The 72089-nt window shown below is 45.1% G+C and overlaps 1 protein-coding gene across 2 annotated transcripts; it reads left to right on the top strand.

The window, feature by feature from the left end:
* The first annotated feature begins 22362 nt into the window (after positions 1 to 22362).
* LOC100216692 (uncharacterized) lies at positions 22363 to 29301 on the top strand. 2 transcript variants are annotated; one of them, XM_008659932.2, is made up of 8 exons: positions 22363 to 22523; positions 22602 to 22813; positions 23963 to 24043; positions 25304 to 25352; positions 25445 to 25535; positions 27554 to 27606; positions 27963 to 28025; positions 28443 to 29301. In XM_008659932.2, exons 2-8 carry the CDS (start codon positions 22620 to 22622, stop codon positions 28797 to 28799), a joined length of 888 nt encoding a protein of 295 aa, XP_008658154.1. In that variant the 5' UTR covers positions 22363 to 22523; positions 22602 to 22619; the 3' UTR covers positions 28800 to 29301. The 2 variants fall into 2 exon arrangements, with proteins under 2 accessions (XP_008658154.1, NP_001136570.1); NM_001143098.1 differs by having other exon boundaries at positions 22400 to 22436; positions 28443 to 29293.
* The last annotated feature ends 42788 nt before the right edge of the window (positions 29302 to 72089 follow it).

Raw genomic sequence — 72089 nt, forward strand, 5'->3', positions numbered from 1 at the left:
ATCTTGGCAAAGTCACTGTGTACGGTCGCTTCTCTGCTCCAAATCCTATCTTTTCGCTGTGAGTTCCAAGTCGAGATATGGTCGGGGTAGAGAGATAGAGAGGGGAGAAGTTTGCTGTGTCAGCCAAGCCCGAACCGAGACAAAAGGAGTGTCAAGTCATGTCTAGCGCCCTAGGATAGGTGTCATCTCTTTCCAGGGTGTTCTAGGGTTAATTTGGCGCCATTTTGCCAATTGGGTCGAAGGGTTTTGAAAAGGGGATTAAGGTGAACATGTGGAGTCTTTGTGCAAGGGTTAGTTTTTGTACTTAGGCAAAAACTGAATTTTCCCTTGTGCTAAATCTTAGGTGAACTGTTTAGGGCTTTTCTGAAAACTTTTTGGGGGTACTTCCTTACTATTAATTGTAGGTTGTTAAGTGTACTACAACTTTTATATTTGGCCCAAACTATGATCATAAGGTTTACATAATCTTTTGATCATGGCTTCAATTAGGGTTCCCATTGCCTATGGGGGTTTTGCTTTAGGGTTTTGGGAGATCCCCACTTAGATGTGCATGATAAGCTAGGGCATGACATCCAAGGTGGATTACACTTGCTTAGGACCTAGAATTCCAAGTTTGGTATACTTTGCCCAAATCAGTCTTCATGTGATAATGGGTAAAAGGGGTAACCCTGGGATGGACACCCTGAGTAACACCTGGGGTGTTACACAGATCCTCTGATGCAGGCTCTGGTGCTGGGTCCGGGGCTACCTCCTGGGCAGCTCCTTGCTCTGGCACGAGGACGTACTCTCCGTCAGCGAGGTTGCAATCTATCGAATGCAATGAATAAGAATATGCATGCCATGATTATGCAGGATTTGGTAAACATTATGCTAAGTAAAAGAAAACTAAGTTAGTTTAGTAACTTAGGGTTTCTTGGTCTTACTTGGCTCTTGGTGGTGTATGCTTATCAACTTAGGTTTGGAGTTTTGTTAGGGATAAGCATAGTGGATTTGTATTTCCCTTATATATTTCAGTGGGCAATTTAAAAAGGGTTTTGCTGGTTGGGCTAGGGTGACACTAATTTCCACTATTAATTTTTCCCTTTTTCATTTTCTATTTATGAATTCTAGTGTGGGTTTGAACTACAACAATGGTTTAACTTTTTCCAAAAAATTTGTAAAAATTACAGTGGGTTACTATTGGTCATTGTAGTCTGTCCTATGAATTTGAGGTCCAGAATAAAAAAGAGTATGCCTTGGACAAAAATAACAAAAGTTGGGCAAAGGGGGGTCACTTTGCACTACAACTCTTAACTAGATGTGGGTTCTGTCCTAAGGGTCATTTTTGTTGGTATCCAACATTAATCACAAGCCTTTGTGCCAAAAATCACAGAAGGTTAATTTGTGGTTATTTAGTTGGGATTTTCTAAAGTTTAATGTCAAAAAGGCACTTTCTACTATCTTGTTATTTGAAAAATGTCAAACAGCAGATTTCACATTTTTCCTATGTTTTTAATAACAAAACATTACTTATCCCAAGGTTTGGGGTGTTTTCACTTTGGGGCTATTTTTCTAGGGTTTTTCTAAATTTTCCTTGTTTTCTTAAAATAAAAGGTATCCCAATTATTTTATACTAAACCAGGGCATAATAAATTTTTCTAGTGAACTATACCAAATAAGTATACTAACAAAATTATGGGGGCTCCCTGGTTCTTTATTTAAACCTCCATTAATATTTTCTCTAACTTTAGGCTAAAAAGGATTTAAATGGAAAACTCTACCTTAACTGGGTGTACAGAGGGGTTTATTATTTTTAAACAGGTTAGGAAGTGATTAGGTACTTCTCCAAATTTTCTTAACCTCAGTCTAGCAGTGCAACTATTTTTCCTCCTATTATTTAGCTTTTGGCCAAATCAATATTTAAATCAAAACCTTAAATTTTTCTGTAACACTTAGGGGTTTTATATTTTTCTTAAGTAGTTTACATTATTTAAGATCTGGCAAAATTAGTTTGACTCGATTTGGGTGAACAAAACAGAAGATATGAATTATTCAAGTTCTGTTTGAATTTAAATCAGATTAATGAAAAGGTTTCCTGGAAATCCACTTTGCACCGAAGACCTCGGGTTCTTTCTAAACTAATCCTCTCAGTTATACCCCTGCGCTACTATTCCCTTGAGTCACTGACAATGCACAAAACCCCCTAGCCCTTTCTTCTTCTCCCTCGCGGTCCCTCCCCAGGTTTAAACAGTACCCGCGGAAAAGAAAAGGGCGGCGCGGCTTACCGGCGGCGAGAGAGGTCCGGCGAGGGGCGGGGTCGGCTCCGGGAGGTCCTGGCGGTCACAGCGGTGTACGGCTCGACGGCGGAGGTGGCCGGAATCGTCCGGTCCACGTGCGCAGGCGGGTGATCTCGTCGGCGGCGGGTGTTCCGGCTAAAACACGGCGATCTAGTTCAATCAAATGGCACGATGAGCTCCACGGGGTGACGTAGAGGCTATGTGCACAAGGAATCGAAGAATGGAGCAGAGGATTACCCGATCTACGTTCACCGGCGGTCGGGCGAAGTCCGGCGACCGTGGACTGGCTTCTCCGGCGAAACAAAGTCCGATTCCTTGCTCGGGGAGCTTCATCGAGGCGTGCACAGTCTCTTCCAAGGGTCGGGCGTGGCTGGGAAGGGCTCTGTTGGCCGGTCTACGGTGGCAGGGGCTCGGGTGGCCGCGGGCACGCCGTGCACGGGGCAAACGCCGGTGGTTTCGGGCTCCGGTGAGGTCGAGCGTGCGCGGAGGAGTACGGTCGACGCCTGAGGGTGATTTATAGGCGCGGGCGCGAGCAGGCGACGCGGGCACGGCTTGGCGTGGCGCGGGGCGCGCGGGGTCGGGGCGGGCGTGCTCTAGCGCTCAGAGCGCGTCGAACACGTGGAGGTGTTCTTCTGCCCATGTTCAAAAGCTTGCTGAGATCGCATACGTGCGAATCTTGGCAAAAATCCGGCGCAGACCTCTTCCTGGCACCTATGGCTATCTCTTGTATGTGAGTTCCAAGGGAAGATAAGCCCTAGGTCAGAAGATATGCGGACGCCAAATCTGGCTTGTCTCCCTGCCCACTTCGCGACAAAAGTGATGCCAAGACATGTCAAACGTCAAGGGCTCGGTCTCAACTTTTTCCAGGGGGTGCCTTAGGTGGTATGCCACATTTTTGGTATAGAACTTAGGTGGTTTTGGTGCCATCTACAAGGTGAACACGGTGGATCTTTAGATTAGGTGTAGATTTTGACTTTAGAGAGAATTAGAGAGCTCTAGCTCTCTCTCTACTTAAGGAATGGATTTGGGGTTTCTTAAGGGGTCTTTTTGCAATGTTTCCTCTCTATATTTGTTGATTAGTATGTCACTTAACTTTAGCCAAAGGTTAGGTCATGATTTGCACATTTGCTTAATCTCCCCCCCCTTCAATCAAGGTTTTAGGAGATAGGGGTCCAAGAGGGGTCTAGGGTTTACTCCCCTCTTGTCCAAGGTGATAAGTGCACAAAATCTTGGGTAATGCTTTTGGTCATTCACATTTCTTGGTTAATACATGGTCTCCAAGGTTCTTATGCTATTCTCCTTAAGTTTCTTCCACATGTGATCACAGTCATTAGTGCATAGATGTGCCATAGCCATGGTAACACTTGGGGTGTTACAACCCTCCCCCCTTAAAGGTATCTCGTCCCGAGATTTTAGGGAGAGCCCTTTGGAGGGGTGCCAAGAAGGTGTACTGGTGTGTTGCTCCTTCCTTTGCTCAAGTCTCTCTAGTTAACTGCTCTTCGAATGTCGTTCTCTTTGCGACTTCAGAAGGAAGTCCTTTTTAAGTCGAAACCACAACTTAGATTACCCTTATCATATAAGTTTTTCTTATATTTGTATTCAAAGGGCAGGTGGGGGTGGGGTTTTGGGTTACGTACTGACTCCTTTGGGCAGAAAGTCGGGGAAGCGAGAGCGTAGAAAATCCTCAGTCTCCCATGTAGCTTCTTCTATTGAATGGTGACTCCACTGAACCTTATACATTCTGATCGACCTTGCTCGCGTTGACCTCTCTTTCTGATCCAATACCTTGACGGGGTACTCTTGATAGGACAGGTCTGGTTCTATCTCAATTTCTGGTTCAGGTAGCACTTCAGTGGGTAGGCGGACGCATTTCTGTAGCTGAGATACATGAAACACATTGTGAACTGCTGACATGTGGGGTGGCAACTCCAATTGATAGGCTACGGGTCCACAATTTGCTTTGATCTCATAGGGTCCAATGTAGCGAGGAGCTAACTTGCCCTTGATTCCAAATCTCTGGACACCCTTGGCGGGTGACACCTTAAGATAAACATGATCTCCCACATTAAATTGCAGAGGCTTCCTCCTCTTGTCATGATAGCTCTTTTGCCTGGCCTGAGCAGCTTCTAGGTTCTTCGTAATGACCCTGACCTTTTCCTCTGCTTCAAGTACCAAGTTTGGTCCAAATATTTCCCTCTCTCCTGCTTGAGACCAATTCAGCGGGGTTCTACATCTTCTCCCATATAAGGCTTCAAAAGGTGCCATCTTCAAACTGGACTGATAGCTGTTATTATAGGAGAATTCCGCCAAAGAAAGACACTTGTCCCAATTTTTACCATAGTGTAGCACACATGCCCTCAACATGTCTTCGAGGATTTGATTTACTCTTTCTGTCTGGCCATCTGTCTGCGGATGATATGCGGAGCTTCTTATTGCATGGGTCCCAAGTGATTCTTGTAGCTGCTCCCAAAAGTGTGCCACAAACAGTGCTCCTCTGTCAGATACAATGGTCTTTGGAATACCATGCAAACGCACTATTCGATCAACATAGATTTCTGCATATTTCTCGGTCTTATGGGTGGTATGCACCGGTAGGAAATGAGCTGTCTTGGTCAATCTATCCACGATAACCCAAATAGAATCATGGTGCCAGGAGGTATTGGGCAATCCCACGATGAAATCCATGCAAATGTCCTCCCATTTCCAGGATGGTATGGGAAGGGGTTGCAAAGGGCCTGCTGCCTTCAAATGACTGGCCTTGATTCTCTGGCAGGTGTCACATTCGGATATGTACTTAGCAATTTCCCTCTTCATTCTGGTCCACCAGTAAAAGGATCTGAGATCATGATACATCTTATTACTGCCGGGGTGCATGGAGAATTTTGAAAGGTGAGCTTCATCCAATATCTTCTTTCTGAGCTCAGGGTCCTTGGGAACAACCAATCGATCTCCAAACCATAGGATTCCCCTGCTGTCCTGCCGGAAGCATTTGTATTTTTCTGCTTTCTGCTTGATCATTTCCTTAATAACCTGAACACCCTTGTCTTCAATCTGTGCCCTGACTATTTGCTCTTGTAATGTGGGCTCCACCGAGATATAATTTAATGCACCTGAAGAAACAACTTCCAGGTTCAACTTGCACAACTCATCACACAGGGTGGTGACTTTTGCATCCATGCTCATACAATTGCACTGGGCCTTTCTGCTCAAGGCATCTGCCACAACATTGGCTTTGCCCGGATGGTAATGCACCTCCAAATCATAGTCCTTGATTAACTCTAACCATCTTCTCTGCCTCATATTAAGATCTTCCTGAGTGAAAATGTATTTAAGACTCTTATGATTAGTGTAAATGTTACAGTGAGCTCCCATCAAGTAATGTCTCCATATTTTGAGAGCATGAACCACGGTTGCTAACTCCAAATCATGGGTAGGGTAGTTCTGCTCATGGGGTCTAAGTGCTCGGGAGGCATAAGCAATCACTCTGTTATCTTGCATTAAGACACATCCTAATCCTGTACCGGATGCATCGCAATAAACTTCAAAGGGCTTGGTGTTGTCAGGTTGAGCTAGCACTGGGGCTGTTGTCAAATGCTGCCTTAGTGTATGAAAGGCATCTTCACACTTCTGGCTCCAATTATACTTGACTCCCTTCTTCAACAGTTCAGTCATTGGCTTGGCAATTATGGAGAAATCAGGAATAAACCGTCGATAGTACCCTGCCAATCCCAGAAAACTCTGAATCTGCCGCACTGTGGTAGGAGGTTTCCAATCCATTACTTCTTGCACCTTCTCAGGATCAACTGATATCCCATCCTGAGAAATTGTGTGACCCAAGAATTTAATTTCCCTCAGCCAGAATTCACATTTAGACAACTTGGCATACAAGCGATGATCGCGCAATCGCTGAAGCACGATGTGCAGATGCTCAGTATGCTCGTCTTCATTCTTGGAATAGACCAGGATATCATCAATGAAAACAACCACGAATTTGTCCAGCTCTGGCATGAATACTGAGTTCATCAGGTACATAAAATAAGCCGGGGCATTGGTCAGCCCAAAAGACATCACCAAAAACTCATAAAGCCCATATCTGGTCGAGAAAGCCGTCTTCGGAATATCACTGACACGGATCTTGATTTGATGGTGGCCTGAGCGAAGGTCTATCTTGGAGAATACCTTGGCTCCCACCAACTGATCAAACAAAACATCAATGTGGGGCAGTGGGTATTTGTTCTTGATAGTCACCGCATTGAGAGGGCGATAATCAACACACATTCTCAAACTCTCATCCTTTTTCTTCACAAATAAGGTCGGACATCCCCACGGTGAAGTACTTGGGCGAATGAACCCCTTGTCCAACAACTCTTGCAGTTGCTTCTTCAACTCTGCCAATTCCGCTGGAGGCATCCTATAGGGTCTCTTGGATATAGGAGCAGTTCCGGGTTGCAATTCAATTGCGAACTCAATGTCTCTATCAGGTGGCATCCCGGGCAATTCATCCGGAAAAACATCTGGGTAGTCACAGACCACTGGGATCCTCTCCACTGGGGACTCTATCATAACGAAGGCACAAGAACGGGTACAACCTGGGTCGGGCAAATATAATGTGGTTTCACCACAAGTCGGTGAGTGCACCTTAATGGCCCTAGCTGCAATATCAATAACTGCCTGATGCCTTGTTAACCAGTCAGTTCCCAATATGATATCCACGCTATCCAAACCCAATATGAGGAGGGTGGTTTTAATTATTAGACTACCAAACTTTATGGGCACATATATGTTGACTTGATAGGTGGAAACCCTGCCTCCTGGTGTCGAAATTGTAATACCCCCATTGGTGTGGTGAAAAGGCAATTGACACTTGGCACTAAATCTGGCACTGATAAAACTATGTGATGCACCAGAATCAAAAAGAATAATAGCAAGATAATTCAAAACTGAAAAGATAACAGTCATGACGGGTGCTCCCTCTGGAATATCAGCCATGGTGGTGAAGTTCAGCCTGCCTTGCCTCACTTGCACCTTCTGCCTCTTGCCTTGGTTCTGATTAACATTCTGCCCCTGCCTCTGCTGGTTTCTGGGGCAATTCTTGGCATAATGTCCGGTGTTGCCACAAGTGAAACACCTGTTGTCATTGGCCTGACGGTACTGCTGTTGCTGTTGATTGTTTCTCTGAGCTGGAAACTGGGTGCGGTTGGGTGCCTGCTGCTGCTGCTGTGGTCAGATCACCCAACGTCCTTGCTGCTGCTGTGGTCCCCTGTTCTGAGTGTGAGACACAATCCTGAAATGCTGTGGCTGAGCTGAAGGTCCTGCCACAGGGGTCTTCCTCTTCTTCTCTGCCTGACGAGCTGTGATACAGTCCTCCTGGGAAATGGCCATGTTGACTAACTCATTATAGTTGTTGGCCCTGACTGTGTTGAGGCGGTCACGGAGCTTAGTGCTGAGCCCCCTCCTGAACCTGTCCCTCTTCTTCTCGTCCGTGTCTGCATGATACCCGGCATACTGGCACAGGTCATTAAAGGCCTGAGCATACTGTAACACTGTCCGGTTCCCTTGAGCGAGTGCCAGGAACTCGTTGAGCTTTCGGTCCATAATGCCTGCCGGTATATAGTGCCCCCTGAAAGCTGCCTTGAACTCTCTCCACTCCACCTCTCGGTCCTCTGGCTGCATAGCAAGAAAATGGTCCCACCATGTCCTTGCGGGTCCGCGAAGCTGCTGGGTGGCGAACCTGACCTTAGTGACCTCTGAGCAAACTCCATGGAGTAGCGGGAACTTGGATTCCACTACTCTCAACCATACATCCGCATCAAGTGGGTCATCTGCCCTAGTGAACAATGGTGGCTGGGTACTGAGGAACTCCTGATAGGTGGCTGCCGCGGGGTGACGCTGATGATCACCACCACCATAATGCTGAGGTGGCGGCTGACGCTGAGCTAGCTGTCTCAAGATCTCATTTTGCTGAGCCATCAGCTCCTGCAGAGTAGGAGGCAGTGGCGGCGGTGGAGGAACACGCTCATTTTGACCACGACGCGCTCTCCCGGCCATCTGAAAAATCACACATATTTTCAATAACACAACTTTGAGGTTCAAGGTTCAATCGCGGTGAAAGAGTCAAAAGGCGAAATCCATCTATTCTTGCATAATCATCAAAGATTTCACATGGCATAAACTTTTCTTCTTAAATTTAGACTACCATCATTCATCAACCATGCTTCCAAAAGAGTTTACCACGATTACATCAATACCCCAAAAGACGCAACTCTATCTAGCCTAGTACCCTAAGGGTGCAAAAGCTAAGCTAGCTTCGAGGAGTTCTATCATCACCGACTTCTAACTCTATCCCTGCGACCTAGTGGGCAAACGAGGCAACACTCGACTCGGGGGAAGGTGGTCTCCCTGAGCCCGCAGTGTCCAAGCTATAGGCAGGCTCCTCTCCTCCCTCGACGTCAACATCCTCATTGGCCTCCATGTCCTGGATCTCCTGGTGATGCATATCCAGGTGCTCGTTAGCTTCGGCAAGCTGCTGTTGGGTGTTAATTAACTGATCCTCGAGAACCTCGATGGTGTTCTCCCTTGTTCCCACCAGTTCCTCAAGCTCTTGGATCTCATTTGACAATTGCTCCACCTGTAAGTCTTTTTCCACCATCTCAGTGGATAGGTCAACCACAAGCTCCTCTCGGTTATCCAAGGTGATCTTAGTTTCCTCCAACAATGCCATCAGATGGGACATTGCCTCACCACGCATCACTTGCAGACGGTATAGGGCATTCATGCACCGCACTGTCAAGTGAGCAGTCTGACCTGGGTAGATAGCCCAAATGTCCTTGGCATGCTCCACTCGGTCCTTCCACATTGGGTCGTCCTCCTTCTCAGCGGGGAACAAGCCAATGGGGTGAGTGGACAGCTCCAAGGGGTGGAATCCGCAGAAAGTGGTCAGTCCGTGAAGAGCGATCGCCTCGATTGTATCCTCAGCTCGGTATCCAAAGGACTCAGAGTCCAGCGAACGCCAGCCTGGCTGCAGGGGATGAAGCTCCAGGGTCATCCTCACCCTACAGTGGGGCACTCGGTGCTTCTCGAACTGCTGCACCGCGTACTGAGGAGGCGTCGTGTAACCGGCCCCCTGAAGTACCTCCCACAAAATACGGGGAAAACCCTCTCATGCAAGCCCGTCAGTGTGGGACAATGCATTCCCTTCGTCCGAGGATCCGTGAGAAGTCATCTGTGTACGGTTAAGAGTAAGTAAAAGAAAAAGAATTATAAAAAGAAAAGGAATCACAACTCAGCCTCTTTCCAACTACAACAATGGTACTGGGGTACTTAGTTGGTCATCATTTTGTATTAAAGTTCTTACCCAATTATCCATTAGTTTAATTAATGATGCATGCATGCTCGTCCTGAACGACCTCACATCAATCTTAGAGGGAATAGGGAAGAACTCCCATCCCTTATAGTAGCCTGTAGGGCTAACTCAATTAGCCACCTAGCTACCCCTCTATCATCCTAAGGCTTCACGTCCTAGGTCTATCCTGATCGTCCTACGATCTATCCAACATTGGTTTCTATCAAGTTTCATTTTGGAAAAGGATGGTATTTATAGTTTATTGATTCCTCTGTGGTGGTACAAGCTCCAATACCAGCTGTGGCGGAACTGCCCGAATTATTCCAACTTAAGTGCCTAAGTCCTGCCCCAGAGGCTAGACCACACTTAAATGGGAATAACCCGTCAATCCCTCGGATCTAGTCCGACGAGGCCACTGACAGGATCAAGTACCACAATCTCACTCGACGGTGAGTCATAGAGCAAATACAATAAAGCATAAAACCATACATTAAGGAGTATTAACTTATTACATCATCATCGGAGTTTTAGCAAAAAGTAGTCATCATTGTTCGAAGTGCAGCGAAATAAAACTAACGGTAAGTAAACAGAGAGATGGGGAAGCCTGTCCCATCACTCCTCATGCTCCTCCCCAGCCGAGGCAGGATCCCACTCGACTGTCCAACCCGGTGGCAAGATGGACGGCCAAGTCACTCCAGCAACCATATCCTCCAAGGAACCTGTAAAAATTATGCCACAAGCAAGGCTGAGTATACTAATACTCAGCTAGACTTACCCAGTGTTAGGAGTCTACTCCTCTACCTCTAGACATGTAGCTGTTTGGCTGTGGGGTTTGGTTGCCAAAAGCACTAGCTGAGTTTATAAATCAAGTTTTAGCTTTGTCAAGTTTAAGTGTGACTCTCTTAAGACTAAATGTGTACTATCTACTCATTCATGGTATCAAACATATTTAGCAATCAACATCTTGTGTCAACTCATCACATTTCCACTTGTTACTCAATGCAGTACAATGGATCAAGCAGTCTCATTAGCTGCGAGAAGTAGATGATTCGAATCGAGTTTTTATCCTTGCAAGGTAAACCTAAACACACGACATGTAGGGGCACTCCGTCCCCACACACATCAACCGTACCCATCGATTCCCTGTCAGCAGATCAGGGCTCACCGCCTTGGCGTACAATGCCTCACTAACCCCGACTGCCGTCGTGCAGTGACCAAACTTGCACCCACCATAACCGGAATGGGAGACCACGTCTCAGGTTGCGTGAGGGGTAAAGTCCACTGCCAGGTTCAATCAGGTACTAGGCTTACCGATTTACCATATTTCTAGGCATGTGCTTAGTACATTCAAACGCTTGACACAGGTATCCGCACGTTAATCCTTATTTCATTTTCATCTCGTAGACCATGCATCGCCATGGATCCGTGTCCACAGACCAACATCAGTATGATATGAAAGTGGGTACAATCAATGTCCTGACCTCGCGCGAGTGCTAGAAACATCACTCGACTTCTACCGAGATCCTAAATAATAAAGCAGCTACTCGACCTAGCATACTAGTATTCATCTCAATAGGATTCCTGAGATCATGCAACTAGGGTTTCAAACAACTCCTACACTTAAGTGCACATTCAATCCTACAATCATTAAGTGTAGTAAAATAGCATAAATAACAGGTTATGCATAAAACCGGGGCTTGCCTTCCAAAGCTGGGGCTGGCAGATCCTCTGATGTAGGCTCTGGTGCTGGGTCTGGGGCTACCTCCTGAGCAGCTCCTTGCTCCGGCACGAGGACGTACTCTCCGTCAGCGAGGTTGCAATCTATCAAATGCAATGAATAAGAATATGCATGCCATGATTATGCAAGATTTGGTAAACATTATGCTAAGTAAAAGAAAACTAAGTTAGTTTAGTAACTTAGGGTTTCTTGGTCTTACTTGGCTCTTGGTGGTGTATGCTTATCAACTTAGGTTTGGAGTTTTGTTAGGGATAAGCATAGTGGATTTGTATTTCCCTTATATATTTCAGTGGGCAATTTAAAAAGGGTTTTGTTGGTTGGGCTAGGGTGACACTAATTTCCACTATTAAATTTTCCCTTTTTCATTTTCTATTTATGAATTTGAGGTCCAGAATAAAAAGAGTATGCCTTGGACAAAAATAACAAAAGTAGGGCAAAGGGGGGTCACTTTGCACTACAACTCTTAACTAGGGGTGGGTTCTGTCCTAAGAGTCATTTTTGTTGGTATCTAACAGTAATCACAAGCCTCTGTGCCAAAAATCACAGAAGGTTAATTTGTGGTTATTTAGTTGGGATTTTCTAAAGTTTAATGTCAAAAAGGCACTTTCTACTATCTTGTTATTTGAAAAATGTCAAATAGCAAATTTCACATTTTTCCTATGTTCTTAATAACAAAACATTACTTATCCCAAGGTTTGGGGTGTTTTCACCATGGGGCTATTTTTCTAGGGTTTTTCTAAGTTTTCCTTGTTTTCTTAAAATAAAAGGTATCCCAATTATTTTATACTAAACCAGGGCATAATAAATTTTTCTAGTGAACTATACTGAATAAGTAGACTAACAAAAATATGGGGGCTCCCTGGTTCTTTCTTTAAACCACCATTAATATTTTCTCTAACTTTAGGCTAAAAAGGATTTAAATGGTAAACTCTACCTTAACTGGGTGTACAGAGGGGTTTATTATTTTTAAACAAGTTAGGAAATGATTAGGTACTTCTCCAAATTTTCTTAACCTCAGTCTAGCAGTGCAACTATTTGTCCTCCTATTATTTAGCTTTTGACCAAATCAATATTTAAATCAAAACCTTAAAGTTTTCTGTAACACTTTGGGGTTTTATATTTTTCTTAAGTAGTTTACATTATTTAAGATCTGGCAAAATTGGTTTGACTCGATTTGGGTGAACAAAACAGAAGATATGAATTATTCAAGTTCTGTTTGAATTTAAATCAGATTAATTAAAAAGTTTCCTGGAAATCCACTTTGCACCGAAGACCTCGGGTTCTTTCTAAACTAATCCTCTCAGTTATACCCCTGTGCTACTATTCCCCTGAGTCACTGACAATGCACAAAAACCCCTAGCCGTTTCTTCTTCTCCCTCGCGGTCCCTCCCCAGGTTTAAACAGTACCCGCGGAAAAGAAAAGGGCGGCGCGGCTTACCGGCGGCGAGAGAGGTCCGGCGAGGGGCGGGGTCGGCTCCGGGAGGTCTTGACGGTCACAGCGGTGTACGGCTCGACGGCGGAGGTGGCCGGAATCGTCCGGTCCACGTGCGCAGGCGGGTGATCTCGTCGGCGGCGAGTGTTCCGGCTAAACCACGGCGATCTAGTTCAATCAAATGGCACGATGAGCTCCACGGGGTGATGTAGAGGTTATGTGCACAAGGAATCGAAGAATGGAGCAGAGGATTACCCGGTCTACGTTCACCGGCGGTCGGGCGAAGTCCGGCGACCGTGGACTGGCTTCTCCGGCGAAGCAAAGTCCGATTCCTTGCTCGGAGAGCTTCACCGAGGCGTGCACAGTCTCTTCCAAGGGTCGGGCGTGCCTGGGAAGGGATCTGTTGGCCGGTCTACGGTGGCAGGGGCTCGGGTGGCCGCGGGCACGCCGTGCACGGGGCAAACGCCGGTGGTTTTGGGCTCCGGTGAGGTCGAGCGTGCGCGGAGGAGTACGGTCGACGCCTGAGGGTGATTTATAGGCGCGGCTTGGCGTGGCGCGGGGCGCGTGGGGTCTGGCGCGCGCAGAGCACGTCGAACACGTGGAGGTGTTCTTCTGCCCATGTTCAAAAGCTTGCTGAGATCGCATACGTGCGAATCTTGGCAAAAATTCGGCGCAGACCTCTTCCTGGCACCTATGGCTATCTCTTGTATGTGAGTTCCAAGGGAAGATAAGCCCTAGGTATGAAGATATGCGGACACCAAATCTGGCTTGTCTCCTTGCCCACTTCGCGACAAAAGTGATGCCAAGACATGTCAAACGTCAAGGGCTCAGTCTCAACTTTTTCCAGGGGGTGCCTTAGGTGGTATGCCACATTTTTTGTATAGAACTTAGGTGGTTTTGGTGCCATCTACAAGGTGAACATGGTGGATCTTTAGATTAGGTGTAGATTTTGACTTTAGAGAGAATTAGAGAGCTCTAGCTCTCTCTCTACTTAAGGAATGGATTTGGGGTTTCTTAAGGGGTCTTTTTGCAATGTTTCCTCTCTATATTTGTTGATTAGTATGTCACTTAACTTTAGCCAAAGGTTAGGTCATGATTTGCACATTTGCTTAATCTCCCCTCCCCCTTCAATCAAGGTTTTAGGAGATAGGGGTCCAAGAGGGGTCTAGGGTTTACTCCCCTCTTGTCCAAGGTGATAAGTGCACAAAAGCTTGGGTAATGCTTTTGGTCATTCACATTTCTTGGTTAATACATGGTCTCCAAGGTTCTTATGCTCTTCTCCTTAAGTTTCTTCCACATGTGATCACAGTCATTAGTGCATAGATGTGCCATAGCCATGGTAACACTTGGGGTGTTACAGTTTCCTGAACTGCTTCAGCCTCCAAGTGGTTCAGTATCCCATGGTTGTAACGTGGCTAGGAGCAGTTGCCTGCTCCAGGATGAGACAGATTCTGCTTTGATGGGTCACTAGGGCCTGACTACTGCTAGGTTCCCTTCTTCGGACAATGCATCGCCCAATGGCCTTGCTCTCCACAGTGGAAACATGCTCTTCCTCCGCCTTGAACTGGGGCTGCTTGACTGTTCTGTTGGGTTGCTGGAGCAGGAAGATGAGGTGCCTGCTGATTCTGCCTCTGAAACTAACTTCCTCCTGACTGATTGTTCTGGTGATTCTGTTGCTGATACTGAGGGTACTTCCTCTGAAACTGTTGCTGGGGCGGGCGCTGATTCTGTTTGAACTGCTAAGGCGGGTTGCCTGAGAAACGAGGGCGATTGCTGCTCCCAGGCTGAGGCCCACTGATCTTGCGCTTGCGATCCTCTATCTCTTTGCGCTTCCTCTCGGTCATGATTGCTCTGTCAATCAGGTGCTGAAATGTGGGGAAGGTATGATCAGCGAAAGCCCTGAGGGGGGGCGTGGGGCGGTCGCCCCGGGCCCCCCGGAATGATGGGCCCCACCCTAAAACCATGTCATCGTATGGCTCATGGAAACAAAACGCCAAGAGCAGAAACTGGCAGGCACAGATCATGGAAACACAAAACGCTTCGTCACTTCAATTTCTTCCTCGGCTCCTGTACGGTCGTAACTGCGACTGGCGGCTGCGCTTAGTCTTCTACCGACCGCCGCCCGCTGCATGTCGACCGTCGCTGCCTCGCTGGTGTCGACCCTGGTGGGCAGCGCACGCACCTTGACGCCCGCGTCGGTGTCCGGCGACACCACCGTCATCTGCAACTGCGCAGTAGAGAGCCGGGCAGCTGACACCAGTAGTCCAGCAGGGCAGCACCGTCCTGGTAACTAAGCCATAGCTTCAATTATAATTTTGTTTTTTTAATTCTTGTAAGTATCCATCCGTCTAGCAGCCCAGCACCGTCCTGGTAAATAATTCAAGTTTATTCTTGTAACTAAGCAATAGCTTCAATTCATAATTTTGTTTTCAAATTTCAGCATATAGTCATGTCATCTAGAAAGTATCCATCCGGTTCTGAGAAAAGGAAGAGGAAGAAACGAGCAGATGAGTTCATAGAAACGCAGAGAGGAGCTATGGACAAATTTTTTCTAGTAATTCAAGAACTTCAAGGAATCAAAATGAGATGGCTATAGTTGCTATAGAGGAGCAACCTGATAGCAACCTGATATTTGTATTTTTTTCTTCTTACGATGAATAATTTTTTGATATATTTTTAAATGTTTATTACTAATATGTATTATATATATTATTATAGCAAGGCCCCCTATATTAAGCCTAGCCCCGGGCCCCTAATTTGTCAAGACCGTCACTGGGTATGATTCATCAGCTGATAATGCAAAGGATCAACTAAGCCCCTCAAGAAACGGTACTGCCTCTTGGCGTCTGTGTTGGCATCTTCAGGAGCATAGCGGGGCAACTGCAGAAATTTATCTCGGTACTCACTGACTGACATGGACCCTTGCTTGAGTGCCAGGAACTCCTCTTTCTTTACTGTCATCAGACCTGCTGGAACATGATACTGACGGAAGTTATCTCTGAATTCTTCCCAGGTAATAGTGTCGGGGTTGGCATGGGTGGCGAGATAGGACTCCCACCAAGACTGAGCTGCTCCTCTAAACAGACGGGGACCATACAGAACTTTCTCCCTGTCGTCGCATTGAGTGGTGTGCAACTCCCGCTCCACGATGCACAATCAATCCTCAGCATCCATAGGGTCAGAAGAGTGAGCGAACAATGGGGGATGATCTCTCATGAATTCAGCACACTTGTCCCTGGGCATCTGAGGCATCTGAGGCTGAGGTGGGGGATGATGTTGCTGCTGCTGAATAGCGGCCAGAGTCTGACTGATGGCTTGAACTGCCTGAGTCTGCATTAGGAACATCTGCTTGATGGTCATCGGGGGCGGTGGTGGCAGTTGCTGTTGCTGGGGTGCCTCATCCTGCGGTGCTGCCTGCTCCTGCTGAGCACACCTTCCTCCTCTGCGCCTGTTGTCTGACATCTGCAGAATGCAATCACACATCAGAACTGATCTTGCAAACCTGGCAGCATAAGAAAAGAGTATAGAATCCTTCCACAATACTAAACAGATGAACATTTTCACTGATTTCCAACACAGGTAAGCACAACTTCTCAGATAAATAGGAAAGTGGAATAAAAAGGTTCCCCAGCTAGATAACTAATCTCATTAACATTAATAACTAAACCAAGGTGCAGGGGATACCCACACTCTGGTGACAGTCATTACAAAGATCCAAATCCATCATAGTTCATCATGACAAACATAAAAAATATAGGATAAGCAAACTACCCTGTCTAACTAAGACTAACTAAGAGTACGACTGAGACTAAGACTAAGAATCCTATTTTAAACATTTTATTACAAGACCCAATACTGACGATCTATAGTTCTAAGTTTATCCTGGTCCTGTAGTCGGGGTTGCCACAAGCATGGTGTACACGCCGAGGTGAGCGGTACGGGTGGTGAGTCCCGACGGGAGCGGGGGAGCCATCCTCCAGGTGACGACGCTCAGCGCGCTCAGACCGCAGCTGGGCGATCTCAGTACGAGCCCTACTCAGCTCGTCTAGGGCATGGTCCAGCTCCGTGTTTAGCACGGCGGCTAGGTTGACTGTGCTGCTCAACCTAGGATTGTCCTCACCGACAGGTGAGATAACCACGCCTCCTGTGCTGCCAGATGGACGGCGGGGGTAATACCTCAGGTTGAGACCATCAGCTACCCCACCGAACACTGAGCAGTAGTGCGAAAGCGCACGCCGTGCGGCATCTTGCATGGCCGCCTCAGCTGAGTCCCGCTCAGAGATAGAGTAGTGCTCCGAGCAGACCTCCGCACCCCGGAGACTGTTCTCCAGACGGCGCACCAAGCAAGTCGCCTCCCAGCGGTCCGGGTAAACCCTTCGACTGTGCTGGAAGACAACACAGCGATACTCGATGGACCAAGTGCGCTGGTCGAGTGCCTAGCGCAGCAGGGTGTCGAGCGCGTCGTGGAAGTGACACCCGCGAGCAGCGTCGCGAGTGATGGGTCGAGCGACCCATCCTTTCGGCTCCTGCTCGGCTGAAAGGTCGGTGCTGAAGCTCGAGCCGCTGTCGCCACCTCCGTCATCGAGGTCTCCTCCGATAGCTACTCCAGCGACTGGGGGCTCTCAGTGGTGGTGCAGGGGGCGCCTCCAGCGGGAGCACAGGGGAGCAGCTCCTAACAGACTCCACTCCCTACTGAGGCGGGGAAGAAGAGCCCTGCTGCTCCATCTCCTGTCGCCGACGCTCCTGCTTCTCGTGCAGGCGGTGGTGCAGCCTCTCCAAATGGCTAGACTGACTAGTCACCGGACGGCGAAGCGGACGCTCAGCGAGACGAGAAGGCAAGAAGGGGATGACAGACTTCCGTGCGGTGTGTCTAAGACGAGCCATCTACAAAAGACACCGTAAGCATAAGAGTGAGAACAAAGCTAACATGACCAGCAAGTAAACCATAAAAAAATAAGGAATTATAATAAAACAAAATTTTCAGCAAGGTATAATATATATAGTAGAACATAGGTTTGGTCGATATGACCAACTTTTGAAGGGATACCAAAGTCAAGGTGATAATAGAGGTCTATAATCCTTAGAACGACCATTCTACTCTAGGTTAGCGGTCCTACAGTCAGCATGGCTTTGATAACACCTATGTCACACTCGATTTTAGAAGGCAAACCGAATGCGAACCATGTACGTGCCAGAATCAGCAATTCACGTACACAACAGCTACATAACTGGACATCATCACACTGTGCTCAAATAATAACATAAAGGGGAATAATAGTCGATTACATCATAATGTCTGAGACATCCACATAGTCTTTAACAATAATCAAAGTGCGAAAACGAAGCGTAGATACACGCGGCCTTCACAGGCAGCCGACTGGGGGTTGCCGCTAACCCACGCCTAAAACTCATCGTACTCTTGGAACTCCTAGAAGTCTTCCTCCACAGCTTCAACTTCTCCTGAGCAGTGGTTGCAATGTGGACAACCTAGGAGGGAGTTGGTGTGTAAAGCAAGGGTGAGTACACATCAACATACTCAGCAAATGTCCTGTTTCGCTGTAGTGGACTAGCTTTATATGGGGTTAAGTCAAGCAGTTGCTTTTAGTTGGTCAGATTATTATTACTAGTAGAGAGAACCAGATTTTAGTATTAACCCAAGTTGTTAACCCAAAAGTACCCTTTCCAAACGGAAAGAATACCACTTACCATTACCATAATCATGATCATAACCATCATCCTCATCACCACCTGTAATCCAAACACCTCTGATCAAGTATCTCTAATCAATGGAGCTCCCTTGGCCACTCATAACCGCGAGCACGACTGATATATCAGTTTCATAACACTCTGGAGAGGTTGCGCACTTTACCCCCAAGCCGTGATTCCCTTTCTGCCCGGAGAGAGCTACTTCCCATTGACCACTACCTAGGTGGCCTGACAAGGTATCACTACGTAGCTTTTACAAAGATTCTCCGAGGCTGTAGCCGCCCGTTAGGTTTCCTAAATGTACCGCACTCCTCCGCAAGGGGCAAACCAACCTTGGCAGAGCGAGCCGCATACACCGAGCCCCATTAATGGCACGACGGCGAAGCGAACTACACCCCAGTTCCTGTAATTATTAAGCTAAGGGCGTCCCTTCCACCCTCATGGCTGCGCTGTTTTCCCGAGCGGTCATCCAACGAACAGGTCCTTACGGAGAGGCACTCGAGAAACTGCTCGAGTCCCTTAAATATCACAAGTATATCATCATAATAAAAAGGAAACAGTGTATCATAGATAAATCTCATCATGTTCATTGATTAATGTGAAGCACTAGCATGAAGCTAAACCCAAAATAACCCAACCCAAATAGGTAAGCAAGGACATGATAAACAAAAGCTAGTCAATCCTTAGGTATAAACTGTGTAAATGAGGAAAGTGAATTATAGAATGTATAGGACATAGATGGGTCAAGGGACACTTGCCTCCACCAACCAACTGCTGCTCAGGGTCTTCTCCTGCGATCTCTTCGGACTCCGCAACCAGACCGTTATCTATGCGAGCACAACCATACATTCACATCTCAAATCAGAAAGTAAACAGTACACCATACAAAGAGATGAATCCAATAATCATACGCCCGACATATGGCTAGCGCTTACGACCGTACGAGAAGTAAGTAAGAATAACATAGCCATTATTACGATCGATGACTCATTATACTCATGCTAAGTGAAAGAATGAACCGAACCACTTAATCCAATGTAGTTATACTAACAGACACTTATTGTAGGTGTAAATAAAGTTATCGTCTAATCACAATTAATTCCATGCTTAGTTAACATGTCGCTTCCTGACACAATTTAATTAGTACGAGCACTTTTAAGTGGTGCGGGGTGTCGCCGCGCGACAATATGCACACAAGGAAAGTAAACATGCATGACGATATGCGCCGTACGGGCGAGCGAGCAAGCTGCCACGCTAGCCGCGCTCACATTGCAGGCGAGCTAGCTGTGCAGGCAGCGCAGGCGGACTAGCCACGCGCCATGGACGCGCCGGGGGCGCTGGCCACGCGCCAGGGCCGCGCCGGGGGTCGACCGCGCACGCGCAGGCTGCCACGCCGGACAAGCTGCGGGCCACCGCGCCATGGCCGCGAGCCAGGCCGCGCCACACCTGGCAGCAGAGGGCCGCGCCGGGCCAGGGAGCCGCACGGGGCCACCGCGAGCAGCCGCACAGGTGCGCTGGGCGCGCGCCGCGAGCCGCCGCGGGCCGAGCAGCACGCCAGGCCACGGGCGACTACACAGAGGAAGTGAGGGGAAAGGGAAGGGGAAAGGAGGGGGAGGATTCACCTCGACGGGCGCAGGCGAGCTCCGCGGCGAGCTCCAAGTCGACAGATTTTGGGGGGGGGGGTTCGGCTGCTCCCTGCGCGGCGTAGAACGAGAGGGAAATTTTAGGCGGAACGTGGGAGAGAGCTTTTCTTTTTGAGTCCGGCATCATGGACGTGGCTGTTGCGGCGGCGGTGGCGTGCACGCGAGGCCGCGGGGGCGCGCGACTGCAGCGGCGGCTGCTACGCGTGGTTCGCTTGGAAGCCTGGCCGCGGCTGCGAGGCGGGCCCGGCACGCAGGGGGCGCGAGAGCGGGGCCGCGGGGGGGGGGGGGGACGCCGGCCCAAGAGAGGGGGGAGAGAAGGGAAATTGTTTTTTCCTTTTTAATGTATTTTCTAATTTGTGTTTTAGCTCTAGTTCTTCACCGAAATGCATACTTCACCAATTCACTCAACAAACAAAATAGATGTGTGGTCCAGCATGATGTAACAACCACAAGAATTAACACTAGGGTTTACTTACACAAGATATCGAGCTAATTCTCGCTAGAACTTTGAAAAAGAACAAGGCATGGCGAGAATAAAGAAAAAGGAAAGGTAACGCCCGAATTTGGTGAGTACTGGAGAAAGAAAATTTCAACTCTCAAATTCTGGGCGTTACAGCCGGCCTTGGCGAGGAGGCAGTGCATGGGCATGCACTCGACCAAAGGCATGCGGTGAGGGCGCTTAGCGCGGGAATGTGGTCAGCCACCATGGCCAGGGCACGTAGATGCGTCCATGGCCATTAGCTAACAAAATGGTGCTAGACAGGGGAATATAAAGAAAGTAGTTTGTTTCTCGAGGGTGGGTAACCGATCGCAAATATGTGTAACTTATACCCTAACTTCATGAGGGAGTTGAAATTACTCATTTGTGAAGTACCTCTTTAGCCGCTTCACACTTTTTAATGAAGTTAGAAGTACCTTCACATTTTTGGTGAAGCTAAATTGGAAGTTGGTACTATTTGGCTAGATATTTGTGAAGGTGGGTTGATTTTCGTGAAGCGAAGCAGTCCCAAACACCCCCGTAGAGCATCTCTAGCAGATCCCAATACCCCTAATCTCTATTCTTAATTTAGGGAAAAATTTAAAAAGAGCAGTCCAGCAGAACCTTATCACGCAAAAAACCTCTCCTCATGTGCGGAATTTTCGCCAACGCTTCTACTCACACTCGCTCTTTTTTAACATTTATGCGCCTGTCTATGAATCCCTCTTCATCCTCAACTACCTCGAGTAAGCCTCCCCGCCGCCGACGGCTACACACACGACTATGGAATCTCAAGGGCGAGGGGCAGGCGCAAGCGCACGACAAGATCGTACTAGTGATTGGGAACCTTGATAGCGAGCTTGGGGCCAAGAGCCTTCACCCGCCAGTCCCCCATGCACGTTCACTCAATCGCCACATGTCTTCACAACTGCGGACGAAAGAGAAGGCTACGATTTCTACCATGGCTCAGGCCTTCAGACGCTAAAAAGGTGGTGATAAAGTCTACGCTAAAAGGCTCATCACCCAGTTCAAGAAGACCTACATCATCGAGTATAGATGATTCATGTCCGCAATGCAGTTTTTATTTACGGTGCTATTGGAGTATGGACTTTGTTTTAGGTACTAAGATTTTTAGAGAGATTATAATCCACACGTATTGAAAGATTAATTTTTAGAAGTTGTTGGAGAGGCTCTCTTCATCATTTTGCTTGCCATTAGTTTGGTGGTGCGATAAGTTTTAGAATCCTAGGCCCACAATTCGACTGGGCCCAGCTCCCCTTCCCTCGCAGAACCTTCTCCTTTTTCAATCTACGGACGAGAAGCGAGCTCAACACACACCTCCCTTGACCACGACAGGTCGACCCCAGAAAGCGAGGCAGCTAGAGATGAAAACAACTACTTACTTAGATAGTAATTTTTGGTCTTTTTTGGATTATGAATAAATAGGATATAAAATCTACTATATAAATTTAAATTTTTATTTTTAACATTGAGCTCGTAAAGTTTTATAAAAAGTAAACCTCAAATTTTATCACATATCTTATCGAATAATAGATATAAAATTCGGGATAATTCAGATATGGATACGGATAATTTTTTCACTTTTTTATTGTAGAGAGAAAATAATATATAATTAATTTATACAAATTTTTAGACTTATCTATAATAATGTGTATGATAACACAATAAAATATTAGCATCCAATTATATATATATTTATTTATATATATATCTACTTTAAAACATTAGATTTGTCCTAATACCCGTTTTGCAGCCCTGTCCTCCCCCGCCCTCTGCCCGCTACTGGCGTCGAAACTGTAGGTGAGCTCCCCTCCAATCACCGCCTCCGCTGTTACGAGTCCTGTAACCCTAGATTGCAGCGCCCCCAGGTCCTCTCGCCCTCGGAAGGTCGAAACCCTAGGCCACCGTCCACTGCCATGCGCCCGCTCGATTGTCCGGATTTATGATTCTTCGCCTATCTTGCAGAATCGGGGAAAACCACGAATGGAGGGTGCCGTGACGGAGAATGCAGCGGTGCCTGTGCGAGCGGCGGCCCCTGAAGCCGCTGTTCACTCGGATCAGCATGTGGAGAGTGGTGCGATGGTGGAGGACTCTGCGGCGTCCACGGTGGCTCCAGAGTCAACTTCTGACGCAGATCAGGCTATCGAGGACGCAGCCCCGGAGGACGGGGTGGACGAGTAAGTGATGCAGATTTATGTGACAGCTATTGATCTGTATCACTCTGCACATTCTTCAATGGTGGTTCTGTATAACATCTCCATTTGCCTCTATACGCGTTCTTCAATGGTGGTTCTGTATGAAATCTCCATTTGCTTTAGGCTAGGGCCAGCAGATCGTGCATATGACCTCGCAAAACATTGTTTTTGCACTGCTGCATTATTCACATAGTAGAATTTAAAGTAGCAGATGATGATGAATAAGCTGTTGGAGACGACTTATACAGTAGATGTCCTTGTGATGCAATTGATGTCACCAGGGATATACCCATCCTAGTTTTGCATGAATTCTGATTGAGAAGGATGTTCATTTGAAGCAAAATCTTATAAGCATGTACAAGCAAATAGCCCTAAATGGGACCAAAGTTGTAAGAGTGACAAAGAAAGTTCCCTTTGCGATTGGATCAAAACGTGGGCATGGCCTGGTTCATTTTCATTGCAAGACATTGTACAAGTGTGTCTTTATTTCCTAGCCTACCCCAACTTGCTTTGTTGATCTTGTTGCCTTTCTTTTTACCCCTGTGCTGTGGTATCTCCTTGACTCTGCACAGCTTGCATTGAAATGCTAAATTCCAGCAGAACTTTGAAGTACTTTTAGCTTGATGCTCTCTCTTTAATCTTGTAATTTTGAAACTCTTGATCCAGTCTAAGTCAAGTAGTTTCTTCTTCCATCATAATTTCAAAAAGATAATTCCTCCATTAAAAAATAGGTTTGATTCCTAGTTGTTATACAACATGGTATTCAAAATGAACTTCAGCCATTCATTGCTAAACATAATTCGAGGTCAATCTTTTCATATGCATGGCCGTACCAAAAACCAAATATTCACTCAGATGCTATTGAAGTTCAAATGGTGACTGCATTTTCCTCATGGCAACACCTTTTTTGATACAGTGGAAAGTTTTACATGGACTTGAATTGTCCAGGAACTTTGGTCAGGGTTCTTGTTTTCTTCAATGTTTAAAATCACATCACATCTCTTTGGCACATTTTCTTTATATTGTAGGGCAATGTTAACATTGCTGGTCTTTGTCTCCAGTTTTATTAACTGAAATTGACTTTAATTTTACTTTGCTTATGAGCTTTAATGCAATGCATTTTCATTTCAGGGATACAGTGACAAATGTTGATGTCAGTCCTGAGGACATGAGAAGCATCATTGAAGTTATAGCTGACACCGGAAAGTTCTGGTATTGAACTTCTCCTATATATTGCTTCATAGTTTCTATTCATGGATGATTTTTCTGTTCTTTTAGAGTTTTAAGTTTTAACACTGAGTGCCTTCATCATTTTGCACAAAAATAATTTAGTTTACTGTCTCATTTAAACTGATGGTGCATGCGTTTTATGAGAAATTTGGAACTGTGCCATTATCAAAAGTGGGTTTCGCTACTTTGCCATTAATTAGAGGGGCTTCGCTCGAATGCCATTATAAACCTTGACACAAAGTTGTAATGCCATTTCGTTGTTTAATAAAATTTAAAAAGAAACGAGGGTGATAGAGAGACAGTTTTGTCCCTGTGCTCACCGCTGCCTCTCCTCGCCATGCTCCTCGTCGCCGCCGCCTTCGCTGGCATCGTCTGTCTCGTCTTCCGCCTGCGTGCGCCATTCTTCTGCGTGCCCTTTGCGCTAGCCACTCGTGGCCAACACATCATCGTCTCACCTACGTTCGGCTCCGGCTCCAACGCGCCCACTAGCGGCGGCGAGGATGGCACCTTCTGCTCTCGGCCAGTCGGTCGCCGTGTGCCAGCTCACGGCGCCGGCCAGGCCAGGTTTGGCATGTCGTCGCTACTCCGCCGGGGCCTACTGCTGCTCCGCGTCTCCAGCAGTGCGCCTGTCATGCCGCTGCTCTCCTCGCCCACGGCGTCAAACAGCCTTGTTGTGATGCCGACGCCGATGAACTGCTTGAGATCCTGGCGTAGAACGCATTGGTGGCAGCCCAGGCGGAGTGTCGTGTCCTGTCGGATCGGAGATCCTGGTGTGAATAATAGGAATGGCCGTACACGTGATGACGATGGCAGCTCCGGAGGCGAGCGCTAGCTGATGCCGGCGATATCTGACGAGATGAACGGACGGCATGCGAGAAGAGCCATGAGAACTAGGCAAGGGCAAAATTGTCTCTCGATATCTTTAATTTCTTTTTTCTTTTTATTAAATAACAAAATGGCATTGCAGCATTTGTGTCAAGTTTCATAATGGCATTGAAACGAAGCCCCTACGATTGATGGCAAAGTGGCGAAACCCAACTTTGATAATGGCACAATTCCAATTTTCTCGTGTTTTATGGTCTTTGAGTAGAATCTGTTGTAAGATGCTAACTTGGCTTGTACCAGGACACTAAATTGATTATGTTTCTTGCATTTTGTTTAAAAGGCATTCTTGCTGCATTCAGAATACTGGGACAAAAGATTGGAGCAGAACATTTATACTTCTGACTAACTCCTTTGCAGGCATGACTGGAGGTTCCTCAAGAGTGTACTGTCTATTCAATTGAAGCAGGTATGTGTATTGGGTTTGGGTATGTTGGCTGTAGTTCGTGGCGATTTGTGTTGTATGTGTTTATCTTCTAAACTGATGTTCATCATGTGAAGGTCTTGGATGAATATTTTGAGGTTGAAATGGTGAGCCAAAATGATGGGCAACTGAGGTCTTTCTCAGAGCTATTTAGTCGGCTAAATGGTGGTACTGCCTTCACACTTATTTTGTTTTATAAAGTTCAAGTAAATTTCGGCTGTTGCAGTGTATATGTATTTCTGAATATTTTCAAGGTGGAATAGACCTATTATCCTGGTTGACTGTAGATATTAGATTCTTCTTCGTTCGACCTTTGAGTTATGCAGTAGTTCATGTTCTTAGCTGTGCATAGATATAACTTATTTTGATCGTTAAGAACTTGGAGCATTGAAATAGTACTTTTTCATGGCATTGGAAGCTAGACACACTAATCTGCACTGCATGCTTTGCGATTTGCTGGACCAAAGATTCAATGGATATTATTGGTAAAAGAACCAGTGCTTGAAATTATTGGTGTCACCAATGTTTTCGAGTCAAGAAGTCGAGTCGAGTCGTGCAACTACTGACTAGTAGACTAGTCGTGACTAGGACAGACTAGTCGAACATACGTTGATGATTATATTTTTACTAGTTAGTTGCTTGTGCATCGCTACTGTTTCTACATATTATATACGGTTTTTTTGTAAAACACAAACCAACATGAGCTGGAGTGGTTAGAAGCGAGCGCTTCTCTCCTAAAGATCATGGTTCAAATCCCAATGGGCATGCATTTTTAATATTTTGCTGAGTGCGTCGTGGAACTCTGGCGACGCTCGCTACACGCGTGGGGAGGGGGACGACGCACGACGAAACTCCGTGTAGTGATATAATTTTCTATATATGCTAAGACAAAACATATTGACACACTAAAAAACACGTTGTTTAGTATATCTTCATCCATTCCATCTTGTACAATACATCATTAAATATTGAACAGAGTCTTGTAGCAAGCCTTCTGTTGTTCTCTCTGATTTCAAAGAACTTGTTTGAATTCAAAAAACAGTGTTGCCCCATACATATTGGTATCCATCGGACTGTCCCACCTCTTATCAACAATAGAAATTACTTCATCCATTCATCAGTCTTTGTGTTCCAAAGCTTCCTTTATGCTCTTTTTTGCATGGTCCATGGCAGCCCACATTTTAGCCATTGCTGGTCTCTCATCACCATCAACTATCATCAAGAATATTGATTTGCTCTCATGCAATCATCTACTGCTTGCCAAAATGCAACAGACAACACATGCTTTTCCTACTTCAGTGTTCTTTGATTTGCTCTCACACCATTCATCACTAACAAAGAAAGCTTTCAGCCCTTGTCTTTGTTTCCACATACTAGTCAATGTTAGGAAGGATGTTGCAATCCGAGTAGTTGCATGCCTTACAAGATCGCTACCATTTGTCTTGGTCATCATCAAGTCATGAATTGTTCAATGTCCATAGATAATTCCTGTCATCTTTGCTTTAGCAATGCAACCACAAAACCATTTTATCTTCCCAATATCCTCCAGCACGAGATCCAAGAAGTGGGCAACACAAGGTGTCCAAATAAGGTAGGAAACTTGTCCATTAGCATCCTAAATACTAGGGCGAAGATGGCTGGGTGGGTTCACATTTTATACCTAGGCCCAAACAAGTCGCTCGACTGAACTGCTACGACTAGTCGTGACTAGTTGTGAATAGTCGATGAGTCGAGCGACTAGCAGAGAAAGTCGAGTCGCTCAGATCAACTATCACCTATGCACTGACTTCTCGACTAGTCGCCCGACTTTAAAACCTTGGGTGTCGCGCCTCTTCCATGAGTTTTGAAGTCAGTTTGTGTAATGGTGCTTTTATATTTATGTGATATAGCTACATCGTACTCCTGGTCTTTTATTACTTCTAAAGAACATTGTTAATTTGAGAATAGCATTTCATGGACCTTCTACTTGTTTGTTAACATTACAAACACGTTCAAATTATGATTAGACCAACTAGGTACTTGAAAGCTGCTGGTGGGTTTTCCATGCAGCTCATGCATGGCCTCCTTGCACATTAACTAATATATTTCTTACAGATAATTAGAGATGACTCCTTTTATGGACTAGTTGCAATGCCTGCTTTTGGACTATTTGCATATATGTGATTGTTTGTTGAATTATTTTGCAGCCCTTGAAAGGTTTGAAGAGGGTCCTCCATTCACACTGCAAAGGCTTTGTGAGGTGAGACTTTCCCCTTCCATTTATTTTCTAAAACTTGTCCTAAAAATTTAGAGGGTGTTTGGTTTGAGGAATCAAACCATTCTAGATGACTCCATTCCTTAAATTTTGTGGAATGACTCCATTCCTTATGCTAGTACTAATTAGTAGCTTGTGAGGAATGAGGTGATGTTGTATCAATCTATTCCATTGCACAAACCAGACAAAAAAAGTGAGAAGTGAAAAATGATGGACTAACCCAATCCTCAACCCAAACACCATATTAATGTTAGTGACACAGTTACGTATAAGAGGAATCCATTTTCATTTATACCTTCCTATTTTGATGCCAATATTCTTACATTAGTTTCCATTGACAGATTTTGTTGGATCCAAAAGGAACATATACAAAATTACCAAAGCTTACATTGGCCCTGGAGAAGGTTTGTCAGTTGAGCTTTCACCATTGCTTAGATATCAGTACCGTGCAATTCTTAGTTATGCAACCTTGTACTCTGAGTTTGCCCTATTTATGTAAAGTGCAAGTTTTTTTACTTGTTGGTTTACCATCTGAAGTGAAAATAATATACCTTGGTTTGAGTTATGATTTTTTGAAACAACATCGAGTGCACCTTGATAACAAATAGATCAATTAATTTACAATGTACCAGTTGCTACAGTCTGTAAGTAAGAAAGATGAAATGAGGTTTCCCATGTCTAGGTTTGAGAGTGTATCTTCTGACAGTTTTCCTTCATTCATTATATTTGTGTTATGATATTATCCAAATACTTACATGAGTAATTATTGATTTTCTTGCTCTGAAACATTCATTGCCATCTATGATCTCTCTTGTTTGTAGAATCTCCTAGTTACATCTACAATAACGAAGTGCACTGACCCATATCCAGCTGCTCATGGGCTGCCATGTTCGGATTGCACGCAAATTACAGAAATTTCTGGGCCTGCTGATGTAGAGTCTGTGAGCACACCTGAGCATACAACAGCAGTACCAAATGGAACAGAGCATGTAGCAGGTGATGTTGACGGAGAGATGGCTGAAGCAGAAGCTGAGGAATCATCTGGTAGCCACGACATAGAGATGCAGGAGGACAAGCGTGATCAGGTTGATAATGTTAATGCTGATGCTAATCCTGGTGCTGCAGCTGCTCCTGAAGCAGTTAATGCCAGTGAATCCACATCGCAGCCACAAAGTTGAGCTTGCTAGAAAAGAAAGTCGCAGAATCAAGTTTCTAGTACAGCTGTCCATTTAGCAATTTGAGAGTATTGCTCGCCAACTCTTGGGATTCGCTCCTTGCTTCCTCAAACAACCAGAAAGGGAATGTGGATTCAGAAGTTGACAGGATTAGCCGATCATACTAGATGTTGATCATCCTGAAACACTTTAAACTTTCCAGGGAATGCCTTACTCACAAAGGCCATGGTATGTTTTGATCAATCGTACCTTTCTTTCTGCGTCACCACATAGGTTAGAAATTCTGTGTACGGGTTGCCAAAATCCATGAAGGATGAGTAAAACGAATATCTTCACTAAGTCGCTGATGTATCATTAGAGTGAATTTCATGCACGTCTTGCCCCATCTACTCCAGTATTTATTACTGAACCTTGAAAAAAATCCCAGTCCATCGTTCATTTGTAATGACTTTGCCCTGATGCATTCACTAGGTTAAGATAATGCTAATTTTTTCTTCATTTTCTAGTTTCCTAGCACTAGAGCAAATATTTTCTGTCTGAAATGTCAACAAGTCAGTGTTTATTGCTTACCTTGAGAGAATTCATCATAAGAATACATAAATTTTGCTGTTCACAAGTGCACGTCAGACTATCTATCTTAGAATACCATGTGGTGGACATAAGTAGCTACGATGCGCTGCAATGGTTCATGTTGCTATCAACTAGTGATGCAAACTCTTGCGTTTGTGTTGGTTCTTTGGTTGGGTGTAGGGTGACAATTTAGCGGCATTATAATGATGACTGAATGTCCACCTTAGTTTTTTTTTTTTCTACTTATTCTTCGTTTCTTTCAATGAGTATGTTGTCTTTGATCATGGCAACTGGGTGTTGTTTGGTTCACAAATTTGTAATGTAATAGGTAACAAATAACGTTAAATTATGTTTGTTTAAAGTCCAACCGTAATCGGATACCACACTAGAAATTGATACCAGTCTATTCAAACTTGTTACCGCTAGTAATCGAATTCAAACCATTACCGTTACCATTTACGTTACATTTTAGGAACCAAACGGCACCCTGGTGTAGTTTGGTGCTGCAATTTCGGGAAGTCATAGGTACTAGGCTTCTGTTATGGCAGTAATCTACTACACCTTTATAAGCGTGAATGTCTCCTCCGCGCGTCAGAATAACAAAAAAAAAAAAATGGAGGTGGGAGGATTCGAACCTTACTCAAAGGGAATGAAGCGTTTAGCTATGTCTGTTTGTGTTATATGAAGAAGAGATTTTAAATAATTATATATATACTAATAATTTATAAATTAAAAATATAATCATGTTTGAATAAATATCTCGTTTAAGTAAGGTCTATCTATACAATATATATAAACTATAGCAATATAGGAGTAACTAACTAGTTTTATTTTAGAACATTGATATGATCACATAAAGATTCACACGACACGTATGGATGTTTTATTTAAAGACGACTCAAGTCTTTAAGATATTCAAATCTTTCACCAACATTCACATGAATGGGTGTTTTTTAATGATAAGAGTGAAGTCTTCAATATATTCAAATCTTTTATTGAGCGGCATGAGAATGAGTTAAAATTAAAATAAAAAAGTGACAAGTGATAATGGTAGTTGGTAGTAAATTAATAAAAAGAAATTGATAACTTGTGTGATAAGGTGAGGATCAAACATGAGTATTCAATCAAATATAATCCATGATAAAATGTGAGTCTCTTTTGGAAGACACAATTAATATCGCTTGTCATGCAGGTAATTGCTTTTTGAAGAAGACAACATATGAGTTGTTGATTGGAAGAAACCAAATATTTCATACTTTGGGGTCTTTGGTTACACATGCTACGTTGCCACGAAAAAATGAACAAACTTGAGAGGAAGTGTGATGAGGAATTTCTTGTTGGTTACTCCTCAAGTAGCTAAGTCATACAATGTACCGCAAGACATGATATTGTTGAGGAGGTGCATGATGTGGAGTTTGATGAAACTAATGGGTCTCAAGTGCAAAGTAAAAATTTAGATGATCTGAGAGGTGCAAAGGTAGATGAAATAGTGGAGTATGCCTCTCGATGATATTAGAGATAGAGAGGTGCAAGAAGTTGATGATGATTCTATTAGAGTTGTGCCTCCAACCAGTGTGCAAAATAAAGATAGTACAAGAACTCAACAATTTCATTGGAACCAAATGGGTGTTTAGAAATAAAAAAAATTGAAGATGGTGTGGTAGTAAATAACAACGAAAAGTTGGTAGCTCAAGGATGGCTACCACTTAGAGGCGCATGATTTATATGGGTTCAAGCAATGTGCCCATCCAGTTCGGTGGTGTTTGATCATGTTCTTGAGCATGAGAGCTAGATGTTTGTAGCAAGGGTTACAAACATGGGAGAACAAGAGAGATGTGTCTAAAATCAAGAGGGAAATTTTGGTCGAGAGATTAGCATATCTTGGCTTCAATTCTTCTCTTGAGGAAGAAAAAATCGGTGTTGCCACTTATATTTCTAAGGAAGCGGGTTACATGATGAGAGAGAAAGTGGAAAAATCTTCCATGCATAGTGGGTCCTGAGATGCATAATGCATGTTTCCTTCCTTTATGGGTGTCCAACATTCCATGTTGTGTAGTACTACAGGTGGTGTGGGAGTTGTTGAATACTTGTTTTTGATTGTTCATGGCATAAAAAACAAGGCAACACAAGTTAAGTTCATGGACCTTCGTCCTCATATTATTATTTATTCGAAGTAACAATTTGAAGACGAAGGTCCCTCAGAGGAGATGCAAATCACTGCGTTGAGAACTGGCAGCAGTGCTCTCTGCACATGTGCGGACGGTCCGCGACCTGGAACAGGGCTAAGGTTCCCTAAATGACGGGTCGGACGGTCCGCACCTATAGGCCAGACGGTCCGCGCGTGCGCAGGGGCGGCAGAGTTCGCCGACGATGCCTGAATCTCGCTCCCGAGAGGGACCCCGTCGGGGAGGAGAGATCCTAGGTGTTGTCTAGGGTCGGTATGCCACCCTAGACACCTCTAATCGACGTAAAGTCGAAGAGAAGCGAAGAATTTGGGGATTGAGAGACTAAACTAAAACTAAACTAGAACTACTTCTAATGCCTAAGGTAAAAACGAGAGATAAACTGAATATTAATTCGATTGATGATCATTAATCGACCGCATTCCTCTATATTTATAGAGGAGGGGGGCTGGACCCGTTACAAACCAATCTCTCGAGCTAATCCCGCGAATCTAGCTAACAACCGTAGCAAGAAACTTAAAACCGTAATTGGCTCTACGCGCGCAGACCATCCGCACCACCAATGCAGACCGTCCGATCACCCTTTTGGCGCTCAACATATGCCCCCTGCCTTTTGGCGGAGCTGAGCGAACCAAAAGTAACTAACACGATGTGATCACATCGGTTTCCTTAGGCGTCTTACCACATACTAGGATGGTACTGTTTGAGGAAAGACCCGTTTAACGCCTTGGGCAAGTCTTTGCCTTGTAATGTTTGCAACAAGTAGGCGTTACCAGACATCACCTGTATGACCTTATAAGGGCCTTCCCAGCTTGGCGATCACTTCCCAAACTTCCGGTCTTTGCTCCTTAGAGGCAAGACGGTCTTCCATACCAGGTCCCCTACTTGGAACGATTTAGTCTTGACCTTGTTGTAAGCTTTGGCGACCATGATCTTGTCCTTTTCTATTTCTCCTAAGGCTGTCACTCTCTTGTCGGTTACTTCATCAATATTATCCATCATTGAATTATAATAATCACCGGGAGTCAGATTATTTTGCTTGGCGAACCTGACAGCATTTAAACTTATCTCTACAGGTAACATTGCTTCCTACCCATAGACAAGCTCAAACGGAGATACTTTAGTAGCACGATGTTTAGATATTCTATGAGCCCATAAAGCTTCGGACAAAATCCTATGCCAACGCTTAGGATGATCAGATATCTTCTTTTTTATGAGGCTAATCAATGTCCTATTACTAGACTCGACCTGTCCATTGGCCTGAGCATAATACGAAGATGAATTGAGCAATTTAATTCTGTATAATTCGGCAAACTCACATACCTCCTTTGATATAAAAGAAGCCCCCTGTTCTGTAGTCAAAGTCTGGGGAATACCGAATCTATGAATAATATGTTCAGTTATGAACTCAATTACCTCCCTGTGTGTCATGTTCTTCAGAGCAACGACTTCAATCCATTTGGTAAAGTAATCAGTGGCAACTAACACGAACCGATGCCCTTTTGATGATGAAGGATGAATCTCTCCTATAAAGTCCAATCCCCATCCTCTAAAAGCTCAAGGTTTAATGATAGGATGTAATTCGGCTGCGGGGACCAACTACAGGTTGCCGAATTTCTAACATACTTGGCACCCTTTGTAGTACTTGAAACAATCAGCTATCATGTTGGGCCAATAGAACTCGTTGGTCCTTGCTTTCGAATGCTATACACCAAGAGTAAGGCAACACAATTGTTAATGGATAAGGACCTTCGTCCTCCAAAACATTATATCCCTTCGAATATGATGATTTTTGGACGAAGGTCATGAAGGACATACCTTCATCATCTCAGCAAATGAATGAATAAATAAATAAATAAATAAACATGAAACATATAAGAATGTAAATAATGGCAACATAGAGACAGATTATCTACATTCTCATTTCCTTTTTTAAATATGAACAAATGCTTATAATATTTATATTTCATTGATACCTTCGTCTTGACAGAAGGTGAAAATGTGATTACAATGTAGCGTGAACAGTACGATGTTACTGTTCATCTATTTATAGGCACAGGAGCCTGGACAAAATTACATTCATGTCCGTGACATTTACTATTGACCATGAAGCAAACTATCAAGGATTAGGTAGTCTTTTCTTCTTTAAGTCGGTTCCATCTTTCACCATCGTTATCATGTTAAGCCGAAGGTCCTTCAGCCACAGCTTCGACGCTCGTTCGCCCTTTCTTCAAACCGCACCTTCATACTCCACACACCTTCATCTCAAGGCCGAAGCCTCCTGTAACAGTCTGTTATACTGAGAACATGTTAGTTAAGTTTTTGAGGACCTTCGGAAGAGGAAGGCCCCCAACAGTAGCCCCTCGCAGTATTAATTTGTTTTTGCATTTAACAAATTCAGACTGCGACGTGGACGAAGGCCTTTAGCCGAAGGTCCGAAAAAACACCTTCCCTTCGCTAGAATAGCGAAAGTCAATGACATGTAGGGCCCGCCAAGTTGCAATGCATTGGGCATATAAATAGGAATCCACAGTAATAGCATTTGATGCGCCATCTCAATCACTTGTGCTATTTTTTCAAGCTTGAATTCTCTTGCTCTGTCAGATTTTGCTTGATTTGTGGTCTTCGGCATTTGCACAAGTGCTCACCAAATGGCTGAAGAGAAGAAGGTTGTTGATCCTGCTCTAGCTGATTTTTACGAGGCAATGGAGAAGACAAACACAGAGAAGATTACAAATGAAATGCTAGCTGGTTTGTCTGAAGATTCTGGTGATAGCGAAAATTTTGATGTGGAAAGTGGGAACGAAGATGCCAAAGATCGGCCCTGGCGGCCGAGCCACACTATCTTCGGAAAGTCATCCATCAAACAGAGTCAGATTGATGCGATGAAAGGAAAATATTTTTGTGATATATCCATTGTGAGAGCTGGAGGGGACAACGCCGCCCCTGCACCCGAGGTGGACGAAGTTGTTGTTTACAGGAGCTTCATGATGATGGGGCTTCGGTTTCCATTGAGTAAATTTCTTGTTGAAGTGCTAAAAACCTTTGAGATTTTTCTTCATCAGATTACCCTCGAAGCTATAATCAGGATGGGGTTTTTCATTTGGGCCGTGAGGAGCCAAGGACTAGAGCCAAGTGCAAAATGCTTCTGCAACATGCACGAGCTGCTGTATGAAACGAAGGCTACTAGCAAGGAGCAGTATCCCAATAATGTTGGTTGTTATGGCTTCGTGCCTCGTTCTGATGTAAGTTATCCAGTTCCAACGTTTCAAACAAGGTGGCCAGGGGCCTAGATGGAGGAATGGTTTTACGTAAAGAATAACTTAGCTGAAAGGGAAGATATAAAGGGGATTATCCAACGCCCTATTTGGTCTCGCTTCGGCATCAGAAGGCCAGCTACTGCTCTTGGAAACGATATCGAAGCATGCTAGAAGGCTTTCAACAATGTATGCACCTTTATTGGCACAAGGGACCTAGTCCAGGAGCACATAGCCTATAGAATGTGGCCTCTTGTGAATGACTGGGAAATGCCGAAGGAGACTGCTGCCGGGTCCAGTTAAGGCAGTTTGGTTTATCTGAAATACACCTTCAGATACAGAGATCAGTTTGACGAGCCGAGTGATGACTGGCTGACCTGTGTTGAGGCGACTAGCGATGAGTTACTTGGGGCTTACACGAGAGCCGAAGATGATGCCATGACCTTAGCCTTCGGAAGGCAAGGCAAGAAAAGACTAAACAGAGTTTTCGATGTTATTGGTTTTGTATACCCAGATTATAGCTATCCCTCGCGAAAGCAGTGAAAAAAGAGAAAAAACTGCTACTTCGGCCATTTCTGCTGCGTCGAAGGGCAAAAAGATCAAGGTGTTGACGCACCGGCCTATACATTGAAACGACCAAGGTGCCGAAGCTTGTTGAAGGGACACCTTCCACCGCTGAGCCAGGACAGCCTGCTCCTGCCAGCTCTAAGGAAGAATCGGCTGAAATGCCAAAAATAATAGGGCAAGAGAAAATCGAATCGGCCGGAGCGCCGAAGCATTCTGCCGAAGCCACAGAAAAAGCGGCCGAAGTGCCAGAGCTAGGAGAATCGGTAGGATTTCAAAAAATCCTGAGCCCGCCACCAGAGCCGGAATTGCCGAAGGTGCCTAGAGCTCCTGTAATAACTCCCAAGAGGAGGAGGATGGCTAGTGTGCTGGACGTTGTTTTAGAGTCGACAAGGGTGTCAACTCCTGCTCCTGCAAAGGAGACTACTGAAGCTGCTACAGTTCGTGTTGAAACCGAAGTTGGGCCCTCAATGCCCATTGAAACAGAGCCTGCTGGAACTGGGCAGAGTATTGAACAAGGACCTTCAGACGTCAGTCTGGTTCTGGAGAAAGAGGACGCGCCCGAGAAGGTTGAATCTCCTTCTCCCGAAGCACCTACTTAAGAGCTTGACTTTATTATTCGACATGCTTCGGGTAAAAAGTTGTCTGAAGAGGAAACTGCGGAAGCCAAACACTACGCCCCGGGAACTGAAGTACCCGAAGGAGGTCTTGGTGTACAATGGCACCAACGAAGATGACTTTCTATACTTGTCGGGGACCATAATTAGGGGTACCCTCAAGACGCCTAATTCTCAGCTGGTAACCCCCATCAGCATAAAGCTGCAGAGGCCTGATGGGTGCGATTGAGTCAGGGATCAGTCCATACGAGTGACTCGATCACGCCTCGCCCGAGCCTAGCCTCGGACAAGGGCAGCCGACCCCGAGAGATTTCCGTCTCGCCCGAGGCCCCCCTTTAACGGCGGACACATCTCCGGCTCGCCCGAGGCCTTGCCTTCGCTAAGAAGCAACCCTGACTAAATCGCCGCACCGACTGACCGAGTCGCAGGAGCATTTAACGCAAAGGTGGCCTGACACCTTTATCCTGACGCGCGCCCCCTCCCGGCAGAGCCGAAGTGACCGCCGTCACTTCGCCGCTCCACTGACCGGTCTGACAGAAGGACAGCGCCGCCTGCGCCACTCCGACTGCAGTGCCACTTGACAGAGTGAGGCTGACAGGCAGTCAGGCCTTGTCAAAGGCGCTATAGGAAACTCCGCTCCGCCCGACCCAGGGCTCGGACTCGGGCTAAGACCCGGAAGACGGCGAACTCCGCTCCGCCCGACCCAGGGCTCAGACTCGGGCTAAGACCCGGAAGACGGCGAACTCCGCTCCGCCCGACCCAGGGCTCGGACTCGGGCTAAGACCCGGAAGACGGCGAACTCCGCTTCGCCCGACCCAGGGCTCGGACTCGGGCTAAGCCCCGGAAGACGGCGAGCTCCGCTCCGCCCGACCCAGGGCTCGGACTCGGGCTAAGACCCGGAAGACGGCGAGCTCCGCTCCGCCCGACCCAGGGCTCGGACTCGGGCTAAGACCCGGAAGACGGCGAACTCCGCTCCGCCCGACCCAGGGCTCGGACTCGGGCTCAGACCCGGAAGACGGCGAACTCCGCTCCGCCCGACCCAGGGCTCGGACTCGGGCTCAGCCCCGGAAGACGACGAACTCCGCCTCGCCCGACCCCAGGGCTCGGACTCCGCTCTGGCCTCTGCCGAACGACCTCCGCCTCGCCCGACCCAGGGGCTCGGGCTCGGCCTCGGCAACGGAAGACAGACTCGACCCCAGCTTCGGAGGAGCCCCCACGTCGCCCGGCCTCGGGCGCGGGCCCGCCACGTCAACAGGGAGCGACATCATCACCCTACCCCGAGCCGACTCGGGCCACAGAGAACAAGACCGACGTCCCATCTGGCTAGCTCCGCCAGATAGGCAATGATGGTGCCCCGCGTGCCCTGTGACGACGGCGGCTCTCAGCTCCCTTACGGAAGCAGGGGGATGTCAGCAAGGACTCGACCGCTCCAACAGCTGTCCCTCCGCCAGGCTCCGTTGCTCCTCCGACAGCCACGACATCATACCAGCAGGACGCCAAGATCTCTCCGGCTGCCACATTGGCATGTACTTAGGGCGCTAGCTCTCCCTCCGCTAGACACGTAGCACTCTGCTACACCCCCATTGTACACCTGGACCCTCTCCTTACGCCTATAAAAGGAAGGACCAAGGCCTTCTTAGAGAAGGTTGGCCGCGCGGGACGAGGACGGGACAGGCGCTCTCTTGGGGCCGCTCGCTTCCCTCACCCGCGTGGACGCTTGTAACCCCCTACTGCAAGCGCACCCGACCTGGGCGCGGGACGAACACGAAGGCCGCGGGATCTCCACCTCTCTCACGCCCGTCTCCGGCCACCTCGCCTTCCCCCCTTCGCGCTCGCCCACGCGCTCGACCCATCTGGGCTGGGGCACGCGGCACACTCACTCGTCGGCTCAGGGACCCCCCGGTCTCGAAACGCCGACAATACTGCCTCCCAGACAACAAGGAAATATCTGTTTGCCGGGAGATGGCAAAAAACATAGGATTTCCGAAGCTTGAAGTTGGCCTTTCTGCTATGTCGAAAGATGACCTCGCAGACAACCTTGCTTACAATAGTTTGAAGGTACATGAGTTATGGACTTATAAGCATATTATTTTTGTGTCTTTTATTCTTGTGCTAATCCTTTGTCTCCCCCTTTTTTAGGGCTTAATTCTGAGCAATGCTTTAAGAGCACAAAAGAATGCTGAGGATGAGAGCTGCCAAATAGCCCTTGGTAACCTTCGGTCGGAGGTTATCAAACTGAGGAATGAAGCCATAGTGAAGGATAAAATTCTGCTTTCCTTGGTAGATAGGGTAAAGGTTAGCGAAGCCAATCTTGCTGCACAGTTCGAAACTCATAGAGCTGAAATTGAAGAATTAAAGAAAAAACTTGCAGAAAAGAACGAGGATTTTGAAGTCGCTAAAGCGAAACAAGAAATAAGTGAATGGACTAGCGCAAGACTACAAAAGAATGTAGATGAGCTTCAGGAATCGAAGGAGAGGTACTACAAAAAATCCTTGATTGTGCTTAAAAGCTAAAAGATAGTTTTGCAAAGGTGGGTGCCTACTCATCTGAGCAGAAACTTATCAGAGGCGATCCCGAAGGAATTATCGAATGGATCGGCGAAGAAGCTGAAGCCTTTGATGAGATACTTAGCGATCGTGGGCTCGTGGCGATTTTTGCGCCTTCGCCAGTGCTAAAGGGGTTGCAGCGATTTTAGAAAAATATGGCTGTGAACATGTTAAAGCTGCAACCCAGACGGAGGCCGTCTTCTCTGTAGAAAACACGAAGGATCCTTCGGTTGAGGCTACTTTAATGGGCGGAAAATTCTACTCCAACGTTTGGATGAAGGGCGGTTGAGAATTAGCCGACGAAGCTATAAAGAAGAATGAAAAAGAATCCCATGAAGCCCGAGAAGAAGCCAAGCGAGCCGAAGAGGCTGCCAAGCGCGCAAAGCGCATAGGTATTTTAATTGTTTCGTTGCTTCACCATTTTTTCTGGCTTTGGATTAACAAATTATTTTTGTTGTAGCTGAACTTTCGCCGCCACCTAAGCCCTATGATCCCGAAGCTGATCCAGCCATGAAGGCGACACTAGAAACTATAAGAATTGCTGAAGAAGCTGTTGACGAAGCTGTCAACAAACTTCTGAACAAAGTTGCTGAGAAAATTTTGAAGGAAGACTAGATTTTTTGTGTAGCTAAGAAATGTAACATTTGTGTCATGTAATATTCGTCCAAGTTAAACATTGTATATCTATGTGTATATTAGTGTAATATATTTCTTTGTGATGCATGAAATTTGCGTACATACCATTTTGAGCCTTCAGCGAAAAAACACCTTTCCTTCTTTTCATGCTTCGTAAAGAAAAAGCCCTTCTATAGAATAGCTGTTGCATGATATTGTTGTCGACAAAAATTTTCCTGGCGTATAAGATTGTAATTGCCGAAGGGTTGCTTTGTGCTCCGACACATTGTTTCATTCATCATATATTTTAAAAGAAACAACTTTCCTTCTTCTCAATTTTGCTGCTCATCAACATGATGTATGATGTAATGCTATGCTGAATGATGCGATGATATGATGCAGCATGATGTTTATGCCAAAGACATGTCCACACATAAATACTCTGACTCTGCATCCCCTTAGGGACGTCTTTTGAGTCTCTTCACCTTATATTTCGGTGATATTTAAGCTCTGCATCCCTTTAGGAACGACTTTGGAGCTTCTGCACCTTCTATTTCGGTGGCATTTAAGCTCTGCATCCCCTTAGGGACGACTTTGGAGCTTCTTCTCCTTCTATTTCGGTGGCATTTAAGCTCTGCATTCCCTTAGGGACGATATTGGAGCTTCTTCACTTTCTATTTCGGTGGTATTTTGGCTCTGCATCCCGTTAGGGACGACTTTTGAGCTTCGAAACTTACTCTGCGCTCCCTTAGGAACGACTTTTGTAGCTTTGGAACTTACTCTGCTCTCCCTTAGGAACGACTTTTGTACCTTTGGAACTTACTTTGCGCTCCTTTAGGAACGACTTTTATAACTTTGGAATCTTGTTAAGAGGAAGCATCCCACTCGATGATATGAGTACAATATTATTATATGAAATTGGAATTTAATCCTTCGTTAATTGTTTTTCATACAAGAAAATAAAATGGCAGAAAAAACAAAGATGCACCAGAGGTAGGATATTCTTTAGTAGATGTGCTTAGATTCAGGCAAAATGCTATTGACTGTGCGAGCTTCGAACCCCTCCCGAAAATCGCGCTATTGCTGAGCGTGTTGGTGCCCTTCTAGCTGTTGGCTTTGGGCCAGAGTAGGTGCTAGCAGTGGTGGTGGTGGGAGCTGGGCCCAGGAACCTTGGGAGTGGCTTGCCGAAGCGATAGAGGCCGTAGGCTGTTGATTACCTACGTACTCTGGGACCTAGGGAGAATAGCATGAAGCAATATGTATGACTTGCTTCGATTGATTCTGCCATGCTTTAGCTTCGGCAATCTCTTTCTGCTTTTGAATCATGACTTGGCACGTCCTTGTGGTGTGGCCTTTGTCTTCGCCACAGAACAAACAAAACAGTCTCCTGGGCTGATCTCCGTATCTTCCTCCGAAGCTTCTGCCCCCTCTGCCTCTTGGAGTTCGTGGCCTGAAGGAACTTTGTTGCGGCCCTGATGATTGGGAGCTGTGCTGTTGCCTTTGGGGTTGGCTTCCCCTATCATCACTTGGGCTAGCATTATGGATTGACCTGACATGCCTGGGGTGGAATCTTCTTCCGAAGCCTCTGGCCATCTCAGAGTATCTGTAAGCTTCTTCCCTTCTTTGCCGGAAATCATTATCAGCTATGATGTATTCATCCATTTTCTGGAGAAGCTTCTCCAAGGTTTGCGACGACTTCCTTGCAAAATATTGTGCCGTTGGTCCTGGTCGGAGCCCCTTGATCATGGCCTCAATGACAATCTCATTGGGCACTGTAGGCGCCTGGGCTCTCAGTCGCGGGAACCTTCGGACATACGCCTGGAGATACTCTTCCTGATCCTGTGTGCACTGGAACAAAGCTTGAGCGGTGACTGGCTTCATTTGAAAGCCCTAGAAGCTAGTGACCATCATGTCCTTTAGCTTCTGCCAAGACGTAATTGTCCCAGGCCGAAGAGAAGAGTACCAAGTTTGTGCTACGCTTTTGACTGCCATGACGAAGGATTTCGCCATGACTACAGTATTGCCCCCATATGAAGATATGGTTGCTTCGTAGCTCATCAGGGACTGCTTCGGGTCTGAGTGCCCATCGTACATAGGAAGCTGAGGTGGCTTATACGACGGGGGCCACGGGGTAGCCTGCAATTCTGCTGCCAAGGGAGAAGCATCGTCAAAAGCAAAATTGCCATGATGAAAGTCACCGTACCATTCATCATCATTGTATGAATTTTCTTGACGAAGCTCCCTGTGCTGGGGCCTTCGGTCTTGGTCGTCCTGGGTGAGGTGACGCATTTCCTCGGTGGCCTCATCAATCTTCCTCTGAGGTCAGCAAGCCGAAGAATCTTCTCTCTCTTCTTTTGGACCTGTTGATGGATAGCATCCAGATCCCTGATTTCTTGGTCCAGTTCCTCCTCCTGAGGTGTTTGGCTTGTAGCCTTCCTCTTCTGGCTCCTAGCTTCACGTAGCGTCTCCTGATTAGTGTCCAGTGGCTGCAATGCAGCCGCTGGCGCTGCTGTCTTCTTCGGTGGCATGACGAAGGTCAATGCTTGTCGAAGGTGGTCGAATGAGTTCACCGGAGGTGGGCGCCAATGTTGGTCCTTACTTTCGAATGCTATACACCAAGAGCAAGGCAACATAATTGTTAATATATAAGGACCTTCATCCTCCAAAACATTATATCCCTTCGAATATGCTGATTTTTGGACGAAGGTCATGAAGGACATACCTTCATCATCTGAGCAAATGAATAAAAAAATAAATAAACATGAAACATATAAGAATGTAAATAATGGCAACGTAGAGACAGATTATCTACATTCTCATTTCCTTTTTTAAATATGAACAAATGCTTATAATATTTATTTCATTGATACCTTCATCTTGACAGAAGGTGAAAATGTGAGAGACGCGGGAGTGATTACAATGCAACGTGAACAGTACGGTGTTACTGTTCATCTATTTATAGGCACAGGACGAAGCCTGGACAAAATTACATTCATGTCCCTAACATTTACTGTTGACCATGAAGCAAACTATCAAGGATTAGGTAGTCTTTCTTCTTTAAGTCGGTTCCATCTTTCACCATCGTTATCATGCTAGCCATAGCTTCGACGCTTGTTCGCCCTTTCTTCAAACCGCCCCTTCATATTACGCACACCTTCACCTCAAGGCCGAAGCCTCCTGTAACAGTCTGTTATATTGAGAAACATGTTAGTTAAGTTTTTGAGGACCTTCAGAAGAGGAAGGCTGTAACACCCCTGGTATTACTGTCACTAAAACTTGAGCATAACATCATGATCATTAGCATATCATGTGTTTGTCACATCTAGAGTGCATTCACTAGGTAAAAATTTCAAATATGTTGTACTGATATGACTTGATGTGTGGTTAACTCTAGTGTAAAGTACTTAACCCTAAATCTGGGCTTATGGATATAAGGGAAGCCCAAGCATGAGAAAACTTCAAAATATATGAGAAATGACCCCAAGATATCCCCTTGGAAGGACTTAAGTGGCATCAAAACCCTAAAGTACTAAAAAACCCTGAAAAGACCCCTGGAAAACCCTAAATTGGAACCATAGGGGGCGAAGTGTAAAATTTGTGCACTTTTGGACCCAAGTGCAAATATCAAAGGAATACAACACCACAAACTATGTGTTTCTCACATTTGAGGGTTTCCAAGCCAAATGATGAAGTTTGGACTTATTTGCAAAAAGGACACCCCATACATCCATGTGTCTAAGTCTGAATTCAGTTGCATAAGGCTGACTTTGGAGCTCTATATTTCTAAAAATACAAGGAATTTGCCTAGGGTCAACACATCAAACTTGTAGAGCTATAATAGGAGTGCAATTTTGCTTAAGTAACTAAGCCTTGATCACGTACAAAGTTTGGAGTAAAATGAGCTCAAAGTTGAGCTGGCAGTTGCACTTATAACTGAATTATAGTTACCAGTGAGACTGGCAGGACTTTGAGGTGAATTGGAGTGGGATCTAGTGATCAATTGAGTATAGTTACTATAGCAATTTTGTAGCTGGATTATAGGGCTACAATTTTGTTACAGAGAGGTTAACACATTCTCACACAAAAATCTGAGATTAAGGCGCTGCAAACCATGCTGTCAGATGCTCTGAATGACTCCCTGATGGTACGGTAACAGAAATATCCCTGGGTTCAGTCCCCTCGCCGCCGGTGATCCGCGTGCCCGGATTCGCGCCGATCACCGTGATTCATGCCTCGCACGCAGTGGATATCCACGGGGAGGTAAAAGATCTCGCGGGGGAGCAGATGTGGTTGCAGGGGAGGCTTATCACCGCGCGTGTAGCCGTTGCAACGTGGCCGGACTGCCGGGTTGCCGTGGAAACTCCGGTGACCTCGGTTGTTCCACGCCATGGCTTGTTACTGTGCGGTAGTATCGTGGCATACTTAAGAGTACAACCTTTGAGCCATTGCGCCGGTGAACGCCACGAATCCTTTGCGCCAGTATTCTTCCCTCTCTCCGACCGCCGCGCGTCTTCTCCAAATTAGCCGCCACCGCTCTTGAATCCTATAATTTGAGCGTGCCATCAGCTCCGCTAGGTAGTTGTGCATCCAGTGAACCAGCTCTCACCTCCAATCATCCCCTACAGTTCCCCAATTTGAGACTTCCCCTAGATCGGTCCAGAATATCGTACTGTGTGAGCTCGTCGTGGCCAGCGCGCTACAGGTTCGTTCATGCCCTATATTCCCTCGTTTCAGTACTCTGATATGCTCTTGATACTCCCTGACCCATCCAATTGAGTTAGAACCCGTAGGATCACCGGGAACATCTTAGTTTGTCCGTTGCTCGCGCTGTCACCGTGGGCAGTGTGATTAAGAGCTCGAACCTTGCAATTAAGTGAGGGGAAATGGTCGTTTAGGGTTGAATTTGGTGTCAAGCAAAGGGCAGGATTAGCCGTTGCCTATTCCGGCCAGTACGGGCTCGCCGGAGCTCGGCCTATCGCCGTTCACCGTCGGGGATCGCGACTTGTAAAGAATAGAAAGGGGAGGGGTCTATTCGTAATTATCAGTGACACAAGAAACAATACTATAGATTCTTCAAAGGTTTTTCAAATCACCAGGGTCCCCGGTGAAAAACTGGCAGCGCGGACGCGCGCGCGAGCGCGTTCTGCCTGTATTGGGCTGGCTCGGGCTGAATTGAGCCTAGTCCTGTTGATGCTTTCCCTTTTTCTTTTGCTGCCAGGCTTAGGAAATCCATAGAAAATTCTAGGAAAATGCTAAATATTTGAGACCAATTTTGTTGGACTACTAAATTTCTATAGTATTTAATAAAAATGGTTCCAAGATTTTTAATCCAAACCAGGAATTATGAAGTATTTAAAATAGCCAAAACCTAGTCTCTTGGAATTTTAGGAATTAATTGAAGACTCCAAAAATCACCAAACTTTTAGGATGAGCCTAATTTAGTAATTAGATCCCATGAGTGAAGTTTGACTTGTTTTGGACATTGTTTGGTTCCTAAACTTAAAACCCTAGTCTTCTAGGTAGGGTCTGCCCTCTGAAATGAAGAACTGACTCCAAAAACCCTAGCTCCCTGGAGTGCCGTGAAGGAAAGTTGTATTCAAGATACAACTTGATAAACCTTTTCTATTACTGCATTTTCATAAGCATTACATGAGCATTCATGGCTATATATGGTTATATATAGAGAACGAGGAAGAAGTAGTGGTTGAAGAAGAAGGAGCTACACCACCACCACCTGAAGACCCACCTACCAGGAACTGCTTTTATTTTGATATTTGTGGAGCAGAACCCGACTCTCCTACAACACAAGGCAAGCCCCGGTGCATTTGCCACATCCTTGCTGTTTTAAACTCTTTATCACTTGACTGATGCATTAGGTGATAGGAGTTGAATGTTAAACCAATTGCTGCATTTCCTTCCTTGAATCTGTTTACCATTCCTTGATTACCTGTTTTCTTAAAAGGTTTTTCTGATGCTTAGTCCTGCTTTAGAAAAACAAATGCTTTGTTTTAAACAAAAGGTGATGCTTAATTCACAATGGATGGGATGTTTTCAAAAATAAAACTTGATGGTGGATCCATCATGGCCGCGATGGGTTCAACATCGGAAAAGATGTACCTCTGACATGTATCAAAATTTGGGTTTAAAATGATAAAGCTGAGACCGGGTGGGTGACTTGCACGAGAAGAAAGTCTCGGTGTAGTGTCTCCGTCTGAGTCGATTAAGGACCGTCTTGATGTAGGCCTGATGATTAAGGACCTTTTAACTGGCCACATGCCTCATCATGGGTAAGCTTTGCCTCGGGTAGACTAATACCAGAATAGGACAACACACAATGGGAGTGGAGAGATGGTGAGAGTAGCGTGTACCCTCCGTGGCAAGAGGCTGGACGGTGGTGTATCTATGCTCTCAGTTGGCGTGAACCCGATCTGGTCTTAAGAACCCCGGTGGCAAGTTGACATATGCAAGGGTTAAGTGCTACATATGTCGTGTGATTGGAGATCCTCAGCTGAGTATTAATCGATTCGGATCACCGTTACTTCTTGGACATGAAGACTTGGTCACTGACTTACACGTAGCATTCCACTAAACTTAAAGGAATGATAAAAGATGGCTAGTATAGGTCAAGTGCTTGAACTAGGGTAGAATGAACTCTAGTGACAGGTAATGACTTAACTTGCTAATAAAACTGGATTTTTAAGCCAGCATATCCTTTAGAGTCTTTTATTTTGATGGGTAAGTGTTGGGGACCTTCGGCGTCCGAAGGTCCTCAAAAACATGATTTAATAGTGTTTCTGGAGTATAATGTGCAAACAGGTATCTTCGGACTCGAATCGGTATCACAGAGGGAGAAGCTCAAAGCATACGAAGGTTGATACAGCACCGAAGCTGTGAGCAGAAAAGCTTCGGCATGGTGGCAGGAAAGGAAACCGACTTAAAGATGAAAAGGCTATTCGGACCTCGATGGATTACTATAGAGTTATTGTCAGATGTAAAGGGCATAAATGTAATTTTGTAAGGGCTGTGTCCCGTGTCTATAAATAGGTGAACAGTATCCCCGTACTGTTCAGGCTGACTTGGCATTCGCTTTTTGCGTCACGCTTGTACAATCATTTCCTTCCGATTGAAGGTACACTTGTTGTTCAATAATATTTTTGTTTATGCTCAACAATAATAAATGATTGTTCATGTTTTCCTTTACATTCTTCATATTTCATCCTTCGTCATTATTTGATTAATTTATGAAGGTATGTCCTTCATAACCTTCGTCCGCAAGTCATTATGTCCTAAGGGAAATAGTGCTTCGGAGGACGAAGGGCATTAACGATTAACATTTTCTATGTTGCCTTGTTCTTAAACTCTTAGCACTTGAGAACAAGTCCCCAACATTGGCGCCCACCTCCGGTGAACTCACTTCCATTTCTTGAGCTTTGAATACCTTCGGCGAGCGTCACCTTCGTCATGCCGCCGAAGAAGGCTTCAACAACAGGAGCTGGCACACTGCAGTCGCTGGATCCCAATCAGGATGTTATTTCTCTTAGAGAAGCCCGAAGCCAGAAAAGGAAGGCTGTCAGTCCAACACCTCCGGATGATGATCTTGATCAGGAAATTCAAAATTTGGAGATCCTTCAGCAACAAGTTCAGCGCAGGAAGGAAAAGATGGCTCGTCTAGCTGATCTTCAGAGACAGATAGATGAAGCTTCGGAAGAGGTCCGTCATTTCGTTCAAGATGATCAAACCCGAAGGCCTCCACGCAGAGAGCTTCATCAGGAAGATTTCCGCAATGAGGACGACTGGTATGAAGATCTCCATCATGGAAACTTTGCTTTTGATGATGCTTCTCCTCTTTCAACAGAATTGCAGGCTACACCTTGGCCACAGACTTACAAGCCACCTCAGCTTCCCATATATGACGGTCACTCAGACCCGAAGCAATTCCTAATGAGCTACGAGGCAACAATATCTTCATACGGTGGCAATACGGCAGTCATGGCAAAATCCTTCGTCATGGCCGTCAGAAGTGTTGCTCAGACCTGGTACTCTTCTCTTCGGCCAGGGACAATCACTTCTTGGCAGAAACTGAAAGATATGCTCATAACTAGTTTCCAAGGGTTTCAAACAAAGCCGGTCACTGCTCAGGCCCTTTTCCAGTGCACCCAGGACCACGAAGAATACCTTCAGGCATATGTCCGAAGGTTTCTGCGTTTAAGAGCACAGGCGCCGACAGTGCCCAATGAGATTGTCATTGAGGCCATGATCAAGGGGCTTCGGCCAGGGCCATCAGCGCAGTATTTTGCCAGGAAGCCACCACAAACGCTGGAGAAGCTGCTCCAGAAGATGGATGAATATATTCGAGCTGACAATGATTTTCGCCAAAGAAGGGAGGAGGCCTTCAGATTTTCTGAGATGACCAGGGGCTTCGGAGGAAGATTCTATCCGAGGCATGTCAGATCAATTCATAATTCCAATCAAAATGATGATAAGGGGAGCCAGCAGCAAAGGCCACAGTACTCCTCACAGGCTTCGGGGCAACAGCAAAGCTCCTTCCGACCACCAGCTCCAAGAGGCAGAGGCGCCAGGGGCTTCGGCGGAAGATTCGGGGATCAACCCAGAAGAATATTTTGCTTATTCTGTGGTGAAAACAAAGGTCATACTACCAGGATGTGCCATGTTACCATTCAGAAGCAAAAAGAGATAGCCGAAGCTGCCGCGCAACAGGCTCAGCCGAAGCAGGTCATGCACACTGCTTCGTATCATTCGCCTTACATCCCAGAATATGTAGGCAATCACCCTGCAGCTTCTGTTGCTTCGGCGAGTCAGCCTCAGGCTTCCTGGCAACAACCTCCGCCTCCACCACCGCTACAACAAGGCCAGCAGCCAGAAGGGGGCCAATATACTCAAAATCAACGGGATTTCAGAGAACAGTCCGAAGCTCGCACAGTTAATAGCACTGTGCCAGAGTCAAAGCACATCTATTGACAAGTATCCTACTTTGATAGAAGTCTTCTCTATTCAAGTTTCATTTTTCATGTAATAAAGAACACTTTTTAAACTTCATGTAATGGTTTTGTCGTTTGCCACGAGGAAAGTAAATTTTCTTCACAGGTTCAAATTGTAAGAATTTGCAAGAGAAGGGCGAATAAGCTTGCCTCCACCACGATATGTATTTTTCGGAGCAAGGAAAAAGTCGTTCTAAGGGACGCAGAGTAAGCTTGCCGAAGCTACAAAAAGTCGTTCTAAGGGACGCAGAGTAAGCTTGCCGAAGCTACAAGAAGTCGTTCCTAAGGGAGCGCAGCGTAGGTTTTCTGCTCCAAAGTCGTTCCTAAGGGAATGCAGAGCTAAATACCGCCGAAAGTAAAAGGCGAAGAAGTTCCAAAGACGTTCCTAAGGGAATGCAGAACTTACAGCGAAAAGTCAACGCTGATACCGCCGAAAGTAAAAGGCGAAGAAGTTCCAAAGACGTTCCTAAGGGGATGCAGAACTTACAGCGAAAAATAAACGCTGATTCCGCTGAAGTAAAAGGCGAAGAAGCTCCTAAGGGAGGCTTATAATGAAAAAGTCAGTATTGATACAAAAGATTGTGCTCCATTGCAGGAATGTGCGTATCTTCGGCACAAAATATCATTTTGCATAACATAACATCATCACATCATTTTGCATAGCATAATCATCATACATCATGCTGCATGTGGCACAAGAAGGGGGCATGTTATCGATCTTCGGAAAATGCTTTGAGAAAGGGCAAATCATGCCAAGTTACAGGGAGAAACAATATTGATCTTCGAGGCATAGCTTCGGAGATTATTTTTACGAAGCTTGGATATTTCTTATCAGAACACTATGGATATTGTCGTGATAAATGATAAATTCTTCTTCACGAAGCATGAAAAGAAGGGAAGGTGTTTTTTCGTCGAAGACTCAAAAATGGTACGTGTTTAAAGTTTCATGCATCGTAAAGAATTGAATCATAAAACAAGTATATTACATACAGGATTACAGAATATTACACAAATCATATATCAAATGTTTTTTGCAATAGCACTTAGTCTTCCCTAAGTACTATCTCTGCAGCTTCGTTCAGCAGTCGATCGACAACCTGATCCATGATAGCTTCGGCCATCTTTTTAATTTCGTCGTCATCTTTAGGCTGAGGGCCCGAAGATGCTTTAGTAGGATCTGAGTGAGGACGGGATATTATTACATCACTATTACAGATCGCGAACGAACTATAAAATTAAAAGTTATAACGCAATGAAAACTATTCGTTAGTACCTATTTGCCCTTCAGGCTCTGCGTTTTTCTCAGCAGCCTCGGCTACTTTTCTAGCCTCATGAATCCCTTTCTCGCTTTTCTGAATGATTTCTTGGGCCATTTCTCTACCACCGTTGTCCCAGATGTCGGTGAAAAATTTTCCCCCAACCGCGCTAGCTTCGGCTGAAGGATCTTTTATATCTTCAGTGGACAAGGTGGCTTCGGACCGCGATAAAATCTTTACATGTTCACATCCTTTCCCCTCCAAAATGGTGGCAATCCCTCTGGCACCAGAAAAAGCGCAGATGTCTCCGCGACTATTTAAAATTTCTTCAAAGGCCTCCGCCTCATGATTGATCCATTCCAGGGGACCTTCGGGGTTACCTCTTATAAAGTTTTCTTCTTGCGAAAATGCGCCAACGCTGGCGAAGCTAGTTTTTATTTTCTTGACACACTCCATAGATTTCTCGAAGCATTTCTTCTTGGCTGACCGAAGCTCTTTAACAGTTTCTTCTAAATGATTTGCCCATTGGTCGCTGAGTTCTCGCCTTGTTTCTTCAAGTATGCATTCCTCTTTAGCTCTGGCTAATTGTTTACGAAGGTTTTCAATTTCACGCTTCTGAGCTTCGGCCTGACCTTTGAAAATAGCTTCGTCTTCTTTTATTTTATTTATTAAGGAATGCAATATTTTGTCTTTTTCGAGACCTTCGTTCCTCAGTTCAATTACTTCGGAACGAAGGTTGCTCAGGGCTATAGTACATCCTTCGTCCTCAGCATCTTTCTGTGCTCTGAGGGCATTGCTGAGTATCAGGCCCTGCAGACAGGAATATGTCTGTGTCAATAGTTTTAAACAAACGAAAAATCTTGAACTCAACAAAAATATAAGAATTCTATTTGTCGCACCTTTAAACTGTTGTAAGCTAGGCTGTCAGCCAGATCGTTCTTTGACAGCACCGAAAGTCCGTCTTCTAAAGTTGGGAATCCGAAGCTTCTGCTCATCTCCCGACAGACAGAAATTTCCTTGCTGTCGGGGAGGCAATACAAGAAATCTTCTTCTCCACTGCCATTAAATATCAACGCCCCCTTTGGATATTTCAACCTTTGGGCATAGTGTTGGGCCTCTTGTTCTTCTTTTTCTGATAATTTTTTCCCCGAAGCATGACGAAAAATATAATCACGAATTTTGGGGGATGCTTCGGGGGTAACAACACCAGTTTCTTCAGCAAAAGTTGGCTTTGTTATTTTTTCTGCCTCACTTTCCAAGGTTTTTGCCTTTGTGGGCTCTGAGGGCCCAGCTTCGGCTTCAATTTCTTGCTCTGGAGCTGCAGAACCAGAAATTTCAGCTGTTGTTTCAAAAGTAATAGCAGCCTTCTTCGGAGGTGTGCTCGAAGATATGATCGTTTCCAGTACATCTAGCACATTAGCCATTCTTTTTCTCTTCGGAGTTGCAGCTGGCACTTTTTCATTTTTTGATGTCCCAATAATTGCTGAAGGACTCAAAACTTCTGATGTTTTGGAGTCCTCGGTTGCTTCCTTTACCTCTTCCATTTTTTCTGTGAATGGCGCTTCGGCCTTCTCTTTCGTTTCCGGTAACAAAATTTTTGATTGCTCCAATTTTGTCTTCGTTGGTACTTCGGCTGTTTCTGCGACTTCTGGCAGCAAAGTTGGCTCGGCTGGTTTTTCAGCTTCGGTGGCCGAAGAAGTCTCTCCGGTAAACTCAGGCACCGAAGCTGGTTCAATATAACGCGGCCGATGCGTAAGAACCTTTATCTTCTTCCTTTTTGGTTCTGGCTCGCTAGGAGCAGCTGCAGTTTCTTCTTTTGCAGAGGTTGTATTTTTTCTCTTCTGCCTTCGAATGGGGTAGCAATAGTCAGGGTAGACAAACCCGATGGCATCAAATACCCGATTCAGCCTTTTCTTTTTTCGGCCTCCGAAGGCTGCTGACATTGCAGTATCTTCGGCCTTCGAGTAGGTCCCAAGCAGCTCATCACTTAAATTGTCAATGCTTTTCAACCACTCATCATCTGGCTCAATAAATTTATCTCCAAATTTAAAAGTGTACTTAAACCTGACAAGTCCACCTTCGTCGGCCTCTTTAATGGTTTCTTGTGGCATTTCCCATTTCTCCGCAAGCGGCCACACCCTGAAGGCAATATGCTCTTGTACTAAGTCCCTTGTTCCCATAAAAGAGCAGACAACGCCGAAGGCTCTTTGGCACTCTTCGGCGGCTTCATTCATTTCAACCTTCGGCCTCCGAAGGCCGAAGCTTTGCCAAATAGGACGCATGATTATACCTTTGATGTCTTCTCGTGTTTTCAGATCATTTTTTACATAAAACCACTCTGTCATCCAGCCGCTGGGCCATTTTTTCCGAAAAGTTGGCACGGGGCAGCTTGACCCAGACCGAGAAACAAATTTGTAGCAGCCAAAGTTATTGTGATACTGTTCCTTACCCCAAGGTATTGTCTCGTATGATAATTCGTGAATATTGCAGAAGCTTCTTGCATCAGGCTTCAGACCCTGGCTTCGCACGGCCCACACGAAGATATTCAGCCTTATGATTGCCTCGGGGGTAAGTTGGTGAAGATAGACTTCAAAGATCTTCAGCACTTCCACGACGAAGCTGCTCAAGGGCAATCGCAGCCCAGCCTTCAAAAAGCTTCGGAATACCACGACTTCATTTTCTTCGGGGTCTGGGCAAGTCTTTTCCCCTTCGTCCGCCCTCACAATGGACAGATCCCGGAAATACCTTCCTCTCATATTAACAAGATGATTCTCTTTGATAGTTGATTTACCATAAACTGAATGGCTTGGTCGCCAGGGGCGATCTTCGGAGTCTTCGCCACCGCTGTCCACATCAAAACTGTCACTGTCACCAGTATCTTCAGACAGCCCTTCCAGAATTTCCCTGGTGATCTTTTCTGTGTTGGTCTTCGACATTGCTATAAGAAACCCTAAGTTCTTCTCTTCATCAAGACTCAGCTTCATCTCAGCAGCAGCCTTCTTAGCAGCTTCAGACATCTTCGGAAACACTAAAAAACTGTTTTCAAAGCCGAAGCTTCAAAGCTAAAAGCTTAGCAGATCACAGTGCACAAGAGCTAAAAAATCAGTGAGCAGGAGTGGTTGGCCAGAAAGCGTGCAAAATAAGTTTGCGGTATGGCCGTATTTATACGCTTGATGCGTTGAAAGTTGAAAGACCCCACTTGTCATTGAATGTTGCTATTCTAGCAAAGGGAAGGTGTTTTTTCGGACCTTCGGCATAAAGCCTTCGTTCATATCGCAATCTGAATTTATTATTTCAAACAAATTAATATTGCGAGGGGCTACTGTTGGGGACCTTCGGCGTCCGAAGGTCCTCAAAAACATGATTTAATAGTGTTTCTGGAGTATAATGTGCAAACAGGTATCTTCGGACTCGAATCGGTATCACAGAGGGAGAAGCTCAAAGCATACGAAGGTTGATACAGCACCGAAGCTGTGAGCAGAAAAGCTTCGGCATGGTGGCAGGAAAGGAAACCGACTTAAAGATGAAAAGGCTATTCGGACCTCGATGGATTACTATAGAGTTATTGTCAGATGTAAAGGGCATAAATGTAATTTTGTAAGGGCTGTGTCCCGTGTCTATAAATAGGTGAACAGTATCCCCGTACTGTTCAGGCTGACTTGGCATTCGCTTTTTGCGTCACGCTTGTACAATCATTTCCTTCCGATTGAAGGTACACTTGTTGTTCAATAATATTTTTGTTTATGCTCAACAATAATAAATGATTGTTCATGTTTTCCTTTACATTCTTCATATTTCATCCTTCGTCATTATTTGATTAATTTACGAAGGTATGTCCTTCATAACCTTCGTCCGCAAGTCATTATGTCCTAAGGGAAATAGTGCTTCGGAGGACGAAGGGCATTAACGATTAACATTTTCTATGTTGCCTTGTTCTTAAACTCTTAGCACTTGAGAACAAGTCCCCAACAGTAAGACTTGCGAAAGTACACTTCATACTCAGGGTTTCGAACCCATGTTGTTGTAGGTGAGGAAGCAGCAAACTTTTGCTGCTTTTGCTCCAAGGTGGTGCCAAAAGAAGAATCTCAAGAGTGAAGCCTCGGGAGAAAGTTGTCCTCCTTTAAAAACATTATACTTTTATACGGGAGGGGTTTTTGCCTTCCGAGTTTGTAATAATAATACTTCTGCACTCATATACCTCTGGTCTATAATAATAACACTCTTTCTATATTTTAATGTAAATTAAGTTACTGTAATTGCTTCCGCTTATTCGTCCCTCCGATGTGTTGTAATATCTGCGTGACGGGTGAAACGCTCCTGGGAAAGGTAAAGGATACAAATACCGAACTTGTCGAGTGATTAGGTGCATCTACAGACTACATGGTTGTCTGAGGACCGCTAGACAAGGGCAACTGTAGGTGGGCCTAATGACTTGGGAGGTTCCGTCACAGCTGGTATCAGAGTGAAGCCCATCTCTTCAGATATTATGAAGCATTTCAAAAAGAATTTTCAAAGGCTTATCTCAGAAAATTTCTTCCATTCTTATCTTACTACATTCTAAAGTGCTCATCTTGTAAGACCAGGTAATAGAGTGCAATGTATAGGAGGTTGGGAATCAATGAGGGCTGATTCCGTAATTATGCATGCATCATGTTTTAAAACTATACTAATAACTTTTCCCCCTTATGGAGATATGCCACCGCGTACGAGGAAAACCACACGTAAGTCCACTAGACCTATTGGCGTACCTCGACATCAGTTGGCTCCAAGACATGAAGAGAGCAGCAGCGGCAACAATGATCCGATCAGAGACCTAGAATCCCAAGTGGAGCAGCTTCGGACAGAGCTACGACACCGAAACAGGGTGTGGGCAGATGACAGTCAGCATATAGCTGAGCTGTCAGCCGAAGTCGGCCGCTTGCGGTTTGAGCTCTCTGAACGAGACTCAGCCATTGATTGGGCCATCAACTCACACTCGATCGCTTGGCATCGTGAAGCAAAAGCTCGAGCCCGTGTGGATGATTTCAGCACGACCCTTGATAACCTACAAGTATATTGTAATACTCTACATGAGGAAGTACATGTACTGTATGGTCGACTACACCCGGACGTGCCCGCTGATCCTGTTGAAATGGGAGTTGGACCATCGGGGATAGCAGGTGAAACACAGGATGGGGAACTGGATCTTTTTAAGCCCCCTCCTTCTATGAACCTAGCTGATGAGCGGTCTCCTACAGCAGACAGTGAAGCAACACAAGATAATGAAGACTAGACTAGTATAGTTTAGAAACTATACTTATGTAAAATACATAATGAAGTCATGTTGTACCTTTGAGTCTGTATCATTACATCTTGGTAATGTAAAATGATGGTATGTATCAACATGTTATATTTTCCCAAATATTTCTTTACCTCATATGCCATCAAGGACTCGTGCGCATGACGGCGCGGGTACTTCCCGTGGTCGGGAAGACACGCCCAATCCACCGCATGTACCGCCAACATTGGCCGAGGCTATCGCTGCCTTGGTCAATGCGACCGCCGACAATACCCGCTTCTTGCACGAGATGGCGGGTAATCAATTCCAGCAACAAGGCAGAAGGGCTCCTCCGCAGGGACCACGTGAGACTTCATACCTGGACTTCTCTGAAACCTGTCCCCCACTCTTCGTTAAAGTCGAAGACCCTTTGGAAGCCGACGAATGGGTACGGGTTATGGAGCAGAAATTTGGACTAATCCACTGCACCAAAACCCAGAAGCCGTTGTTCGCTGCTCAACAATTTAAGAGGCTCTGCCAGTACTTGGTGGGGAAATTTTGTGGCCATTCAATCGGCCGGACATCAGGTCACGTGGGATGAATTTAAGTTAGCGTTTCGTGAGCACTATATTCCAGAAGGAGTGCTACACATGAAACATGAGGAATTTATGTGACTCAAGCAAGGAGGAGATACTGTCATGCAGTATCTCAACAAATTTAATCATTTATCCCAATATGCAAGTGACCAAGTAAATACTGACTTGAAAAAGAAGAATTGCTTCATGGGAGGCCTCAACGACCGGCTTCAAAGAAAAATGGCCACCTGTCTAGATCTCACTTATAGCAGGGCTATCAGCACAGCGTTGGCAGTAGAAGCTAAGAATACAGGTCAAGGAAAATCGAAGGGATTCGGAGGTGACAGGTCCAATCAGGGACCTAAAAAGCGAACCAGATTGGTAATCTGACCTATTAATCAGAATCGATCTTCATCTCGCCCACCCTCCTACCCATTCAAACAGCCTGTCTTCATTCGCCCTGCCACTGCCCCCACTTCTACAAGTCAGCCGAGTGCCCCTGGTGCTCGTTTCCCTGCCCTCCCTAGTTCCTCAACCGGCTGCTTCAACTGTGGGAAATCTGGTCATTTTATCAAAGACTACCCATATTCGAGGCAAAATAAATCCAACAATCAGCAAAACTCAGGGAGCTCAAATCAAGGCAAGGGAAACATGGCTACTAATTCAGCGGGCAAGAATATCAAGAAGACTGGGCGAATATATTACACTCAAGTGGCCACGACACTAGAGGGAGAGCCGGTTATGATGGGTACGTTTCTTGTGGCCAATCACCCAGCAGTCATTCTCTTTGATTCTGGTGCTTCGCATACATTCATAAGCAAGAAATTTGTGGAAAAATATTGCATTCCTTGCATTGAATCAAGGGAAGGGTTTATTATTCATTCGCCCGGGGGACAAATATTTACTAAACATTGGCTGAACGAGATTTTCCCACCAATATGATTGCGCTGAAATGGCCAAGATATTGATGTAATTCTGGGCATGAATTGGTTAGGCCAACACAAAGCTATCCTCAACACTGATTTAAGAATCATCAGGTTGAGCTATGGCCATGAAGAGGTTCTCTTGTCCAACCCCGTAGCTATTCCAGCTAAACCATTTGGCAGAGTCTATGAAGCTATCATACCAGAAATCCAAGGTATTCCGGTAGTATGTGTATTCCCGGATGTCTTTCCGGAAGATCTACCTGGATTACCTCCAGAAAGAGATGTAGAGTTTGTGATTGAACTGAAACCCGGTACGACTCCTATTTCTAGAAGGTCGTATCAAATGCCTCCAAATGAATTGGCGGAGCTCAAGATTCAATTGCAAGACTTGCTTGAGAAGGGATTCATTCGGTACAGTTCATCACCTTGGGGATGTCCCGCAATCTTTGTCAAGAAGAAGGATCAAACCCTTCGGATGTGCGTGGACTACAGACCCCTTAATGATGTCACAATCAAGAACAAGTACCCTCTTCCCCGGATCGATATCTTGTTCGATCAACTTACTGGAGCAAGGGTATTCTCCAAAATTGATCTCAGGTCGGGCTATCATCAGATCCGTATCCGACCCGAAGATATACCCAAAACCGCATTTACTACGCGGTACAGATTATTCAAATATTTGGTTATGTCTTTCAGGTTAACGAAGCTCCGGCCTACTTACCTTATGAACTTGGTATTTATGCCCGAGTTGGATAAATTTGTGGTGGTCTTCATTGATGATATCTTGATTTATTCCAAGAATGAAGAGGAGCATGCTCAGCATCTACGGATCGTATTAACGCGCTTAAGGGAACATCAATTATATGCTAAATTTAGCAAGTGCGCGTTTTGGCTGCAGGAAATCCAATTTCTGGGACATGTATTGTCTGCAAATGGGATTGCAATTGATCCCAGCGAGGTCAAGGATATTCTAGAGTGGAAACCGCCAACCACTGTGCATCAGGTTCGAAGTTTCCTTGGACTGGCTGGCTATTACCGTAGATTTATCCCGGATTTCTCTAAGCTTGTGAAGCAAATCACAAGTCTATTGAAGAATGATACAAAATTTAACTGGTCCTCAAGATGCAACGAAGCCTTCGAGCAACTGAAGGTATTATTGACCACTGCTCTGGTATTGGCTCAACCAGACATTGAAAAGCCTTTTGATGTGTATTGTGACGCATCGGGCAGTGGCCTCGGGTGTGTCTTAATGCAAGAGGGCCGAGTTATAGCATATGCTTCAAGACAGTTGTGCCAGCATGAGGAACATTATCCAACTCATGACTTAGAATTAGCTGCTGTGGTTCATGCCCTTAAAATATGGTGTCATTATCTGCTGGGAAATATCTGCCATATATATACAGATCATAAAAGTTTGAAGTACATTTTTACCCAGTTAGAACTAAACATGAGGCAGAGGAGATGGCTTGAGCCGATTAAGGATTATGAATTAGAAATTCACTATCACCCAGGCAAGGCCAACGTGGTGGCAGATGCACTAAGTCGCAAGGCTTCCTGCCATTGTCTTACAGTAAAGACTTCTGACATCACATTATGCCAAGAAATGGAGAAATTAAACCTGGGAATGATTCAACATGGAACCTTAAACCAATTGAAGCTTGAGTCGGTTCTTCTGCAAAAGATTATTGATGCTCAAAAAAATGATAAGGGTATGAAACATATTCATGAGAAAATAGAAGCTGATAAAGTAAATTGTTTTAGAAAGGATGATCAAGGCATAGTATGGTTTAATAATCGCATAGTTGTGCCTAAAAATGAGGAAGCCCATCAGCAAATTTTGGATGAAGCTCATCTTAGTCGCTATTCCATTCATCCCGGAAGCACTAAGATGTATCAAAATTTAAAGCAACATTATTGGTGGACAAAGATAAAGATTGAAATTGCACGCTATGTGTCGAAATGTGACACGTGTAGATGTGTCAAAGCCATACATATGAAGACTGCTGGTCCATTGCAATCTTTGCCTATCCCAACTTGGAAATGGGAGGACATTACCATGGACTTCATTGTGGGATTACCCAGGACAGCAAAGGGTTTTGACTCTATCTAGGTTATAATTGATCGGTTTATGAAAATAACTCATTTTTTGCCAGTCAAGACGTCCTACCCGATGATCACTTATGCCCAGATATATATTGCTCGTATTCTCAGTTTGCACGGGATTCCAAAAACTATAGTGTCAGACCGTGGACCACAATTTGTATCCAAATTATGGGAAGAACTCCACAAATCTTTGGGTATTAAGTTGCTTCACAGTTCGGCCTATCATACCCAAACAAGTGGACAGACTGAGAGAGTGAACTAGATACTTGAAGACATGTTACGGGCATGCGTTCTAGAATTCCCACAGAAATGGGATGAATGTTTACCATTGGTAGAGTTTTCATATATCAATAGTTATCAAGAAAGTATCAAGATGGCACCCTTTGAAGCTTTATATGGACGACGGTGCCTTACTTCATTGAATTGGTCTGAACCAGGGGAAAGGTGGTTTTTCAGGCCTGGTATGGTTAAAGAAATGGTAGAAAAAGTTCAACGAATTATACATAATTTGAAAGAAGCACAAGCTCGACAAAAGAGTTATGCATACAAACGATGCCAACCCCTATACTTCCAGGTCAACGATTATGTGTATCTGAAAGTATCACCAATGAACGGTGTATCTCGTTTCGGGGTAAAAGGGAAGCTTGCACCCCGGTACATTGGCCCATTTCCTATCCTTGAAATATGTGGACCAGTGGCGTACCGACTCCAACTACCTGAAACATTGTCTGCAGTGCACAATGTGTTCCATGTGTCCCAATTGAAGAAGTGTCTTCGGGTTCCAGATCAAACCATAGAAGTGGTGGATGTTACCTTGGAACTAGACTTAACATATTCAGAACATCCTATTCGAGTCCTAGATCAGAAGGACAGGATCACCCGAAGAAGAGTTCGCAAATTCTATAAGATACAACGGAACCAACACACCGAAGATGAAGCTACATGGGAAACCCAAGACTTCCTAGAAAAGAATTTCTCAGACTTTTTAGCTTCATGTAATTTGTGAGATATGTACAATTGTTGTAAAAGAGGAGTAGACCCCATACCACACCCCTGCCTTGTACAAAAAATAAGGAAATAAAAATATGACGCGTTTCCTTTTCCACTATTGCCCTAGGACTTTAAATCTCGGGACGAGATTCTTTTATGGGGGGAAGGATGTAACTGAGAGCACCTAGAGGGGGGGGGGGGTGAATAGGAGATCCTATAAAAACTTGAAACTTAATCCACAAAACTTGATTAGGAGTTAGCACAATTAAGCCAAGTGGCTAGAGAGGAGAACTTGCACAACACGATAACCACAAAGAGATCAATACAGAGATGGCACAGTGGTTTATCCCGTGGTTCGGCCAAGTCCAACACTTGCCTACTCCATGTTGTGGCGTCCCAACGGACGAGGGTTGCAATCAACCCCTTTCAAGCGGTCCAAAGACCCACTTGAATACCACGGTGTTTTGCTTTCACTTTACTATATCCCGCTTGCGAGGAATCTCCACAACTTGGAGCCTCTTGCCTTCTGTCGCCTGGCGCACCGGATAGTCCGGTGCACCACCGGACACTATCCGGTGCGGATTTCTTTTCTTCTTTAGCGAAGCCGACCGTTGGCGCTTTAGAGCCGTTGGCGCACCGGACATTGTCCGGTGCACACCGGACAGTCCGGTGCCCCCTTCCGACCGTTGGCTCGGCCACGTGTCTCGCGCGGATCGCGCGGCCGACCGTTGGCCCGACCGACCGTTGGCTCACCGGACAGTCCGGTGCACACCGGACAGTCCGGTGAATTATAGCCGTACGCCGTTAATCACTTCCCGAGAGCAGCAAGTTCGCCTGAGCCAGCCTGGCGCACCGGACATTGTCCGGTGCACCACCGGATAGTCCGGTGCACCCAGACAGAGCTGACTTTGGCTGAACAAAGCCATCTTTAATTTCAGCTTGATTTTTCCTGTTTCCAGCACTTAGACAGAATACATTAGTATCTAAAACAATGTACTAAGTCTGAGAAACATACCTTTATACTTGATTTGTACTTTGTCCACCATTTAACACTTAGGCACTTGTGTTGGACACTAAATCACCAAAATACTTAGAAATGGCCCAAGGGCACATTTCCCTTTCAATCTCCCCCTTTTTGGTGATTTATGCCAACACAACATAAAGCAAGTAGAACAAGTGCAAAATCACTTCAAATAAGAACTCAAAATTGTTTTGATTCAAATTTGACATATATGGATCATTCTTTGTCACCACTTGGTTTGTTTTTGCAAATCAAACTCAATTTCCTATCTCTAAGTCAAACACACATGTTGAAACATAAAGAGAGATATTTCACGAGAAATTGATCAAGGATTCAAAAACTCCCCCTTTTTCCTATAATTAAGCCTTCTCCCCACAAGAGACCAACTTTTGACCATAAGAGGCAAACAAGAGTATTTTGACAAACAAAAACTCTAACTCTACTATTTTCAAAATTCTCAAGTGGTAGCTGATCCATTTATTGCTTTGGCCTTATTTTCTCCCCCTTTGGCATCAAGCACCAAAACGGGATCAATTTTGGCCCTTTAACCCCATTGCCTCACCAAAATCTTCAACTAAGAGTAAAAAGGCAATAAGAGTACAAAGATGAACTAGGAGTGAGTTACTCTCTTATCGGAGTGCAGTGGAAGTCTTGCATGGTCCAAGTCCACCTTTTCCCTTTCAAACCTCCTTTGAGACTAAATTAAGCAAACTCAAGCACACAGTTAGTCTCAAAGGGTCAAGTTGTAGCACATCTCCCCCTAAATATGTGCATCACTTGCAAGTGGACTTGTGAGGTCCGGGGAGTGTTTGTACAACTTGAGCACCATAAATAAACAACAAAATGCTTAAGGAACATGATCAAGGCATAAAACACATGTATGCTATAAATCAATCCAAGTTCCGCGAATCTAAGACATTTAGCTCACTACGCAACTTGCAAAAGGTCTGCTCATCTAAAGGCTTGGTAAAGATATCGGCTAGCTGGTTCTCGGAGCTAACATGAAACACTTCGATATCTCCCTTTTGCTGGTGGTCTCTCAAAAAGTGATGCCGGATGTCTATGTGCTTTGTGCGGCTGTGTTCAACAGGATTATCCACCATGCGGATAGCACTCTCATTATCACATAGGAGTGGGACTTTACTCAAATTGTAGCCAAAGTCCCTAAGGGTTTGCCTCATCCAAAGTAGTTGCGCGCAACACTGTCCTGCGGCAACATACTCGGCCTCAGCGGTGGATAGGGCAACAGAGGTTTGTTTCTTAGAACTCCACGACACCAGGGACCTTCCTAAGAATTGGCACGTCCCCGATGTACTCTTCCTATCGACCTTACATCCAGCATAGTCGGAGTCTGAATATCCAATCAAGTCAAAGGTAGACCCCTTTGGATACCAGATCTCGAAGCAAGGCGTAGCGACTAAATATCTAAGAATTCGCTTCACCGCCACTAAGTGACACTCCCTTGGATCAGATTGAAATCTAGCACACATGCATACGCTAAGCATAATATCCGGTCTACTAGCACATAAATAAAGTAAAGACCCTATCATAGACCGATATGCTTTTTTATCAACGGACTTACCTCCTTTGTTGAGGTCGGTGTGTCCATTGGTTCCCATTGGAGTCTTTGCGGGCTTGGTGTCCTACATCCCAAACCGCTTGATCAAGTCTTGCGTGTACTTCGTTTGGGAGATGAAGGTCCCAGCTTTGAGTTTCTTCACTTGGAACCCAAGGAAATAGCTTAACTCGCCCATCATCGACATCTCAAACTTTTGAGTCATCACCCTGCTAAACTCTTCACAAGACTTTTGGTTAGTAGAACCAAATATTATGTCATCGACATAAATTTGGCACACAAAAAGATCACCATCACATGTCTTAGTAAAAAGAGTTGGATCGGCTTTCCCAACCTTGAAAGCATTAGCAATTAAAAAGTCTCTAAGGCATTCATACCATGCTCTTGGGGCTTGCTTAAGTCCATAGAGCGCCTTAGAGAGCTTACAGACGTGGTCGGGGTACCGTTCATCCTCGAAGCCAGGGGGTTGCTCCACGTACACCTCCTCCTTAATTGGTCCGTTGAGGAAAGCGCTCTTCACATCCATTTGGAACAACCTGAAAGAATGGTGAGCGGCATATGCTAGCAAAATACGAATGGACTCTAGCCTAGCCACAGGAGCAAAAGTCTCCTCAAAGTCCAAACCTGTGACTTGGGCATAACCTTTTGCCACAAGTCGTGCCTTGTTCCTTGTCACCACTCCGTGCTCGTCTTGTTTGTTGCGGAACACCCACTTGGTTCCCACAACATTTTGCTTGGGACGAGGCACCAGTGTCCAAACTTCATTTCTCTTGAAGTTGTTGAGCTCCTCCTGCATGGCCAACACCCAGTCTGGATCTAGCAAGGCCTCCTCTACCCTGAAAGGCTCAATAGAAGAGACAAAAGAGTAATGCTCACAAAAATTAACTAATCGAGACCGAGTAGTTACTCCCTTGATAATGTCACCCAAAATCTGGTCGACGGGATGATCTCTTTGAATCATCGCTCGGACTTGGGTTGGAGGTGTCGGTTGCGCTTTTTTCTCTATCACATGAACATCTTGTGCTCCCCCTTGATCACACGCCTCTTCTTGATGAACCTGTTCATCGTCTTGAGTTGGGGGATGCACCATTGTTGAGGAAGAAGGTTGATCTCGCTCATTTTGTTCCTGTGGCCGCACATCTCTAATCGCCATGGTGCACATTGCGGCCGTTGGAATGTCTTCTTCATCTACATCATCAAGATCAACAACTTGCTCTCTTGGAGAGCCATTAGTCTCATCAAATACAACGTCGCTAGAGAGTTCAACCAAACCCGATGATTCGTTGAAGACCCTATACACCTTTGTATTTGAGTCATAACCTAACAAAAACCCTTCTACGGCTTTGGAAGCAAATTTGGAATTCCTACTTTTCTTCACTAGAATGTAGCATTTACTCCCAAAAACTCGAAAATACGAAACATTGGGTTTGTTACCGGTTAGCAGCTCATACGAAGTCTTCTTGAGTTGGCGATGAAGGTAGACCCGGTTGATGGCATGACAAGCCATGTTCACGGCTTCCGACCAAAAGCGCTCGGGGGTCTTGAACTCTCCAAGCATCGTCCTCGCCATGTCTATAAGCGTCCTGTTCTTCCTCTCTACTACACCATTTTGCTATGGTGTGTAGGGAGCGGAGAACTCATGTTTGATTCCTTCCTCCTCAAGATACTCCTCCACTTGAAGGTTCTTGAACTCGGACCCATTGTCGCTCCTTATCTTTTTCACCTTGAGCTCAAACTCATTTTGAGCTCTCCTTAGGAAGCGCTTGAGGGTCCCTTGGGTTTCAGATTTATCCTGCAAAAAGAATACCCAAGTGAAGCGGGAAAAATCATCAACTATAACAAGACCATACTTACTTCCTCCTATGCTTAAATAGGCGACGGGTCCGAAGAGGTCCATATGAAGTAACTCCAGGGGTCTTGATGTTGTCATCACATTTTTGGCATGTTGAGAGCTTCCCACCTGTTTCCCTGCTTGACAAGCTGCACAAGGTCTATCTTTTTCGAAAGTAACATTAGTTAGACCTATTACGTGTTCTCCCTTTAGAAGCTTGTGAAGGTTCTTCATCCCCACATGTGCTAAGCGGCGATGCCACAGCCAGCCCATGCTAGTCTTAGCAATTAAGCATGCATCTAGACCGGCCTCCTCCTTTGCAAAATCAACTAAATAGAGTTTGCCGTCTAATACACCCTTAAAAGCTAGTGAACCATCACTTCTTCTAAAGACAGACACATCTACATTTGTGAATAGACAATTATATCCCATATTACATAATTGACTTACAGATAACAAATTATATCCAAGCGACTCAACTAAGAATACATTAGAAATAGAGTGCTCATTTGAGATTGCAATCTTGCCTAAGCCTTTAACCTTGCCTTGATTCCCATCACCGAATATGATTGAATCTTGGGGATCCTTGTTCTTGACGTAGGAAGAGAACATCCTCTTTTCCCCCGTCATGTGGTTTGTGCATCCGCTGTCGATAATCCAGCTAGAGCCCCCGGATGCATAAACCTGCAAGGCAAATTTAGGCTTGGGTCTTAGGTACCCAACTCATGTTGGGTCCTACAAGGTTAGTACAAATAGCCTTAGGGACCCAGATGCAAGTTTTATCTCCCTTGTATTTTGCCCCTAATTTTCTAGCAATTATCTTCCTATCCTTTCTACAAATAGCAAAGGAAGCATTGAAAGCATGATAAATTGTAGAAGGTTCACTATTTGTTTTCCTAGGCACATGAACAACATTTTTTCTAGGCATGTGATTAATAGCATTTCTCCTAGCTAAATTTCTATCATGCATAATAGAAGAACTAGAAGCAACCATAGCATGAGAATCAAAAGCATCATAACTTCTATAAACATTTCTAGAATGTCTCCTATCATGATACATGAAGGCATGGTTTTTTTGAGCACTTCTAGCCATAGGGGCCTTCCCTTTCTCCTTGGCGGAGATGGGAGCCTTATGGCTTGTTAAGTTCTTGACTTCCCTCTTGAAGCCAAGACCATCCTTAATTGAGGGGTGTCTACCAATCGTGTAGGCATCCCTTGCAAATTTTAGCTTGTCAAATTCACTCTTGCTAGTTGTTGGGGGCCTTCGGCTTCCGAAGGTCCTCAAAAACAGGATTTAACAGTGTTTCTGGAGTATAATGTGTGAACAGGTATCTTCGGACTCGAGTCGATATCACAGTAGGAGAAGCCCAAAGTAATACGAAGGTTGATACAACGCCGAAGATGTGAGCGGGAAAGCTTCGGCGTGGTAGTAGAAAAAGAAACCGACTTAAAGATGAAAAGGCTATTCAGACCTCGGTGGATTACTATAGAATTACTACCAAATGTAAAGGGCATGAATGTAATTTTATGTGGGTTGTGTCCCGTGCCTATAAATAGGTGAACAGTACCCCCGTACTGTTCACGCTGACTTGACATTTGCTTTTGCGTCACACTTGTATTTTCATCTCCTTCCAAGCCGAAGGTACATTTGTAATTTGATGTCATTTCTATTTCTTCATAATAATAATGCAAAAGTAAGTTGATAATAACATATAATTGTCTATGTTATCGTTTATATTTCATATGATTCATTTTTCATCATCGTATGTTGTGTTTATGAAGGTGCGCCCTTCATAACTTTCGTCCGAAAATCATTATATCCTAAGGGAAATAATGCTTCGAAGGACGAAGGACTTTACCGTTTAACATTTTCTGTGTTGCCTTGTTCTTAACTCATAGCATTTGAGAACAAGTCCCCAACATTGGCGCCCACCTCTGGTGAACTCACTTCCACTCTTTGAGTTTTTCAACACCTTCGGCAATCATAAACCTTCGCTATGGCGCCGAAGAAAGCTTCAGCAACTGGGGCTGCAGCCCTGCAACCGCTGGACCCCAATCAGGAGACTGTCTCCCTTCGGGAGGCCCGAAGCCAGAAAAGGAAGGCTGTCAGCCCGGCACCGCCAGAGGATGAGATAGACCAAGAGATCAGAGACATGGAGATGCTTCATCAACAGGTGCAGAGGAAGAAGGAAAAGATGGCTAGGATAGCTGAACTGCAAAGGCAGATAGACGAAGCCTCTAAAGAAGTTCGTCATCTTACTCAGGATGAGCAACACCGAAGGCCTCAGCACCAAGACCTTCATCAGGAGGGTTTCCTCAACGAAGATGACTGGTATGACAATTTCCATCATGGGAATTTTGTTTTTGATGATGCTTCTCCTCTGTCCGCTGAGCTGCAGGCTACACCTTGGCCTCCGTCCTACAAGCCGCCTCAGCTTCCCATATTCGACGGCCACTCAGACCCGAAGCAGTTTTTGATGAGCTATGAAGCAATAGTATCTTCGTATGGTGGCAATACTGCAGTCATGGCCAAATCTTTTGTTATGGCTGTCAGGAGTGTTGCTCAAACCTGGTATTCCTCCCTTCGACCAGGAACGATCACTTCATGGCAAAAGCTGAAGGACTTGTTGCTAACCAGCTTCCAAGGGTTTCAGACGAAGCCGGTCACTGCTCAAGCTCTATTCCAGTGCACCCAGGATCACGAAGAATACCTTCAGGCGTATGTCCGGAGGTTCTTGCATTTGAGGGCACATGCACCAACAGTGCCCAACGAAATTGTCATTGAGGCCATGATCAAGGGGCTTCGGCCAGGACCTTCAGCTCAGTACTTCGCTAGGAAGCCTCCTCAAACTTTGGAGAAGCTGCTCCAGAAGATGGATGAGTATATTCGGGCCGATAATGATTTTCGTCAAAGAAGGGAGGAGGCTTTCAGGTTTTCTGAAATGACCAGGGGCTTCGGAGGAAGATTCTATCCGAGGCACGTTAGGTCAATTCACAACTCTACTCAAAATGATGATAGGGGGAGCCAGCAGCAAAGGCCACAGTGCTCCTCACAGGCTTCGGGGCAACAGCAAGGCTCCTTCCGACCACCAGCTCCAAGAGGCAGAGGCGCCAGGGGCTTCGGCGGAAGATTTGGAGATCAACCAAGAAGAATTTTTTGCTTGTTCTGTGGTGAGAACAAGGGCCATACTACAAGGATGTGCCATGTTACCATCCAAAAGCAAAAGGAAATAGCCGAAGCTGCAGCACAACAGGCTCAGCCGAAGCAGGTCATGCACACTGCTTCGTATCATTCGCCTTACATCCCAGAATATGTAGGCAACCACCCTGCAGTTTCTATTGCTTCGGCGAGTCAACCTCAAGCTTCCTGGCAACAGCCTCCGCCTCCACCACCTCTGCAACAAGGCCAACAGCCAGAAGGGAGCCAATATGCTCCACACCAAAGGGACTTCAGAGAACAGTCTGAAGCTCGCACAGTCAACAGCACTGTACCAGAGTCGAAGCACATCTATTGACAAATATCCTACCTTGATAGCAGTCTTTTTCATTCAGTTTTATTTTCTGTGTAATAAAGGACATTGTTTAAATTTCATATAATAGTTTCGTTGTTTGCCACAAGGAAAATATATTTTCTCCACAGGCTTAAGTTGTTGAAACTTAAAGATTTGCGATAACAAGGAGGACCTTCGAATTATCAAAAATCCTTCGAAGCAACAAAAAGTCGTTCTAAGGAACGCAGAGTAAGTTTGCTGAAGTCACAAAAAGCCGTTCCAAAGGGAGCGCAGTGTAAGTTTTCTGCTCCAAAGTCGTTCCAAAGGGAATGCAGAGCCTACAGCGAAAAGTCAACGCTGATACCGCCTAAGTAAAAGGCGAAGCGCGAAAAGTCAACGCGAATACCGCTGAAAGTAAAAGGCGAAGAAGCTCCTAAGGGAGGCTTACAGCGAAAAATAAACGCTGATTCCGCTGAAGTAAAAGGCGAAGAAGCTCCTAAGGGAGGCTTATAGCAAAAAGTCAACACTGATTCAAAAAGATTATGTGTTTTATCGCAGGGATGTGCGTGTATCTTCGGAATAAATACCATCTTACATAGCATAACATCATCACATCATTTCGCATAGCATAAGCATCATACATCATGCTGCATATGGCACAAGAAGGGGACACAATATCGATTTTGCAGAAGAATGTTTTGAAAAAGGGGAAAATCATGCTAAGTCGTAAGGAGATACACTATGGATCTTCGGAAGTGTAGCTTCGGAAAATATCTTCACGAAGCTTGGATATTCTTCATCAGAACACTACGGATATTGTTGTGATAAATGAAAATTCTTCTTCACGAAGCATGAAAAGAAGGGAAGGTGTTTTTTCGTCAAAGACTCAAAAACGGTACGTATGTAAAATTTCATGCGTCGTAAAGAATTGAACCATAAAAGCAAGTGTATTACATTCAGGGTTACAAGATGTTACACATATTACATTTCAGAAGTTTTTACAATAGCACTTAATCTTCTCTAAGTACAACTTCCGCAGCTTCGTTCAGGAGCCGATTAACAACTTCATCCATGATAGCTTCAGCCATCTTTTTAATTTCGTCGTCTCCTTTCGGGTGAGGGCCCGGAGGCGCTTTAGTAGGATCTGAAGGAGGACAGGATACGGCTACATTGCTATTACAAATTGTGAACGAAGTTTAAAACCAAAAATTACAACACAATAAAAACCATTAGTTAATACCTATTTGCACTTCGGGCTCTGCGCTTTTCTCAGCAGCCTCTGCTACTTTTCTAGCATCGTGAATACCCTTTTCGCTTTTTTGGATAATTTCTCGGGCCATTTCTCGACCACCATTATCCCAGACATCGGTGAAAATTTTTCCACCAACCATGCTAGCTTCGGCTGAAGGATCTTTTGCATCTTCGAAGGACAACGAAGCTTCGGATTGCGCTAAAATCTTTACATGCTCGCAGCCCTTTTTCTCCAAAATGGTGGCAATCCCCCTGGCACCCGAGAAAGCACATATGTCTCCGCGGCTATTTAAAATTTCCTCGAAGGCCTCAGCTTCGTGATTAATCCATTCGATGGGACCTTCGGGGTTCCCTCTTATAAAGTTTTCTTCGCTCGAGAATGCGCCGACGCTGGCGAAGCTAGCTTTCATCTTCTTAACACACTCCATAGATTTATCATAGCATCTTTTCTTGGACGAACGAAGCTCTTCAACAGTTCCTTCTAAATGATTTGCCCATTGGTCGCTAAGTTCTCGCTTCGTTTCTTCAAGTATGCGTTCCTCTTTAGCTCTGGCCAGTTGTTTTCGAAGATCTTCAATTTCTCGCTTCTGAGCCTCAGCTTGACCTTTAAAAGTAGCTTCGTCTTCTTTTATTCTATTTATCAATGAATGTAATATTTTATCTTTTTCGAGACCTTCGTTCCTTAGTTCAATTACTTCGGAACGAAGGTTGCTCAGGGCTATAGCGCATCCTTCGTCTTCGGCATCTTTTTGGGCCCTGAGGGCATTGCTAAGTATAAGGCCCTGCAAAGAAAAATGTGTGTGCGTCAATAAATTTAAGCAAACGAAAAATTTTGGTCTCAAGAAAAAATACAAAGATCTCATTTTTTGCACCTTTAAGCTATTGTATGCCAGGCTGTCGGCCAGTTCGTTTTTTGACAGCACCGAGAGCCCGTCTTCTAGTGTTGGGAATCCGAAGCTCTTGCTCATCTCCCGACAGACAGAAATCTCCTTGCTGTCAGGGAGACAATACAAAAAGTCTTTTTCTCCACTGCCGTTGAATATTAACGCCCCTTTGGATACTTCAGTTTTTGGGCGTAAAGCTGGGCCTCTTGCTTTTCTTTTTCTGATAATTTTTTCCCCGAAGCATGTCGAACAATATAATCAAGGACTTTGGGGGATGCTTCGGGGGCAACAACACTGATTTCTTCAACAAGAATTGGCTCCGTCATTTTTTCTTCCTTGGTTTCCAAGGATTTTACCTTCGTGGGCTCTGAGGGCCCAGCTTCAGCTTCAGTTTCTTGCTCTGGAGCCTTAGTATCAAAAATCTCAGTTTTTGCTTCGGAAGTTTCAACAGTCTTCTTCGGAGTTGTGCTTGAGGATTTAATTGTTTCTAGAACATCTAGCACGTTGACCATTCTTTTTCTTTTCGGAGTCACCGCTGGCCCCTTTTGGATTTTTGTTGTATCAACATTTGCTGAAGGACTTAAAACTTCTGATATTTTTGATCCCTCAGCTGATCCTTTTGCTTCTTCCATTTTTTCTGTCGATGGCGCTTCGGCCATCTCTTTGGTTTCTGATAACAAAATCTTTGATTCTTCCAATTCTGTTCTTGTTGGCGCTTCGACCATTTCTGTGATTTCCGGCAGCAAGGTTGGCTGTTCAGCCTCGGTGGCCGAAGAGGTCTCTCCGATGAACTCAGGCACCGAGGCTGGTTCAATATAGCGTGGCCGATGTGTGAGGACCTTTATCCTTTTTCTTTTCGGTGCTGGCTCACTAGGAGCAGCTGCAGCTTCTTCTTTCGCAGAGGTCGTGCCTTTTCTTTTCTGCCCTCGAATGGGATAACGATAGTCAGGGTAGACGAACCCGATTGCGTCAAACACTCGGTTCAGTCTTTTCTTTTTCCGGCCTCCGAAGGCTGCTGACAATGCAGTATCTTCGGCCTTCGAGTAAGCCCCAAGTAGTTCATCACTTAAATTTTCAATGCTTTTTAGCCAGTCATCATCTGGCTCAACGAATTTATCTCCGAACTTGAAAGTATACTTCAGCCTGATAAGTCCACCTTCATCAGCCTCCTTTATGGTCTCTTGCGGCATTTCCCATTTTTCCGCGAGTGGCCAGACTCTGAAGGCAATATGCTCTTGGACCAAATCCCTCGTTCCAATAAAAGAACAAATAACTCCGAAGGCTCTCTGGCATTCTTCGGCAGCTTCATTCATTTCAACCTTCGGCCTCCGCAGGCCGAAGCTTTGCCAAATAGGGCGCATAATTATACCATTAATATATTCCCGTGCTTTCAAGTCATTCTTCACATAAAACCATTCTGTCATCCAGTCGCCGGGCCATCTCTTCCGAAAGGTTGGCACGGGACAGCTTGACCCAGACCGAGAAACGAAACTGTAGCAGCCAAAATTATTGTGAAACTGTTCCTTACCCCAGGGTTTTGTCTCGTATGATAATTCGTGTATGTTGCAGAAACTTTTCGCATCAGGTTCCAGACCTTGGCTTCTCACGGCCCACACGAAGATATTCAGCCTTATAATTGCTTCGGGGGTAAGTTGATGAAGATAGACTTCAAACATTTTCAGCACTTCTACGACAAAGCTGCTCAGGGGAAATCGTAGTCCAGCTTTCAAAAAGCTTCGGAACACTACGACTTCATTTTCCTCAGGGGTCGGGCAAGTTTTCTCTCCTTCGTCGACCCTCACAATGGATAAATCCCGGAAGTATCTTCCCCTCATGTTGACAAGATGATTTTCTTTGATACCTGATTTGCCAAAAACTGAATGGCTTGGTCGCCAGGGGCGATCTTCGGAGTCTTCACCACCACTATCCACAACATAACTGTCGCTGTCATCAGTATCTTCAGACAAACCTTCTAAAATCTCTTTGGTGATTTTTTCTGTGTTGGTCTTCGACATTGCTATAAGAAACCCCAGGTTCTTCTCTTCAGAGAGACTCAGCTTCATCTCGGGAGCAGCCTTCTTATCTTCAGACATCTTCGGAAACACTAAAAAACTGTTTTCAACGCCGAAGTTTAAAAACTTAAAAAGCTAAGCAAATCTTGGTGCGCAAGAGCTAAAAATTGAGTGAGCGAGAGCAGATGGCAAGAGAGCGTGCCAAATGAGCTCGCGGTATGCTCTTATTTATATGCCCAGTGCGTTAAAAATTGAAAGACCCCGCCTGTCAGTGAATGTTGCTATTCTAGCAAAGAGAAGGTGTTTTTTCGGACCTTCGGCTTAAAGCCTTCGTCCATGTCGCAATCTAAATTTATTATTTTAACAAATTAATATTGCGAGGGGCTACTGTTGGGGGCCTTCGGCTTCCGAAGGTCCTCAAAAACAGGATTTAACAGTGTTTCTAGAGTATAATGTGTGAACAGGTATCTTCGGACTCGAGTCGATATCACAGTAGGAGAAGCCCAAAGTAATACGAATGTTGATACAACGCCGAAGATGTGAGCGGGAAAGCTTCGGCGTGGTAGTAGAAAAAGAAACCGACTTAAAGATGAAAAGGCTATTCAGACCTCGGTGGATTACTATAGAATTACTACCAAATGTAAAGGGCATGAATGTAATTTTATGTGGGCTGTGTCCCGTGCCTATAAATAGGTGAACAGTACCCCCGTACTGTTCACGCTGACTTGGCATTTGCTTTTGCGTCACACTTGTGTTTTCATCTCCTTC

Source organism: Zea mays, chromosome 9, assembly GCF_902167145.1.
Source record: "Zea mays cultivar B73 chromosome 9, Zm-B73-REFERENCE-NAM-5.0, whole genome shotgun sequence".
NCBI classification, from domain to species: Eukaryota; Viridiplantae; Streptophyta; class Magnoliopsida; order Poales; family Poaceae; genus Zea; species Zea mays.

Coding starts and splice junctions, on each gene's coding strand:
- LOC100216692 (XM_008659932.2), top strand. CDS start 22,620: ATGGAGGGTGCCGTGACGGAGAATGCAGCGGTGCCTGTGCGAGCGGCG. Junction 24,044..25,303: donor GCTGACACCGGAAAGTTCTG/GTATTGAACTTC, acceptor ACTCCTTTGCAG/GCATGACTGGAGGTTCCTCA. Junction 25,353..25,444: donor TGTCTATTCAATTGAAGCAG/GTATGTGTATTG, acceptor CATCATGTGAAG/GTCTTGGATGAATATTTTGA.